The sequence below is a fragment of the Salmo trutta genome, chromosome 9, assembly GCF_901001165.1.
Source record: "Salmo trutta chromosome 9, fSalTru1.1, whole genome shotgun sequence".
Taxonomy (NCBI): domain Eukaryota; kingdom Metazoa; phylum Chordata; class Actinopteri; order Salmoniformes; family Salmonidae; genus Salmo; species Salmo trutta.
Window position 1 is genome coordinate 12,156,000 of NC_042965.1, and position 72,089 is coordinate 12,228,088.

Here is a 72,089-nt window from a genome sequence, read left to right on the forward strand (position 1 = left end):
CAGTAGGTTACTCTACTACTACCCCCCCAGTATGTTACTCTATTACCCCCCAGTAGGTTACTCTATTACCCCCCAGTAGGTTACTCTATTACCCCCCAGTAGGTTACTCTATTACCCCCAGTAGGTTACTCTATTACCCCCCCAGTAGGTTACTCTATTACCCCCAGTAAGTTACTCTACTACCCCCCAGTAGGTTACTCTACTACCCCCCAGTAGGTTACTCTACTACTACCCCCCCAGTAGGTTACTCTACTACTACCCCCCCAATAGGTTACTCTACTACTACCCCAATAGGTTACTCTACTACTACCCCCCCAGTAGGTTACTCTACTACCCCCCAGTAGGTTACTCTACTACTACCCCCCAATAGGTTACTCTACTACCCCCCCCCCAATAGGTTACTCTACTACCACCCCCCCAATAGGTTACTCTACTACCCCCCCAATAGGGTACTCTACTACTACCCCCCAATACGTTACTCTACTACTACCCCCCAATAGGTTACTCTACTACCCCCCCAGTAGGTTACTCTACTACCCCCCAGTAGGTTACTCTACTACTACCCCCCAATAGGTTACTCTACTACCCCCCCCAATAGGTTACTCTACTACCACCCCCCCAATAGGTTACTCTACTACCCCCCCAATAGGGTACTCTACTACTACCCCCCAATACGTTACTCTACTACTACCCCCCAATAGGTTACTCTACTACCCCCCAATAGGTTACTCTACTACCCCCCCAATAGGTTACTCTACTACTACCCCCCCAATAGGTTACTCTACTACTACCCCCCCAATAGGTTACTCTACTACTACCCCCCAATAGGTTACTCTACTACTACCCCCCCCCCCCCCCCCCAATAGGTTACTCTACTACTACCCCCCAGTAGGTTACTCTACTACCCCCCAGTAGGTTACTCTACTACCCCCCAGTAGGTTACTCTACTACCCTCCAGTAGGTTACTCTACTACTACCCCCCCCACCAATAGGTTACTCTACTACCCCCCCAATAGGTTACTCTACTACTACCCCCCCCAATAGGTTACTCTACTACTACCCCCCCAGTATGTTACTCTACTACCCCCCCAGTAGGTTACTCTATTACCCCCAGTAGGTTACTCTACTACCCCCCAGTTGGTTACTCTACTACTACCCCCCAGTAGGTTACTCTACTACCCTCCAGTAGGTTACTCTATTACCCCCAGTAGGTTACTCTACAACCCCCCAGTAGGTTACTCTACTACCCCCCAGTAGGTTACTCTATTACCCCCAGTAAGTTACTCTACTACCCCCCAGTAGGTTACTCTATTACCCCCAGTAGGTTACTCTACTACTACTCCCCCAATAGGTTACTCTACTACTACCCCCCCCAGTAGGTTACTCTATTACTACCCCCCCCAGTATGTTACTCTACTACTACCCCCCCAGTAGGTTACTCTATTACCCCCCCAGTAGGTTACTCTACTACCCCCCCAGTAGGTTACTCTATTACCCCCAGTAAGTTACGCTACTACCCCCCAGTAGGTTACTCTACTACCCCCCCAATAGGTTACTCTACTACCCCCCCATAGGTTACTCTACTACCCCCCCAATAGGTTACTCTACTACCCCCCAGTAGGTTACTCTACTACTACCCCCCCCAATAGGTTACTCTACTACCCCCCCAGTAGGTTACTCTACTACCCCCCAGTAGGTTACTCTACTACCCCCCCAATAGGTTACTCTACTACTACCCCCCCAATAGGTTACTCTACTACCCCCCCAATAGGTTACTCTACTACTACCCCCCCCCCCCCCCCCCCCCCCCCCCGGTAGGTTACTCTACTACTACCCCCCAATAGGTTACTCTACTACCCCCCAATAGGTTACTCTACTACTACCCCCCCAGTAGGTTACTCTACTACTACCCCCCCAATAGGTTACTCTACTACTACCCCCCCCCAATAGGTTACTCTACTACTACCCCCCAATAGGTTACTCTACTACTACCCCCCCCCCCCAATAGGTTACTCTACTACTACCCCAATAGGTTACTCTACGACTACCACCCCAGTAGGTTACTCTACTACCCCCCAGTAGGTTACTCTACTACCCCCAGTAGGTTACTCTACTACCCCCCAATAGGTTACTCTACTACTACCCCCCCAGTAGGTTACTCTACTACTACCCCCCCAGTATGTTACTCTACTACTACCCCCCCAGTAGGTTACTCTATTACCCCCCAGTAGGTTACTCTATTACCCCGCAGTAGGTTACTCTATTACCCCCAGTAGGTTACTCTATTACCCCCCCAGTAGGTTACTCTATTACCCCCAGTAAGTTACTCTACTACCCCCCAGTAGGTTACTCTACTACCCCCCCAATATGTTACTCTACTACCCCCCAGTAGTTTTCTCTACTACCCCCCCCCCCCAATAGGTTACTCTACTACTACCCCCCCAATAGGTTACTCTACCACTACCCCCCCAATAGGTTACTCTACTACTACTAATCCCCCCAGTAGTTTACTCTACTGCTACTAACCCCCCAGTAGTTTACTCTACTACTACTAACCCCCCCAGTAGTTTACTCTACTGCTACTAATCCCCCCAGTAGTTTACTCTACTACTACTAACCCCCCCAGTAGTTTACTCTACTGCTACTAACCCCCCCAGTAGTTTACTCTACTACCCCCCAGTAGGCTACAGTATATCTGAAGGGCCTGATCCAAATGAGAAGGAACAATAGAATATGATAAAGGCTTCAGTCTGAACCACAACCACGTACCTTTCTTTCAGAGAGGATGTCATGCAAAGAATGCCACCTTGAAGTACTAAGAGTCAAGGGGGACAGATGAGAGAGCGAAGAGTGAACTGGTGCGTCTATTTGTGTCTTTTTGAAGAGAGAATCCTACCCCAGAAATCTCGTAAACCCTCGCTGTCATTACTCCAAATATGAACAACCTATTAAGAGAAGGGTCCACACTGATGTGGAAAGATATATGAAATTATTTCCTGGTTGACTATACTTCATGTCTAGTCTGAATTTAAGATAAATATTGACTATGAATATTATTGAACGATCTTTTAAATGAGTGTGTGGCACAGGAAAGGTGTTCATTCTGAGTGTTATCCTTAACTATGATATGAGAAATAGTACAATACAATGTAACTGCCCCATTTTAGTTGTTATTATTGGGCCCATACTGCTATTTTTTGCAGAACATACCATTTATTTATTGCTCATCACACATGATTTTATCAATCATGGCATATAATTCATGACGTGACTAAATGCCAGGTAGTTAAGTGTGAATGAGAGAGTGAATTTAGAGGTTAAGACTAAAGGCATACGGTATGGCCATACAGTACTCCCATTCATGGACTGAAATATTCTTGACACTTGAAAAGGTTGAATTACATTGAAGAGTTTGTGTCTCATTTTTTACAATATATATCTAAGTGTACTGTTTTTGTGTAACTGATACCTCTTTGTACAAAGAAGTAATCATTGAGCTTTTGTACTGTTGTTAACTGAAATCCTCAATGTATTTACCTGTATTTCGATTAAAAACTGTAAATTATAGCTGTTTCTTTGATTGATTTGTTGTGTTCAGCATACAAAAAAACATGCACAAATTGTTCTATCTGTTTATTGTTGACGCTATTTGTACAATGTAAAACGCTGTATTCCTCATATGGTCCATCCATAGTAGTTGATGGGAAATGCATGTACCAGGACCTGATGCCCACCTGCTGGTTTCTGTATAGGGCTCTCCCTCTCACATTTACTGCTGAAATAAAACACAAATATCCTATACATCAAGAAGACAAAACACTGTTAAATCAAACAAGACATGCCATGTTAAATTTTTTGGGGGAAAACATAAAGGGTTTGGCAACCCATACTTGCCAAGTACACAGTGCACACATTACTGGAGCGACCAACTGAACTGACACACACTAACTTTATTGTGGGACTTGAAGTATATGACTTGACAATGAGCTACATGAAAATCACTTCAAATATATATTTAAACATATTTTCCCTTTAAGTTTGAACCAAATGAGCTCTTAAAATAGTTACGTTTCCTCTCTATTAAGAATATATTGAGAGGACACTCAAAACGGAAACAGAAACACTTCAGAGGATTTGAGAGTCAGGCTAATGAGACTAAGATATTAGGGTTCTGTCCTTATTTTAGCAGCTTACAGTACCTTATGTGTCATCACCTATACACAAACCCCAAGAAAATGGACAGGGCCGATATCACACAACATACACAGTTATTACTATGCCTCGGAGGTCCCAGAGGTCCCAGAGTAGTGGGGCGATTCTTTTTTTCCTGGGACCTGTAGTTTTTCCTGATCTGGTAACCTAACGAGGTAAAACTCTGGACCTTATATGGTATGACATGACGTGATTCATCAGTTGTAAAAAAAAAAAAGCTTTAATATGGGCTATGATGAGAGCAGTGTTTTGCTAATCAGGTCACATGTTTTTAATAACAGGAGAAAAAGAACCTGACCATGGGGAGAATGAAAACCCTGTCAAACTGCAGCAACCTGTTCACATGAGTTATATTTTAAAGTTAGACTAACAGGCTTTTTCTCTACACAGACATAGATACAGCAATATGATTGGATAATAGAACTCACAGGGCTTAGCTTGCTTTATGCAAGTTTGCATTGTGGAGGCCTGCCCTCTGCAACTGTAGGCCTAATAAAACATTTAACTCACAATCTATGTCAGCTGTTGTTTTTATTTATTAATTCCGGTTAATCATTTTGGATAGAAAAGGTCTAGGCAGCCCAAGTTTGAATATAAACCAAATATGATCCCGTTCACATGTTCTCCTAACACAAACAAATGGAGCAATAAACACAGAACGTTTCCACTTCGTTTACCCCGGCCAGAGGTAGACCAACCGGCTGGCAGATGGCGTTATTATTCCTTGTACGTCGTTTGTCATCTGCGTCCAACAGGAATGTATTCAGCCGGCAATACACTTGTGTCCCATGGCCATTGGCTCGTACATAAAACCTATTTTTTCAGGCTGCAAAGGTGTCAGTTTCCTCGTTAACTAGCTTTAATGCCGAGCCGGCAAAAAAGAAAATATGGGAAAAATATGTACTGCCTTAATAAAACATTTTCGAATGGCTAATGCTACTTCCTGATGTTGTACACAGCGTTCAGCCAGGGGTACGCAACCGACTGTTGCAACCTGATTGGCTGAACATCAGGAAGTAGCATCAGCCACTAGCATGGTGGTGGAAAATTGTGTTTTATTAACAGGGTGGAGGGTTATTAAGCTAGCATATGGAGTTGTTTTAATACGGCCATACCAATGATCATTTAGCTATTTGATTTAGAATTTTAAGACCTCTTAAGGTATCCAAAATATATATTTAAAAAAATATTTGATGAAACATTGAATTTGGCCTTACTGCCATTAGCTTATAGAAACAGATTCACTGCATGGAACAACAGATAGTCCCCAAAAAATCAAAAGGAAGTTTGTTCTGAAGTATATCTGAGAGATATAAGAAAGATCAGGAAACTATATTTTTTTACACCTATTTAACCCCAGATTTTAGGCACTAAACTACTTCCATATATACTTCCATTCATTTTTTAAACTTGTACTGGGGTACCTTCAGGCGAGGCTTGTGTTCGTCCTAGAGCAAAACAAGAAGGGGTCATATTATTGTGTAGGCCAAACCGCTAAAGACGTTTTCGTGAGAAGACCAATTTTCGGGATGTCTCATGGTCTGACAAACACCAAACATTGCTGTAGCTCTGCCACCTTTCACCGCAGATGCGGAAGGGCGACATCGGCGAATGTGGTGGATTGAAACGCATCCAAAGCATCCAAACAAATCTATCTAGCTTTAACAGACGGATTTTGATGGGGATTTTGATATTGTGCTAATTACAATTTTGCCGTGGAAATTGACTCGAGGAGGTTAAGGGGACACACTCTTTCCACGCTCCTTCGATACAAAGTGATTGTCATAGCAGGATAGGAGAGAATTTACGCTAACCCTTTTCCTAACCTTTACCTCAGTCTCATAACTTTCTATGGTAATTCTCCTAACCTGCTGTGTATGTTCTCCTAACCTACTACGAAAACATCAATTCGTTATTGAAGTGGCGTGAAAAGAGTGTTTCCCTTTTATTAAGGCAGTACGTATATTTTTCCTGTTTTTTTTCCTTCAGGCGGCTCACCATTAAAGCTTGTTAAGGAGGCAATCAACGCCCTTGCAGCCTGAATGGAGGACAAATTAAGTAAAAGGAATAATAGCACAATTTGCCGGCAGGTTGAGCTAGACTAGAGGGACAGGGTGTAGTAGACTGTTTGCAGCTGCTGTTGTTAGTAGCCTACAGTTGATCAGACTGAAGAATCGTCTCGTTTCCATGCAATACAGCATGTCAGATTGCTAATGTTCAGGTGTAGGCTGCTACAACATTTATGTAAAGACTTTTTGCTTGTGTCTGTCGGGAATGATATGTTATCACATTTGCTAATTAAATACTGAGGAAAGTGGAGCGTGCCTTGAGCTTTGTGCCTGGCCTAACCTAATGTAGCAGGTGTAAAAGAAATGCCTGAGCGGCGCTCCGGTTTTCAGCGGAAAAAGGAAGCTAGGTTGAGTTAGCTGTATCCCCGAAAACTGGGTGCATCCGGTTGTTGGCAACTCAGCTGAGGGTGTGCCAGGCCAGTGCGACCTATGATTTCCGTTCATCTTTTTTGTCAAGACACTGCAGCAGCACCGCGATGTGAAGGACAGAGAAATTGTGAGCGAGTTGACAAATCATGAGGCAAATCGGTCTAAAAAAACTGCACTTTGCCTCTATTTTTTTACGCTTTTCTAGTCAATATTTTTTTGTAAACTAAATCCAAAGTTGTGGAGCCCTGCCACATCTGATTAAAAAATGCTGGTGCAAATGCCAGCTCGCCACACGTTTTCCAGCGGCCCTGTTCTGCCAGCTTAAGCTTCTCTTGAGAAAAAATGTCTCCCTCACAATCACAGATCCTGTATGATATTAAGCCCTTTTTAAAATACTGTTCATGTGCTTCCCCACACACACACAAACACACACACACACCTACACACACACACACACACACCATGTCCTTGCTGTGTTCTTGCTGTCTGAATCATAATTCTCTAAAGAAAGACGAGCAGATTGACACATTGCCATAAACGTACTGACAAATTAACCTGTGAAGTGAAAGCACGACGTGAGAGAAAAAAAAGGTGAATTCAGGACTAGGTGTCCATATATCTACACGTGAGACCCCAAAAAAACTCTTTACATCGTGTGAGTGTGTGAACGTACCCATCGATTTGGTGAGGTGGAAAATATCTACACTATGTAAGAGTTAAATCAAATTCCCTCCAGCCAGGTCAGGTCCCTGACATTGGTCCTCCCAGCCACCAGGGGGCTACACGTCAGTGCTGACACTGTGGCTGTGGGTGACCACCTCCCTCATGGTGACAGAGCGGATGAGGTTGAGCTTGTGGTTGAAGCTGGCCAGGTCCATGGGCAGGTCCAGCTCCTGCTGCTGCACAGTCCTGTAGCTGATGCGCCCGCCGCCGTTACGCAGCCTCTCGGAGGGGTGCTGCATGTAGAAGGGCAGGGAGTAAGGCGTGCAGGAGGGGCAGAATGTATGGGAGCGTGTCACTGGTTTGCGGACCAGGGGCGGAGTGTAGACAAAGGCGGGCCCGTTAGGCTCGGAGGGGGGCGTGGTCATCACGTCGAGGTCCCCAGCCGTGTGAACTGGTGTGGGGAGAGAGGACATGGTGGTGAGGTCCGGTTGCTCCTCCTCCTCCCTCTCTGGCTCCTCCCTCTTACAGCAATAATACTGCAGAGAGAAACATATGAAAGAGTGAACAAGCTGGACGCCGTAAACCCTGAGCATACATGCACTTATCATAGCTAAGTTAGACAAAACTATAACCTACCTGCAACCTACAGTAGCACAGTACTGCAACGATAGTCAGTAAGATGACTGTAGCTAGAATTCCACCACAGATAACCACTGTCCCGGCTGACATTCGAAATCCTCTCCATCAACACTCTGCAGGAGAAGAGGATAGGAGGAGAGATAGATTGAAAGGGGGTGCGGTGCTTAAACTTACATCATCTGTCAGTTATGTACTGTAGATTTGTATCCTTGCCAACAGCCCTCATTGGGAATCTGATGCTGCTGCTTTTAGTGATCACTTCCACTCTTTGAATCAAAGGACTGGGCATAGTGCAGTAATTGCACATTCCTTCAGATCATCTGGTCAACTTAAAGAGTCAAAATGGTGATATTGCCATTTTAGTGTAAGAACTAAAAACGCCTGGAATTTCAGCCTGTTCAGGTGGGATGGAGTTTTGGCCCACAGCATGACATCACAATCTGATCTGATTATTCTGACCAATGACCAGTCATGTTTTATTTGCATATGTGTCCTACTTTGAAGGGGTAAATGGGGTTGGCTCTAGAGTCTAGAAGATCCTATCCACCAATCAAGGCTGTTTATGTTAATATATTTAAATGTACATCAACACGCCTGAACGATCACACTGAGCATTTCAAAGGCAAAAGGAGGCTCAGGGAAATAAATGATAAAAAATATGTTTTAAGTTATTTTCATGAAATAAACCCACAGTAAGGTATTAGAGATACAGTGATGATTTAAAAATGAAATTGAAAAGACTGCATGAGTGCTTTAAGCTATTTCACAGAAATACAGTATGTACATTAGAGGGGATATTGAAAAGCCATCGATTTACTAGTTTTAGAGAGAAAATCAAGCTCAAATCCAATGGTTTACGCAGAGACATGGTAAAAGAACTGTGGCATATACTATAAATACACACAGTTGTATGATTCTTAAATTAAATCATATCCTCCTGATATCCTGAGTCCATCTTAGTTTGCTTTCCCTACTGCTGATACTGTTAGATACTGTGGGAAAGGTTCTTGGAACGTGTTATTGGGACCATCATGGAATAATGCATGGGAGTTACACAGCAGAAATGACATCAAACCCAGAAATAGCCCCAACACTAAGGCAGAGACAGAGAAAGGCTCCCATGTGAATTTCAATAAGACGCTCGTTTTCCACCTGATTCTCACCTCTTACTAAATAAAAGAATCAAAGCCCAAAACAACCACTCACACAATAATAATCAGGAATATTGTAGAACATTTTCATCAGACCAAAGTAGTTATGGACCAAAGTTGAAGATGCTTGATTGTGTAGATGTCTGGACTGTTCTATTGAGTGTCCCCTGCTCAAGCAAACGTTAATGGAATGGTCACTTCTAAAGCAGTTAGAAGTGATATGTGATAGGTTTGATAGTCAAACTCAGCTGGTATCTCATCTGAATAGCTATGAAAGACTAGCTTGTATGTAGAGCTACACAATTTCTCGCGATGACCACACAGATACTGTATTCCCTGACAGAAAAATGGCTAACCGAGCTGAAGATATCTTGTGACAGATAAGGAAGATGGTGGCCACCACAAACGCTCAGACCATTACTTCTCCTATCCTCCCTGAGTGTGGCAGCTCAGCTTGCCACATCTCTCAGACCTAAGCACCTCATCAGCCCCAGGGTCCAGAATCAACCCAACATATTGCATTCTGTTCTCATGACTACCTGGCATGGACATCAGTGTCCCTGAGCGTAGGGAGTCATTTTTCACCCATAGATTCACCATCAAACACAAATCACTGGCCAAAGACATGCGGCCAAGACTCAAAAGGTAATCATGATCCACACTGTAGAACACACAATTACTTTCACAGTAGAGCTGGCATTATTGTATTGACCATGGCTCTCAGATTGGAATCTATTGAAATAGATATTTCTGAGAACAATCTCTGACATGACCTCTAGAGACTCTAAAGACATTCAACCGACTCTCTAAGTCAATGGACAGGCTTTTAGACTTGGTGTTCTATCATCAACTAACGATGCAAGTTTCCCCGAGACTGACAAAATGCTATTTCGTTGGAGAAAGTTCAATTATTTATTTGTTTAACAGATTTGTACAAGGCATCTAACCACAATAAATAATTGCAGTGTTGAACCATTGATAACAACATTGCTAAAACCTCCACAGGACATTACAGATATAGGCTATAACATTAAATAATCGCTTGGTCCAAGACAGAGATGCATATCCGGGCCACGAGTGAAAAATATCCCCCACAGGCTACGCACTTCAGCCAATCTACAAGTCTGCACAGAGTTGCTTTAGGTTTTAACCGCACGGCTGCATGGAGAGCATATCAGCACCATGGACAGCCGCTCAGTGCCCAGAGCACGCGACCAGTGAACTGGATTGATAAAATACATGTCGTATTAAATGATCATGATAGCCTAGATAGTCTCTTTCACTCTCGTGACACGTTTCACTTTCTATCTCTGTCTCATCGGATCTCTTTATCTATCCAGTTTCATGATCCAAACTTCTGCCTTCAAGATATCCCTTAGTCCACGTACAGTTAGTTTAAAAGGCCATAATCACCAGAATATGAAAGAACACTGAAACACAAACTTTTCTCAATATACAATAAACCAATTGCAAAAAGCAAAGGTTTTTATAATATGCCCAAATTAGCCACGCTTAGCCAACTCCATGAGCACAAGCAAGACGGTCAATTCATTTTGTTAAAACAAAGACACTAGACCAATCAAACTACTTCATGAATAAAATACTCACACGCAGGCTATAATCTTACCTCTATAAGTATTTGAATCGTCCCATGTTGCTTCTCCGGCGCCTACGGCTCCTGCAACACCGGTTCTGGGCATCCGTGTGGCAGCCACGTGACGCTCAAAGGCAGCTGCGCCTGAAGGTGATTGATAGAGTTTCAACAGAGAGGAATGGACCTCTCATAAGCTCGGCTACTCTTCGGAGCACACATTTGTCTTGTACCTTTAACACTGAACACCACAAAAAAGTTACTATCCCTGTGGATCTTCTGTGGTAAAGCACTTATTTCCTTGGGAAGAACGAGTCGAATCTAAAAGATACCAAACATAAGGAAATTCCCATCACAATTTCCCAGGTTTATCGCCATATGTCTTCATTTGCAAAAAGGGTTGAAGAGATGGGTGCTTGCAAGCAATATTGAAAGATAACTGAAGTAGGCCTACAAGTTACCCTGTTTATTTGGATGCTTATGCAAGAATGGTTATGCGCAACTGAATTATTTCCCGCGCTCCCAAGTACATTTTCTCCTTACCGCGCAATTCTATCAGGGACATTTGATAGGGGAACGCTGAAGAATGGCACTAATGATGCAAAACACATTAAAAATGTTTTAAATAAACTGCTAAAAATAAATAAAGATGACGACCCAAAAAGAGAAAAAAGGTTGGTGATTGCACAGCGGATACCATGAAATGTATTATCTTTTCCGCGTGCGTGGTCCTGTGCCGTCCCCTATGTATTGCACCTTAGCAGGACATCGGACCACGCGCGCATTAGTTTCCTCTGCTGATCTGACGAAATGTGGCCATGCGGCAAAGCAGCGGTGCGTTGTTTTTCATTGACGCACTTTTACTAAAGGGCATACAGTTGACTTTCATGATAGAATAACTGTGCAGCTACAGGGTCACCGTTCTTTCCAGTTGCCACACAGCGATATGGAGTAGGATGTAATTGATTAAAGCATCCTTGGTCGGTTTCCTTGAAGAATTGCCAAGAGTTGACAGTTATTAGGACCACTGGATGAGCTGTGTGGGATAGGACCTACTGATTACAATTTGATGGTATTTCTTCAGAAGGAAATACAACATTTACAAAAAAGATAGAATAGAAATGCTGAATCCCTTATCATATCAGTTTAGCACTAACAATTTTCATAGAAACCCTTACATATCTGTCATGATTTGAGCTTAAACTTCTGATCTCAGTAGTAGAGAAATCATCAAACATTGCCGTCAATGAGTCTGATATGGACTATGCAAAGAATCAAATTGTCAGCTGGGAGGAGCACTAAGTCAGAACCATGGACTTAGTTTCCAGAAGTATTATCTAACATTTTCCTATTATCTAACAACCTTTCTCTCTCTCTCTATCTCGCACGCACGCACGCACGCACGCACGCACGCACGCACACACACACACACACACACACACACACACACACACACACACACACACACACACTCCCCTTCACCTCTACTCTCTCCCAGCACTTTGCCTGGCCCTGAAGTCTTGTTCCCCACTGCTACCACTTTGAGAATGGCCAAGAAAAGAAGATAGTTTGAGGGAAGTTAAAAAAACAGATTTTATTGCATGAATTATTCAGATGTTAAAGGAGGCTGAGATTCCACTGTATTGTACAGACAAGGACATGTAATATTTATGAGTAGAGATGTGGTGTGATGATGGTTGGGTTATTTTCCCTCTTGTCCTTTTCTGGTTCCTCTTCCATTCAGGTTTGCTTGCGTTATCCCCCATCACCCATCAGGAGCCCATGAAGCCCTGGTGGTGTACTGTATATCGACTATGATCAGTGTAAGATGGCCTGAACACGCTCAAATAACCTGAACCATAATGTCACAACATCTCTGCAAACAAAAATGAGTTGTTAGGACATCCCGGAAAGTCACAAAATGGTTGTCTAAAGTCGTCAGGACGTTGTGTCATGGTCCCCTGGAGGTTTTGTCTAGTTCCCAGTTTGTCCCGGGGACGTTTTTAGTACATTCTTGGGACGTTGTGTCATGGTCCCCTGAAGGTTTTGTCTAGTTCCTGGTTCTTGGGACGTTGTGTCATGGTCGCCTGGAGGTTTTGGTCTAGCACCTAGCTTGTTCCTAATGGTCGCAAAGAAATATAGCAGTGCAGATGGCACTATTTTTCTAAGTGCAGAGATGTATTATAGGTAATGTATGTGTAGGGACTTCTAGAATTCTACAGACTTTGTGGGGCAGCAGAAGGATCAGCATACCCCAAATCCAGAGGTTGGGAGTTCAAATCCCAGGTGGGGTCATATTGAAAAGTCAGTGCTAAGTGATCATGTCAAATGTAATTGATTGAAGATTCTTTTACTATTTTAGCTGACCAGCATACCACTTACCTTAAAATTTGGGACACCTGGGACAAAAACCTCAAAGGGACCATGAGACAACGTCCTGGGAACTTACAGGGAACTGTGTGTGTGTTTTATTGTCACACATCGGATGGGTGCAGTGAAATGTGTTGTTTTACATGGTCAGCCATTGTAGTACAGCACCACTGGAGCAAATAGGGTTTAAGTGCCTTGCTCAAGTGCACATAGACAGATTTTCCCACTTGTCGGCTTAGGTATTCAAACAAGCAACCTTTCAGTTACTGGCCCAATGCTTTAACCTCTAGGCTACCTGCCACCCTATCATGCGATGTCCTAAGGACTTGTAAAACGAAAGTCCGAATAACATTCTAAAAAGGTTCTGATATTGTCCTCAGTGACGTCCTGGGAACTTACAGGTAACCTCATAAAGGTCCCTCAGAGAACGTTCCCTTGGGACCATCATGCGACGTCCCCTTGACCATCATGATATGTCCAATTGTGGTCATTGAATGTTCTATGAATAACGTCTCACTGAAAACCTTGAAGGGACCTAATGGGAACGTCCCTGAACATCCCTAGGATGTCCCCTGTTTACTGGGATACAAGTGTTTTGGAGATGTATCCCTACCACATGGTATGTATAACTGTATATAGTGTCTGATGCTTTGGTTTCAGCAATATGATAGAACAGCGTAGGCCTGCAGGGACTGCAGATACAAAAATCAGGTGAACATGGTCCATGTCTAAATAAACAAATAAAACACTTCTCTGAGGCAGGGTTCCGGGAAAGTATGCATCCTGTGTTCAGAAGTTCTCAGCAATTTCTAGTCAAGGAACGCTTTTCTGCTCCTGCCTTATTGAATTCAAACCCAACTGCAAATAAATAAACTACAGTCTCCTGCTGCTTACTTGACTTTCTTTCCCTTCTTTAATCCTCTCCACCTCATCTCTGTGTACTTGCCAATATCCCTCCCTCTGCCTGGGCTCTATCCACCCCATACCCCCCCCCCCCCCCCTTCATTTGATTGCATGTCCGATAACGTTGGCTGTGCTGTTCACAGTTCAATACAACAAACATGGATCCAGTGTTGTCATCTACTTAGCATTGATTCAATCGGTAATGTCGTACATTAGGGTACAGACACTTATTGTCAAGGTCACCTAACAAGTCCAGTCCACAGATACCAACCCTGTTTAATATGTGGTGCACTAACTAACCCTTTGTATCCTCTGAATTGAATCGATTCACAGTATAGGTTTCAAAGGATGTTCACTCATCTGAAACATGAGTCTTTGGAATTGCTTGTGTCGTGCTTATAATAAATGTAATCTCTATACAAAGTCGATTTGACCATTTTGACTTATAAATGCCTTTTTTCGAGGGTTGGTAGAACTATTTATATTGTTCAATAAAATCCATCATATTGGTTCACTATTTCTCCATTACTCTTTTCAATGACTATAATGTTTCCTTCTGATTTTCTTTCTTTGCTGTCTATGAAAATGTGAGGTTCAAAAAAGATCCCTCCATCTGGGTTTGTGTCATTCCAAGGCTCAGATGTATGCATGACTTACCTAACTGACTAGAACTGAGAAAAAGACACAAAGGCATGAACAAGCTGGTGAATGTTTAATGTGGCCTGGCATAATGATACCCACCAACTGTTATTGCGCATCCTGTGTCTCTCATTCTGACAAGTCCCCTGTTCCGAAGCACTGATGTGTTGTACACGCAGAACATGATTTTAAACCCAAAGCATGTCTGACTCCTTATACAAGACACCTCAAGCGCAACAGCGGGCTTGCAACACTACAGCAGTGGAGGCTGGTGGGAGGAGCCCCGTAGGAGGATGGGCTCATTGTAACGGCTGGAATGGAAATAATAGAACGGTATCAAACACATCAAACGTCACATGGAAACCACATGATAGACTCCGTTCCATTGATTCCATTCCAGCCATTATAATGAGCCCATCCTCCTACAGCTCCTCCCACCAGCCTCCACTGCAGTACAGTAGCCTACAAACACAGCTGCAAGCAGGACGCTCCTGCAGCTCCACTACATTACCTCCTTGTGTAACTCTTCTGCTGCACTTGAGGCTTATTTTCCATAATTATAGCAATAACCATTTATGCAGAATCCATCATAAGAGATAGCCATAGAAAAAACGGAGCTCGATATGGGCTTGACAGAACCCTACACTATCTCCCTGCTGCGGGTATTGATTTGTAGTGCTGCAGTGCTGAGTCTATGGACACCCGGGGCCCATAAAACTTCCCTCTGGGCACTGCCCATCCCATCTGATCACTCATACCGAATGACTGAACGAGAGGAGCTCCTGCGACTGGCAGATATACAGATTGATACAGCTGCTGAGGAGTCTATCTCAAACATCAACCAGTCAGAAGTCATTTGAATGTTAAGGATCGTTTGTGAATTTTGGTGGTGTACCGTGACTGTCCGAATAAGATTGGGGTAGAAATAGTCCTATGTTTATAACCAATTACTTTTGGCATATGGACAACGCTGCATTTCACAGTTATGATGATAGTTACTGACAGTTCTTCAGCACACATTGCAGTTTGTTAATGCCAAAATAACAAGGCTGACAAGATGAGTCCTCTTGCTTGTGGCATCCAGCTCCAGCTTTGCCCAATCAGATTTTGACTAACAAGCCCAAGGCAGGCTCTAATGAACTGCAGTTTTGGGAAAGATTCACATCCAGATAACCCACGCACGAGGTACGAGGCAAGTTTGAGGGAGTTCTTCACAGAGTTCAGACTAGAGACGCAGAAGCCAAAGAGTTATTGAGAAGAAGGGTTGCTGTGGTTGACTCCTTTGTTTGCCAGTTTCCCAACCTACAATGAACTTATAGGTCTTTATAAAGAGAGGTCACATTGCATGAGCAACCAGACCAATTGGCCTTAGTCATGTACTCCTATCTGAAACCTGTCTGGGTAGAGTGTACTGGCATATTGATGTATAGAATTGGGGAAAACATGTTTCATTGTTTGTTTGCAATGTCCATTTCCCTGATTGATTGAAACGATACAGATCCATACAACTAGTAGTGTATAAGGTTCAATATGAGAAGTTCAGTGACCAACAATGACCTCTTGGCCATGTTGGGGAGTAGTGAACTACATGTAGTCAACTAGTCATTTAACAACATATTTGCAGTAGCTTGGTGATAGTTGAACTAAAATCAAATCTTGGTAGTGTTTTCAGTAGTTAATTACTTTTTTTGTTGCCATTTAGCGGTGTAGCTAACTACTGGAACTACATACTACTTTTTTTTGCAAAAAGCGAAGATATGTGTGAAGTAGGGAAGAATTTCCTTTATTTTTCCGCATCCGACCTGCCTAATTCTCACTTGAAACGTGTGTTTAATAGGCTAAACTACACATTCTGGTAACATCTGACTCCAGAGGGATCTGTCTTATAATTTGTAGTCTTTGAAATATCAGATGTAGATACGATAATGCATCACTTAGTAGTTTGAATGTAGTGAACTACTTTTTCAATGTAACTTTAGAAAAGTAAACTATATTTTTCTTAAGGGTCGGTTTAGTGTAGCTTAACTTCTTCCAGTGTGAAGTAATTGTAGCTTGGTAAACTATATTTTCAGAGTAGCTTCCCCAACACTGCCTGTTGGAAGCTCTTGGATACACTACATGACCAAAAGTATGTGGACACCGGCACATCCAACACCTCTTTCCAAAATCATGGGCATTAATATGGAGTTGGTCCCCCCTTTGCTGCAGTAACAGCCTCCACTCTTCTGGGAAGTCTTTCCACTAGATGTTGGAACATTGCTGCAGGGACTTGCTTCCATTCAGCCACAAGAGCATTAGTGAGGTCGGGCACTGATGTTGGGCAATTAGGCCTGGCTCACAGTTGACGTTCCAAATCATCCCAAAGGTGTTCGATGGGGTTGAGGTCAGGGCTCTGTGCAAGCCAGTCAAGTTCTTCCACAACAATCTTGACAAACCATTTCTGTATGGACCTCGCTTTGTGCACAGAAGCATTGTCACGCTGAAACAGGAAAGGGCCTTCCCCAAACTGTTGCCACAAAGTTGGAATCACAGAATCGTCTAGAATGTCATTGTACAGTGTCTACGGAAAGTATTCAGACCCCATGACTTTTTCCACATTTTGTTATGTTGCAGCCTTATTCAAAAATGGATTTAAAAAAACTCAGCAATCTACACACAATACCCCCTAATGACAAAGTGAAAACAGGTTTTTAGATTTTTTGCAAAAGTATTACAAATAAAAAACAGAAATACCATATTTACATAAGTATTCAGACCCTTTGCTACGAGACTCGAAATTGAGCTCAGGTGCATCCTGTTTCCATTGATCATCCTTGAGATGTTTCTACAGCTTGATTGGAGTCCACCTGTGATAAATTCAATTGATTGGACATGATTTGGAAAGGCACGCACCTGTCTATTTAAGGTCCCACAGTTGACAGTGCATGTCAGAGCAAAAACCAACCATGAGGTCGAAGGAATTGTCCGTAGAGCTCCGAGACAGGACTGTGTCGAGGCACAGATCCATCATTCTTAAATGGAAGAAGTTTGGAACCACCAAGACTTCCTAAAGCTGGCCACCCGGCCAAACTGAGCAATCGGGGGAGGAGGGCCTTGGTCAGGGAGCTGACGAAGAACCCGATGGTCACTCTGACAAAGCTCTAGAGTTCCTCTGTGGAGATGGGAGAACCTTCCAGAAGGACAACCATCTCTGCAGCACTCCAGCAATCAGGCATTTATGGTACAGTGGCCAGATGGAAGCCACTCCTCAGTAAAAGGCAAATGGCAGCCCGCTTGGAGTTTGCCAAAAGGCACCTAATACTCTCAGACCAAGAGAAACAAGATTCTCTGGTCTGATGAAACCAAGATTGAACTCTTTGGCCTGAATGCAAAGCGTCACGTCTGGAGGAAACTTGGCAGCATCATGCTGTGGGGATGTTCTTCAGTGGCAGGGACTGGATTGAGGGAAACATGAACGGAGCAAAGTACAGAGAGATCCTTGATGAAAACCTGCTCCAGAGCGCTCAGGACCTCAGACTGAGGTGAAGGTTCACCTTCCAATAGGACGATCCTAAGCACACAGCCAAGACAATGCAGGAGTGGCTTCGGGACAAGGCTCTGAATGAAGAATGGGAGAAACTCCCAAAATACAGGTGTGCCAAACTTGTAGCACCAAGGTGCTTCAACAAAGTACTGAGTAATGGGTCTGAAAACTTACGGAAATGTGATATTTAATTTATTTTGTATTTTTATAAATTAGCAAAAAATTCAAAAAACTGTTTTTGCTTTGTCATTATGGGGTATTGTGTGTAGTTTGACGACGGGAAAAAAACGATTTAATCAATTTTAGAATGAGACTGTAACATAACAAAATGTGAAAAAAGTCAAGGGGTCTGAATATTTTCCGAAGGCGCTATATGCTGTAGCCTTAAGATTTCCCTTCACTGAAATAAAGGGGCCTAGCCAGAACCATGAAAAACATCCCTAGACCATTATTCCTCCTCCACCAAACTTTACAGTTGGTGCTATGCTTTGGAGCAGGTAGCGTTCTCCTGGCATCCACCAAACCCAGATTAGTCCGTCGGACTGCCAGATGGTGAAGCGTGATTCCTCACTCCAGACAACGCGTTTCCACTGAGTCCAATGGCGGCGAGATTTACACCATTCCAACCGACGCTTGGCATTGCGCATGGTGATCTTAGGCTTGTGTGCGGCTGTTCGGCCATGGAAACCCATTTCATGAAGCTCCTGACGAACAGTTCTTGTGCTGACGTTGCTTCCAGAGGCAGTTTGAAACTCGGTGGTGAGTGTTGCAGCCAAGGACAGACAATCTTTTTTACACGCTACGCACTTTAGGACTTGGTGGTCCCGTTCTGTGAGCGTGTGTGGCCTACCACTTCGCTTCTGAGGCGTTGTTGCTCCTAGACGTTTCACTTCACAATAACAGCACTTACAGTTGACCGGGGCAGCTCTAGCAGGACAGAAATTTGATGAACTGACTTGTTGGAAAGGTGACATCCTATGACGGTGCCACGTTCAAAGTCACTGAGCTCTTCAGTAAGGCCATCTTCCTGACAATGTTTGTCTATGGATATTGCATGGCTGTGTGCTCTATTTTATACACCTATCAGCAACGGGTGTGGCTGAAATAGCCGAATCCACTAATTTAAAGGGGTGTCCACATACTTGTGTGTCTTTATTATATTTTTGTTAACTTCAGGGGTATAGGTGGTAGTCCACTAAAGGTCAGGCTCCTGGCTAGACAGTCACTTTAGTGTGAAGGTTTCAGTTTTGTGGGTGTAAAAGGCTTTAGTTGAAATCGCCAAAAGTGCTGTGGGCAAGGAAATACCAGACCTCATAGCTGCCCCCAAAACCCCAAACCCCAATGTTTATAAAATATATAGAGTTAGCCTCGAGTTACTGTCTCTGATGTCAGAATGCACGAGAGGTTACCACTTAGCGCCCTCTCCATGCGTCACCAATGGGTCTGGGTATGAGGGTTCAGAGTCTGGATTCATTCAAACATCTTTCAGCTCCCGGACATTAGAAAAACACCCTCACCTGTAGACAAAACAAAGTAAGAACCTGTCTTCCACCTGTCTTTGCGGTTCAGGGTGTTTTTCCTCTCTTTTCATTTGTTTCCAGTAATTTGCTAGATCTATATCTTTTGGAACCACTCAACATGGTTTTCTGTTTTGGGTCAAGAGTTTCAATGCACTGACTGGAGTAAATTCAACACCGCAAGTGTGCTGTCTCTGACTTCCACCTGAATTCCCCTGGAGAACATTACTCAGAGCAGAATGCTGACATTTGACCCTCACTTGCTTTGAGTATACATAATAAGAAAGCAGCACTGAATACAGTGTGTATGTTGGTTGTAGTTATTCACTGTATGATCTATGACATAACTGGAGCAGTTACTCAGAAATGGAGGAAATGCATGCTTTATATGTAAAAAAAAAGTACTTTTCTCAAACACAAACACCAGTACAGCTTGTGAATCCGAGCTACATCACTTCAGTTAATCTCCCAGACCATCCATGTCCCAACTGATTACAAACTCCCCAAACCCACTCAGAGCACATAACTAGGAACCAACAGGAGATAAATAATGAATCAAAATGTTTCCGTTTTGATGTTGTACTCTTACGAGCTGTTCTGCGACCCCTACTTTGAGAAGAGGCTTTTCAAAGAATTCAGGCCCGTATCCATTGAAGCGCATGGGAAAGCATCCCAGGAGGAACTTCTCGTTGGAGGAGAGGAACTGGAAGGCTATTAAAGTATACAGCGCTTAAGAGCACCTGGCCTGTAGTACACAATTACCACTACATACATCTCAGCACCAATAACATGCATTCTGTGACTTTCATACACCATACTATGCTTCATTGTGTACTTATATTATTTCGTTATAGTCAGGGGTGGGTTCAACTTGGACTTTCAAAATGGTGGACCGTATTATCCACGAATCAAAGCATTCTTAGTATGTTAGTTATTGTTACGCTACTATTGGAGTACAGTGGTAAGTTATGCTGCAGCTGTTGTTAGACGATAATTCTGTCCAGCAGGCTCAGACACATGTCCTCCTGACACCCCCTTAGAGTCTCTCTATGACATCACTCTCTGGCTCCACTGTCCTTACTCCTTACGCCAATGATAAACTCATTCATATGCATTCATGACATTAGCATTTTCCTCAGATAGATTAACATTTCCTCCGACACAAACAAAGGCATCAAGAGAGAGGGAGCAGATGAATCAGATGGCATGGGGAGTGTGGGCTGAACTGGCTCAAAGGGAGGACAGTTCAGCATTCGTTACTTGCCTGAGCTGGGGAGGGGGGGGGGAGAGGTGGCAGAGAAAGTTCATTAGAGTTGTATTGCTTATCTGAGATGATGAGGCTCATGGTTTAGATCTGCAACTATCACACACACTCATGCGTCACGCACACATTCACATGCATGTACAGTAGCACACACACACACACACACACACACACACACACACACACACACACACACACACACACACACACACACACACACACACACACACACACACACACACACACACACACACACACACACACACACACACAGCTCTGATGGAGGTTACCAGGAAACATTGAGGCCTTGAAATGCAAATGTGCTGAAAGACAAAGTCAATGCATATTTAATGGGGAACAAGGCAGCTTAGTTTCTGCTGTGTGACAGTGACCACTTGTGTGTACTCACTGGGATGTGCTGTAGCCAGAGATGGGCAGTACTTATATTACAAGTATTTGAAATATGAATTTGGTCATTTGAATTACACTGGGCTGAACTACACTCCAATGTATTTTGTATTTCTAAATACTGTATTTTGTATTTTCAAAATACTTTACTTATACAATTTATTTTTATAGTGATTCACATTTTGTGGACCCCTTTCACCCTGCATTTTTATCAGAAGTCTGATAGCACTGTTGTTAAAAGAGCATCTGCTAAATGAACTAAATATAAATGTATATGTAAAAATGTTGATAAATACTTTATTGAGGGAAATGTACTTGATTCGATTGTGATGTGTTGTTGGCTCATCTAGCTTCTATTGTGATGTGTTGTTAGCTCATCTAGCTATCTTAAGATGAATGCACTAATTGTAAGTCGGTCTGGATAAGAGTGTCTGCTAAATGACAAATGTAAATATGAAAAATTGCAAAGCATGCTGAGTATTGTTCTAATGAGCTCCGCCCCAAAGCAAGGCCAATAATAATAATACCCAGTGTGCTTTGCGGTTCATTTTGGTATGTTCATTTTCATAGATACATTTACATTTTGTTCATTTAGCAGACACTCTTATCCAGAGTGAATTACTCATCTATGGTAGATAAACAACATTTCACAGTCATTGCAAAAAAAATGCGTTTGTAACTGTTGTTGCTGTTCGGGCTAGCTAAATACAAATGTATTTTTGTATAATAAAATACAAAATTCATGTATTTAAATGAAATACATTACAAAATACAATACATTACAAAATACATGATCTTTATGGTATTTTGTATCTGTATTTTGTAATTGTATTTTGCCATTTTTGCCGATCCCTGGCTGTAGCCGTAGCGGGCACAGATGCCACCTCTCTCTTGAAGATAAACAGCTGCACTACTGGGGAGCAGAGAACAATTCAGATGCAGCATTTCATGGTTTAATTCATGTAAGATTCTGTAAGGATCAAAACGTAACAGATCATTTCAGGTCACAGAGTTTGTTGCAGCGAGACGCAATATTTAGTCTCAGTGAAGTTACTTGTTTGTGGATTTGATTATGAAGCTGTTGGCCCAGGAAACAGCTTGTGTGTGTGTTTCTGTGCATGTCGGTGCCGTTTAAGATGAGAGAGGATGATAAAAAAAAATATGAACTGCCTTATGTCTATTGCAGCATATTGGATGACTGTCATTCATATTTCATTCACCCAGCTCAGTGTAACATCTGTAGGTTTAGGCTACAACCTAGCCTGTGAATGAATGAAAGCTTACAACGTAGGTGCACAAGATCATTTTAAGTAATCAAGGTGACAGACAGTGACACATTCAATACCGTCTTGCACACCCGTGCCTGCATCCAGCTAATCTAGGGTGTAGTCATTAGTCCAACAGTTGTAAATGAGAGTTTATATTGGACAAATTCAGCTTGCTCACATAGCATCCCGCTGTGTTTGAGGCGGGTGTTGAGTAGGCTAAACTAGCTAGCTGGCTGCATTCACTAGTTAAGTGAAAGTAAAAAAATAAATACAACCAAGTAAATATATCAATCTCTCTCTCTCTTCTTAATTTTGGAAGAAATGCATTTGTTCCAAACTGTTCAACTATCGTTTTTTTCTCTTTTTGAGTCAACTCCTCACCACATTTAATGCACTGCAGTGCTAGCTAGCTGTAGCTTATGCTTTCAATACTAGATTCTATCTCTGATCCTTTGATTGGGTGGACAGCGTGTCAGTTCATGCTGCAAGAGCTCTGATAGGTTGGAGGACGTCCTCCGGAAGTTGTCAAACTTACTCTGTAAGTCTATGGAAGGGGGTGAAAACCATATATTGAAGTCAATGTACCCAGAGGAGGACAGAAGCTAACTGTCCTCCGTCTACACTATGGTGCTACTCTACAGAGTGCTGCTGAGGATGCTCCAGACCTTCACTGCAAAACAGTATGTTTTCATACATTATTTGGTGACATGTAGCATAGTTTTATCAAATCTTTATTAATATTTCACTATTTCTATGTTTATGAAATTCACTGAGGAGGATAGTCCTCCCTTCGTCCTCTGAGGTGCCGCACATGTGCATGTGTGTGTATGTGTGTTTGTGCACATTCGTGTGTGTGTATTTAGCGGGACACAAAGGCTGGTGTTCAGTGTGCAGTTTGCTTTCTGGTTACACAGCTGTGATCCTACCGACTACACAAACAATCAACACACACAAACTTCATCCTTGCAATACTTCAAGCTAAAGGAATGCCATGGGCACTTGGATCATTCAGGGATACTGTTAGGATCTCATTAAAACTAACATGTCTAACATAAGTTATACAGAAATGTGAAGTTTGAAGAAGCCCTCTGCCTTGTCCCTGCCACCATGCACACAAATATCTGGCCACCCAGCGGAACTGTTCACTCACCCATACTGGAGCCTTTTAGCGCCTTTGAGGGCTAAGCCTATCAGACCCCACTGTACTAGCGGATGGGCTTTCACAACAAACAAACAAAAACAGTGTTAGATCAAGTCAATGCCATAACAATTCTCGTATCTACATTCTGGTGTTTTGTTTTTAATAGAAGATTTTAAAAAGCATACGTTTCAGGATTGAGAGCGTCCTATTTTCTGGAATAATCTAAAATCTATAGTTCTGAGTTACTGTGGTAACATTACATCATACAAGCAGCTCACATCTGAGTCCAAGCATCATTCCCATTCCAACGGCTACAGACACCAGACCCAGCCCTGACGCAATCGATAAGGGGAGAGGATTCAGAGTGATACAGAGCACACCTTGGCCATTATTCCACATGAAGGAAAATTACTGGAGCATTTCATCTCAGCCATGAGAGAGAGGGAGAACAGAGGGCATGAGACATATTTTATTCATCCCACTGGTAAGTGCAGTCACAGTGGAGGGAGGAGGCTGCAGGTCCACTCCTGACTGGCCGCCACATCAACCACATCATGGTCTTCTCTACTGTACAGACCATCTCCAAGAAAGCACTTGTATAGCTGTCAATAACTGTCAACAGCAACTCTGGGTTGGGGCGCAGCTGAGTACACAGCTTTCATGTAGAACCATGATACACCTCTTTTCTTAGACAGGTGTATAGTTGCAGTAAGTGCTTATTGACACTGTGGAGAGGACATGCACACAAACACACACACACACACACACACACACACACACACACACACACACACACACACACACACACACACACACACACACACACACACACACACACAGAGATGTCCACGCAAGGACGCGGGCAAGCAAGCACACACACACACACACACACACACACACAGAGATGTCCACGCAAGGACGCGGGCAAGCAAGCACACACACACACACACACACACACACACACACACACACACACACACACACACACACACACACACACACACACACACACACACACACAAACACAGGTTGTGTAATCTGATCCCAACTTCCATCTTGGACCAGCTGTCTACTACTCCTGCTCTCCAAAATCCATTAGCTGTTGCTGCCCTCTGCTGCTCCATTATAGTAATTGTAATGGAGGCAAAGTTATGAAACAGATAAAGGCACGTGTGTGTATTTGCTGTCATTTCCTTTCTCAAACATAAATTGTGAAAAAGCTTTAGAACAGAAGAATCACAGGAGTCAGTTTTGCCATTGCATTGTAGTTTACACTTGGTCAGGAACCACAAACTGTACAATACTTGTGCAAAATTTACATCACATTAATCAGTGTTGGTATAGCCTTGGAAGTTACAGGAAATCCGGACCATATATATTGGAACATATACTGTACACTTATGAGTGTAGATAGACTTATTAGGTTTATAGTAATGAGTTAGTTTGGATGAGATCAGTCTGAAGGACAGGGTTTGGCGTCTACAACAGGCTCACAGCGGTCCACCACGGCCCGGATCTCGCCGATCTGAATGCCATCGTACACCCCAGAGATGGAGGTCCACTGGGTCTCTCCGTTGCGGTATGTACGGCTCAGCCTGGCTGTGAAGGGGATGTCTGCGGTGATCTTGCGGCCCTCCATGCGCACGCTACAGGAGTGGTTGGGTGGCACCTTGAGCTCCACAGACACAGAGTGGCTGAGGGCTTCCACCATGGTGGTGCCCCTGTTGAACTGCAGGGTCTTCTCCCCACTGAACTCAACCCCTGCGGAGCCGATCAGGGGGATCTTGGCTGTGATGCCGGCGGTGATGCCCAGCATGGTGGTGCGTCCGATGTTCCAGGTGCTCTCCACCTCTGACGTCTTGGAGATGGTCACCGTCTTCACTACCGTCTGGCACTCGTTGTTGGTGACGCCGGAGAGGCGCATGGTCTCAGGGGGGTAGTGGAACATTTCCACCTCATCAATGCCATACTTGACATGGGAGATATGCTGGGTGTAGGCATCTCTGTTGATGGCCAGGACCTGGTAGCTCTTGTACCAGTACTCATCGCCCTCCCAGGGCAAGAAGAAAGCCTCGAACTGAGGGACCACCTTCCCCAAGCCATACTTGTTCTTCCCAACGTAGATGCCCACTCCAGAGCACGTTCTAACTGAGTGTTTGGGCACCGAGCCATATGAGTCCTCCTTCCACTCAACAAACTCAAAGTTGTCTCTGTTGGCCAGGATCTCAAACTCTGAGGCTTTGTACTCTCTCTCACCGTAGGGGTATTGGCAGTACGGGCCCTTGCTAGGAGTGTAGAACCCGGCTTCGCAGTTGTATTTGCAGATGTAGTCGGTGCGTTCGGTGTAGCCGTTGTAGATGCCCATAGCTGCGGTGGGGAGAGAACCATTCCAGCTCAGCCACTGCAGGTTGACATTGTCCCCAAACATGAATGGAGCAGGCTTCTGTTGGTCCTCAAACTCAGGCGGGTTCTTTGGACCCTGGATGGGACCATTACTGGACAGTGGGGGGACCTTTCCTTCCAGCACTGGGTTTAACAGGGACACTGGAAGACAAAGAATACACTGGACATGTCAGAATACCAATATTTTAGTCCTAAATAGTAGGCCTTGAGTATGCACATTTTTTTTGTTTAATAGTATGCAACATTTAAAAAATCGAGTATACTTTAAATGCCCGCATGTCATACTCGTTTTGGCTTTGATCAATGAGATATGGGGATGCGCTATCGAAATCAACGAATAGCAGGAAACAACGCAATCGCGCATGAAACATTCTCAGTATGCAAAAAAAAATGATATTTTATAGTAGCCTATGTGAACTTTTTTTAAATCGAGTATGGTTTAAATGTCAGGATATTATAGGCCTACTCCTTTCGGCTCTTCATCTAGTAGAATTTGATGCACACATTTCCATAATGCATTGGAAGAGGTGGGCTGGGGGTGATAGGCCCTAGTTCTCTTCAAGTAGCCAAACAACAAAATGAAGCTACTTAAATGGGAAGACGCCAAATAGCGAAGCTGCTGCGGTGGTGTTCAAATGTAGGCCAAGTAGTTTTTGTTCTCCTTAATATGATCACAAGTATTGCATCGTAAGCTACATCTTTTTTGTTTTTACCCAAAGTGGATTTCTGTTTTCCAATTGAAAAGTGCTTCTTGTCCTCTTTGGCCTTATATTTACATTTTTACATTTTAGTAGACGCTCTTATCTAGAGCGACTTACAGTAGTGAATGCATACATTTCATACAATTTCATACATTTTTTTTCTGTGCTGGCCCCCCGTGGGAATCGAACCCACAACCCTGGTGTTGCAAACACCATGCTCTACCAACTGAGCTACAGGGAAGGCCTTCATCAGGGCTTTTAAAGTAAATACCAAACCACCTTTTGATTTGTGAATGTGTCAGCACCAGGGACTCGGGATGTGGCTGCATTATTGATGTCAAGTTAATCAGGCCTTTTGATTTGAACATATGGGTTGTCTTTGTTTGTAGGCTAAGGTCGTTAAAATCTACGTGAGTGACGATGGTGTCAATATTGGTGTAGTTGGCCAGAACCGAAGGCAGGAGAGAGTTGATGTCATGGACACGGGCTCCTGTGTGACAGTGGACCTTGGTCGGTCCACAGACTGTAGGCAGGCCAAAATCTCTCGCCACCTAGCTGCCCACAATGATGGTGGTCGTGATGGAATCCGATGGGTAAACAACCTACTGAACTGTGGTGGCCATGGGGGAGGGTGCCACTGGGCGGCCGCCGGCTATTGGTATACACCCAGGATCCGTAATGACCCCCGGGCCTCGTATGTCCGTCTTAAGCGGTGAAAAGCTGTTTGATAGCTGGATCAGACCTTCTCGGATAGATGGGTGGCCAGGCCGCCTCTCCGATCTACGCCTTGCGAGTGTCCAGTCTCCCAGTTGAGCTGAACATCTGTCCGTTGGATTAGGACAGATCAACGACACCTGACTCATCAACAGATTTGCTACAGGAGGCATTTAAAACTGATATTCGGTTTGCCCTTGGTTACAGCAAGGTCGGTGTACATAGAAAGCAGGTTGTCCTTTTTCCTTGCAGCTGAGCTAACAGCCGGAGAATCTCTTTCCTACGATGCTTGATGGTGGTGCACTTAGGCAGAAAAATCCCTGTCCATTTTCCAGTTCCACCTTATCTTCATCTTGTGATTGTGTGGAAATCATCTCACACCTGAAGCATTTGTGCCCAGCCATGGATAAAACACCAATGGGCTAGTACTGCTAGTGTTACCCTGCTCCATTTTTATGATGTCTAGCAGCTGCTACTCAACAGGAATCCGGGACCAAAAAATTGCGGTCCCAGCCATAAAGGCTGACTGGTTCGCAGAACCGGTAGCAATACAAACTTAAGCTATGATTAAAAACCATTTAATAAAAACTATTACATAAAAAAAAAACGACAGGACACTGTTCTGTTGCGCGCTATGATGACGTCTCTTGCGTGCTCCTATAGCGCCTTGATGATGTGGCTCCTATATGTTACAGGACTTTCGTTTCACTAATAAATATGTTGAAATGGAACCAAATGATCAGTTTCTGTCTGCAGTCCTTTTAAATAGGATAGGCGGACTATATGGGGTACATTATAGGTCGAATGTGATAGTCTGCCTCCAACCAGCCTGAGTAGGCCAATAACTCCATTCCTATCCTATTCAGAGTTTAGAGAAATGAATCAAATTGGAAATTAGCTTTTATCAGGCTGGTTAATGTGATGCATTTTTATTTTAAATTTGAAAAAATCCACCCGCACATGGCCCCGCCCCTCCCCACCAACTCAGCCAGTCAGGAGCCAGTACTGCGTTTAGGCCGTGGCATACTGCATACGTTTTACTAAACGGTTAATGCTAAATAGTATGTGACAATAGGTACATAGTATGCAGTTTAAGTATGTAGTACGCTGGTATGGGTATTCGGACACGGCCACTGTCACAACATACACCCATTACTGTTGTGTTGAAACAACTGACTTTCTGAATGTTTTCTATTTTACTTTCTAAGAGGTTGAACGCTGGGATTGATTGAATAAAAGGGGTATATGATTTACCCTTCTGTCTCAGTGAGCTCTTCCTCACTATGTCCAGCAGGCTGCCTGGAGGGGAGACTGCATCCTGGGCACAGGATAGCCCCAGGTGCAGCAGGGAAACGACCACCAAGACGAACAGCTTCATCTGAGGAAGACCAGGAAAGAGGAGGAAAAAGTAAAATAGTGGTTACCACTATAGCTATAACATTATAGTGTTACACAGATTCACGTTAAATCAACATGACTTTGCATTTGAAACGTTGTGTTATCGATTCTTTCTTCCATTAGCTCCATTGAAATAGTGCCCTAAATGCACAAGTGGAAGAGCCAGTGCACTCACCCTCACAGTCTTCCCTCAGTGAGCAGTGAACCTGTCGGTTCTCCAGGTTTATATAGCTAGCTCCTTTATGACACTCATAAATTACAACACTCACTCTCTCAGGGCTTTGACATGGAATAGTATGATAGGACAAACATTAGGAAAGAGGGTAAAATGCTACACTCTCTTCTTTTTGTTTTATTTGTATTATTGGTTTCATTATCATAATCATCTGAAACGTATGAGCTAATCTCTCTCTTCTCTCTCTCCAGCCCCCTCTCTCTTACGCCCTTGACAGCACCACACCATGACAATGTATTAGTGCTTGACAAAATAATGTAAATTGGAGTTAGCTTAGACACTTCAGAATATTTTTTTTTGCCGTCTTGTTGATGTGCAGTTTTCTTTGGAAGACAAATTGCCCTGTCCTCTCACTTGTCACACCAGCTATGAGAAGGGAAGAACAGACACATTGAAGACGCGGGATTATTAACATGGTTACGCAAACAGAGTGATAACAGAGATAAAGGTAAAAGGCTTCTAGGACAGAGCTGACTGTCCTGAAATATCAGACAGCCTTATTGGTGTTCCCATACCTTTCTTCAAAGTTGGTTAGGAAGGAGAATTTAGTTGTGGGCATAATAGCGTGATTCAATTCAATTGATCTTTATTGTTTCCGAAGGGTAACTTGTGCATTATTGATATACAGTTGAATGGCCGAAAGGACGACAAGTGGGGTGATAAAGAACGATCAAATACAGATTCTATCAATGTAAAGACCTTTATACTGCCTATCAATGAAAAGACCTTTATACTGCATGTCCTATTTCATTATCTGCAGAGGAACATTGAACTAGCGTGATAAAGAAATTGATAATAGCTATCTGTGTCAAGGACTTATAGAGATGGCCTTGACACTTGGGATCATCAGTAGATTTGGCCAATCAGTACAAATCCAGGTTTTTGGCCTTCGACCAATAGGGTCAATAACATTACATCTGGGGGATTCTGAAGGAGGTTCTTGTCTTTGCTTATCAAAGGAAGGCTTGTGATATCTCCAAGAACAACCTCACTTGCTAGTCAGGCAAAGCTTCAATACAGGACTAAGATCGAATCTTACTACACTGGCTCCGATGCTCGACGGATGTGGCAGGGCTTGCAAACTACTACAGATTACAAAGGGAAGCACAGCCGAGAGCTGCCCAGTGACACAAGCCTACCAGACAAGCTAAAGAACTTTGAGGCAAGTAACACTGAAACATGCATGAGAGCATCAGCTGTTCCGGATGACTGTGTGATCACGCTGTCCGCAGCCGATGTGAGTAAGACCTTTAACAGGTCAACATTCACAAGGTCGCAGGGACAGATGGATTACCAGGACGTGTACTCCGAGCACGCGCTGACCAACTGGCAAGTGTCTTCACTGACATTTTCAACCTCTCCCTGTCGGAGTCTGTAATACCAAGCAGACCACCATAGTCCCTGTACCCAAGAACACTAAGGTAACCTGCCTAAATGACTACCGACCCGTAGCCCTCACGACTGTAGCCATGAAATGCTTTGAAAGGCTTGTCATGGCTCACATCAACACCATTATCCCAGAGACCCTAGACCCACTCCAATTTGCATACCGCACCAACAGATCCACAGATGACGCAATCTCAATTGCACTCCACACTGACCTTTCACACCTGGACAAAAGGAACACCTATGTGAGAATGCTATTCATTGACTACAGCTCAGTGTTCAACACCATAGTGCCCTCAAAGCTCATCACTAAGCTAACCCTGGGACTGAACACCTCCCTCTGCAACTGGATCCTGGACTTCCTCATGGGCCGCCCCCAGGTGGTAAGGATAGGTAACAACACATCTGCCATGCTAATCCTCAACACTGGGGCCCCTCAGGGGTGTGTGCTTAGTCTCCCTCGTTACTCCCTGTTCACTCATGACTGCACGGCCAGGCACAACTCCAACATCATCATTAAGTTTGCTGATGACACAACAGTGGTAGGCTTGATCACCGACAATAATGAGACAGCCTATAGAGAGGAGGTCAGAGACCTGACCATGTGGTGCAAGGACAACAACCTCTCCCTCCAACTGATCAAGACAAAGGAGATGATTGTGGACTACAGGAAAAGGTGGACTGAGCACGCCCCCATTCTGATCGAAATGGGCTGTAGGTTGAGAGTTTCTAGTTCATTGGTGTCCACATCACCAACAAACTAACATGCTCCAAGCACACCAAGACAGTCGTGAAGAGGGCAGGACAAAACCTATTCCCCCTCTGGAGACTGAAAAGATTTGGCATGGGTCCTCAGATCCTCAAAAGGTTGTACAGCTGCACCGTCGAGAGCATCCTGACCGGTTGCATCTCTGCCTGGTATGGCAACTGCTTGGCCTTTGACCGCAAAGCACTACAGAGGGTAGTGCGTACGGCCCAGTACATCACCGGAGCCAATCTTCCTGCCATCCAGGACCTCTATACCAGGCAGTGTCAGAGGAAGGCCCTAAAAATTGTCAAAGACTCCAGCCACCCTAGTCATAGACTGTTCTCTCTGAAAGAGAAACAGAAAGCGGTACCGGAGCGCCAAGTCTAGGTCCAAGAGGCTTCTAAACAGCTTCTACCCCCAAGCCATAAAACTCCCGAACAGCTAATGAAATGGCTACCCAGACTATTTGCATTGCCCCCCCCCCCCTCTACACTGCTACTACTCTCTGTTACTATCTATGCATAGTCACTTTAATAACTCTACCTACATGTACATAATACCTCAATTATCTCGACACCGGTGCCCCTGCACATTGACTCTGTACCGGTACCCCCTGTATATAGCCCCACTATTGTTATTTACTGCTGCTCTTTAATTATTTGTTATTCTTAGGTCTTTTCTTAAAACTGCATTGTTGGTTAAGGGCTTGTAAGTAAGCATTTCACTGTTAAGGTCTACACCTGTTGTATTCGGCGCATGTGACAAATAACATTTGATTTGATCAGAATAGCACCACCATCATAATGACAAAGCCTTACTTACGCAATGTGATTCTGTTATTTTACATGATATGTGATTTCCGGTAGATCATGTACACTAATATAAAAAAGCTCATGTTCACTGTTGTAATGGGATAGAAAGGTATCCTCTCAACCTATGATTATGTTTGCGAACAAGTTAAGCCCAGTGCATGACTTCTCTTAGACAACCACTGCAAGGGCACCAAAACGGCATAAAATGACTATACACACACATGGGCACAAGTCACATCTTTAATTCACTTTTTTCATCACTAAAACAATAAGCAATGTACATTGTAACTGTACAGTATAACTAAAAGAAATTGTGAGGAAGCAGCAGCAAGAGACTCATATACAGTAAGAGTACTAGTCCAAATGGCATGGGGCCACCATAACACTGGCTGCTTTATTAGGGGCAATTATCCTGCAGGGAGGTTTAAAAAGCTGTAGGGGCCTGCAGATCAAGCCACTGGAGGAGGAACCTGTCAAGGTAAAACAGCCTTCTTACATCTACCTACTGTATAACACATACCATCACTGTTAACTCTGTGCTGAATACCAATATCACGATTCCCTGTATTGTTCATCTGCTTCATGGAACATAAAAATACAGTGACTAATGCTTCGATCAATGTAATTTCAAATGTTCTAAGCTGGAGAGGCAGTTTTTGTGATTTCAGAACACAATTCTCTGAAGTAAACGATAGGCAAGCCCTACAAGTGGACATATCAATGTATTCAGTCCATCAGCAATATGCTGAAGTATTTGCAATGAATGAAGAGTATGAAATACTGTAGATGGGGACTGCATATTGATATTAATGTTGAAATGCCTGCAAAGAAGACAGAGAATTTTACAAAATTGAAAGTGCTAAATCTTCACAAAATAAATTATTTAAAAAAATATTAAAAGTGTAGCAGTTCAGATCTAAGCTCTGTGTGTGTGTGTGTGTGTGTGTGTGTGTGTGTGTGTGTGTGTGTGTGTGTGTGTGTGTGTGTGTGTGTGTGTGTGTGTGTGTGTGTGTGTGTGTGTGTGTGTGTCAGTGATGTGCGGTGAGGTCTGAGGCCGGGTAGGCACTTTCTAATGACCACCCTGCCCCCCACGTCCCCATCTCTCACTCACACACGCACAGTCAAAAAGCGGATTTTTGTTACGGTAGTCATCAGTATGACACGATCACAAAGTAACCATCAAACAACAACAACAACCAACCATCAAACAGCAGCTGGTACGCAGCGCAACCATTAGACACACATTCACAGGCCCTAATAGCTTGTGCCACACGCAACAGGCCCGCACGAACAGACAACTTTCAACACCACAGACAGCAACCCAAATGCCAACGAGTAGGCCTATAATAACCTATAATAACGTTTGCGATGCGGCTTAGGCTACAGTTGAGCAGTGGCGTTTATAAGATATCCACAGACGGGGAACATTTGTACTTTGAAAAACTGTGCTGCTGTTCGCTAAAAATTGGAAGTTGTTTAGAAATAATTGTTTCTATAGACCGATTAGTCTTCTCTTTTCAGCGGTAAGCATTTGCTTTCCCAACTGTATGTTTTTCCCACAATTGTATTTTGAAATCTGCAAAAGGAAAACAGACAGCCACAACCAACCATAGAAATATAATCCATAGATGGCAGTTCACATTCAAGTCAAGGACTGACAGCCATTGCTAATGTACCCATGAGTTTAACACTAAAAAAGCCAAGGTAAGAGGTTCCAAAACCTATCTATGGATTATACAGTGAGGGAAAAAAGTATTTGATCCCCTGCTGATCAAATACTTTTTTCCCTCACTGTATGTCTATGGCCACAACACAACAAGCTGTATATTTGGCCTGCATGCTGCCCAAATTGCGGCCTTCTTGACTGTAGGCAACAGGTCGAAATTGCCAAAATAAAGGAAACATTTGAGTCTCAATGTCAACAGTGAGGAGGCGACTCCGGGATGCTGCCCTTTTAGGCAGAGTTGCAAATATTAAGCCATATCTCAGACTGACTCAAAAAAAGAAGAGATTAAGATGGGCAAAAGAACACAGACACTGGACAGAGCAACTCTGCCTAGAAGGCCAGCATCCTGGAGTCGCCTCTTCACTGTTGACATTGAGACTGGTGTTTTGCGGGTACTATTTAATGAAGCTGCCAGTTGAGGACTTGTGAGGCATCTGTTTCTCAAACTAGACACTCTAATGTACTTGTCATTATGCTCATTGTGCACCGGGGCCTCCCATTCCTCTTTCTATTCTGGTTAGAGCCAGTTTGCGCTGTTCTGTGAAGGGAGTAGTACACAGCATTGTACAAGATCTTCCGTTTCTTGGCAATTTCTCGCATGGAATAGATACTCAACTAGTCCAAAGAAGGCCAGTTTTATTGCTTCTTTAATCCGAACAACAGTTTTCAGCTGTGCTAACATAATTATAAAAGGGTTTTCTAATGATCAATTACCCTTTTAAAATGATAAACTTTAATTAGCTAACACAAAGTGCCATTGGAACACAGGAGTGATGGTTGCTAATAATAGGCCTCTCTACGCCTATGTAGATATTCCATAAAAAATCTGCCAGCTACAATAGTCATTGTCATGGTTGTCGTAGGATGAAGGAGCGGACCAAAGTGCAGCGTGTGTATCGTTCCACATTTTCTTTATTAAACTGTGAAACTATGCAATACATACAAATAAACTGAATGAACAAAACAACAAACCGTGACGAAGTAACAACATACACTTACTCAAAAACAATCTCCCACAAACCCAGGTGGGAAAAACAACTACTTAAGTATGATCTCCAATTAGAGGCAATTAAAGCCCAACATAGAAATACAAAACTAGAACATAACATAGAAAATCTAAACTAGGAAAAAAAACTGTCACGCCCTGACCTACTCTACCATAGAAAATAACAGCTTTCTATGGTCAGGACGTGACAGTACCCCCCCAAAGGTGCGGACTCCGAACGTCACCTATAACAACAACAAAACAAAGTGAGGGTTAGGGTTGGTGACTAATGTCGGTGGCGGCTCTGGTGCAGGACGAAGAACCTCCTCATCCCGCGGATCCTCCAGCAGAAGAGGCGGCTCCAGTTCAGGGTGTAACCCCCGCTCCGCCCGCTGATCCCTCCGCTTTGTGTCCCCGGACCCTGGATTGTCGCCGAAGGACCCGGACCGAGGATCATCACCAGAGGCTCTGGACTGCGGACCGCCGCTGGAGGTTCTGGACTGCGAACCGCCGCTGGAGACTCCGGACTGCGGGACGTCGCTGAAGGCTCCGGACTGCGGGCTGTCTCAGGAGGCACCGGACTGCGGGCCGTCTCAGGTGGCACCGGACTGCGGGCCGTCTCAGGAGGCACCGGACTGCGGGCTGCCTCAGGAGGCACCGGACTGCGGGCCGTCTCAGGAGGCTCCGGACTGCGGGCCGTCTCAGGAGGCTCCGGACTGCGGGCCGTCTCAGGAGGCTCCGGACTGTGGGCCATCTCAGGAGGCTCCGGACTGTGGGCCGTTGCCGGAAGCTCTGGACTGGGAACTGTCGCCGGAAGCTCTGGACTGGGAACTGTCGCCGGAAGCTCTGGACTGGGAATGCACACTGGAGGCCTGATGCGTGGGGCTGGCACAGGTTGCGCCAGACTGGTAACACGCACCTCAGGGCGAGTGCGGGGAGCAGGAACAGGACACCCCGGACTGGGCAGGCGCCCTGGAGGCTTGATGCGTGGGGCTGGCACAGGTGGCACCAGACTGGTGACACGCACTTCAGGGTGAGTACGAGGAGCATGCACAGGGTGTACTGGGCTGTGGAGGCACACTGGAGGTCTGGAGCATAGGGCTGGCACAATCCGTCCTGGCTGGATGCTCACTTTAGCCCAGCAAGTCTGGCACAGGACGCACTGGGCTGTGAATGCGCACTGGAGACACCGTGCGTATCACCGCAAAACATGGTGCCTGACAGGTCACACGCTCCCTCAAGCGAGTGTGTGGAGGAGACACAGGACATACCAGACTGGGGAGGCGCACTGAAGGCCAGATGCGTGAAACTGGTGCATATGACACCGGACTGGTGTCACGCTCCTCAGCACGCCCGCTCTGCAGCGCTCTCAATGCTAACACCTCTCTCCGGAATCTTGCGTCGAGTTCCTCACTCGTCTTGCTGACTAGCTCTGGTTCACCCCTCAGCTCTCCACGGTAAGCACGAGGAGTTTGCTCAGGTCCCAAACCTGACTCCACCAAGCTCCCCGTGTGCCCCCCCAAAAAAATGTTTGTTTTGGAGCTGCCTCTTGGGCTTCCGTCGTTGCCGTGCTAGTCCCTCGTATTGTCGCTGTTCCTCTCTCGCTGTCTCCGCCTGCTTGCCTTGATGGTATAACCCCTCGTAATATCGCCGTTCTGCTCTCGCTGCTTCAATCTCCTCCTTAGGACGACGATACTCCCCGGGCCTTGTCCAGGGTCCTGCCCCATCCAGGATTTCCTCCCATGTCCATTCCTGTTTACCACGCTGCTTGATCCTTTGGTGGTGGGAGATTCTGTCACGGTTGTCGTAGGATGAAGGAGCGGACCAAAGTGCAGCGTGTGTATCGTTCCACATTTTCTTTATTAAACTGTGAAACTATGCAATACATACAAATAAACTGAATGAACAAAACAACAAACCGTGACGAAGAGTTACAACATACACTTACTCAAAAACAATCTCCCACAAACCAAGGTGGGAAAAACAACTACTTAAGTATGATCTCCAATTAGAGACAACGATGACCAGCTGCCTCTAATTGGAGATAATCTAAAAAAAAGCCCAACATAGAAATACAAAACTAGAACATAACAACAGAGAAAATCGAAACTAGAAAAAAAAACCTGTCACGCCCTGACCTACTCTACCATAGAAAATAACAGCTTTCTATGGTCAGGACGTGACAGTCATTTACAACATTAACAATGTCTACACTGTATTTCTGATCAATTTGATGTTATTTTAATGGACAAAATGTTTTATTTTCTTTCAAAAACAAGGACATTTCTAAGTGACCCCAAACTTTTCAACGGTAGTACATATCTAATATGTACTGTATATATGTATACTGAGTGTACAAAACATTAAGGACTCCTTCCTAATATTGAGTTGCACCCCCCCATTTTGCCTTCAGAACAGCCTCAATTAGTTGGGACATGGACTCTACAAGGTGTCGAAAGCATTCCACAGGGATGCTGGCCCATGTTGACTCCAATGCTTCCCACTGTTGTGTCAAGTTGGCTGGATGTCCTTTGGGTGGTGGACCATTCTTGATACACACAGGGAATTGTTGAGCATGAAAAACCCAGCAGCGTTGAAGTTCTTGACACATCTCCTCCCCTTCATCTACGCTGATTGAAGTGAATTTAAAAAGTGACATCAATAAGGGATCATAGATTTCACCAGGATTCACCTGGTGTCATGGAAAGAGCAGGTGTCCTTAATGTTTTGTACACTCAGTGTATAAATATGTATTATTTTTTTACAATTGTTTTACTTTTTATTTTATTTTGCTGCCTCTTGGGCCCCCACGGGCCTGGGCTTCAGCCCTGGTAAGCCCCTGCATTAAACCGCCCCTGTTGAGATATATACTTACATAGACACGTAATTTAATAATAGTAGACTGCTCTACTGTAAATAAACACTTGCACTTATATTTACTTGTAAACGAAGTCCATCATTTTATCCTGCTGGATAAAGACATCAGTGACTTAACTGTAAAACTCCTCCCTGTTGGCCCTCAGTTTTAAAAGTCTCTCGGTCTCGATGGAGATGATGGCAAGGGATGAGAGTCGTCCTTGATCGGCCCGGATTCGACTGTATGTCTTAATCCATTTCAGCGCAGAAAATGACCTCTCAACGGATGCTGTTGTAGCTGGTATAGTGAGGACCAGCTGCAGTAACTTTGTCACCTCGGGGACAGTCTGTGTCAGGTCATGATGGAACAAAAAGCTGAGGAGCTGTCCAGGCGATTTGTCTCATACCATTTGTGAACTGTACAATAGACAAGATCAGCCTTAACTCCCTCAAAATCGAAGTACTTTGCATATTTTGACAGACTCTCCAGTTTGCAGCTGTCAAACCTTTGTGACATTGTTTCGATGTTTTTGCAGTCCACTAAGCCAAGGAACTTAAAATCACCAGAGTGGTTGTTATGGATTTCCCTGCCTGTGAGTTTTATAACTTCATGCAGCTCACTCCACCCATCCCGACGGTTCCAGAGAGACTAGGGCATCATAAACTATTTCCCCAAAGTGACCTCAGCTTCCAGGCCACCGATAGGTTGCTAGGGGGCCAGACACCTGGCTTCTGCCCAACCTGGTCTCAGAGCATATATATCATATTATTCTGTACGTAAATCTGAGTTACTCTATTTAGTATATGTTACGTTCCGTATGGTATGGTATGTATTCATTTGTGGATGTCCATCACCCATTTTGTATGATATGTTACATTTGACAATTTGTATTATATGTTACGACTTTGCAAAACTTACAATATGTTACGAATTTGCAAAAATGTATGATATGTTACAAATTCTAGCTAGCTTGCTAATTTAAGGTTAGGTGAAGGGTTAGCTAAAAGGGTTAGGGTAAGCTAACATGCTAAGCAGTTGCAAAGTAGCTAAAAAGTAGTATGCAGTTGAAAAGTTGCAAATTAGCTAAAATTGTCTATGATGAGAGTTGAACTAGCAACCTTTGGGTTGCTAGACATTTGCGTTATACACCCACCCATCATCCAACTTTTGTTTTTGCCTTAAGTAACCATCTGTCTTATGCAACCATACCAAACGTAACATACTGTATCATACTACATGAAGAATTTAATATTTACGTATAGACTAATACAAAATGCTCTAAGACAGGGTTGTTCTGCCTGCTCATCCCAGATCCTCCCCAGTCTCTCCAAGTGGACAAGAGTGATGTTGTTACTGAAACTTGTGCATTTACTGTTGGTTGTTACTATTGCTGTTTGCTAATAGTAGTTGATGGTATGTATTAAACAGTCCTTTGCTTACGTCACTATCTCCGTATTCAGTCAATATTATTATTGCTCTTGTGTTATTTATTACTCATTCATTATCATGTTTATTAGCATATTCCTTTATTAGCATATTCATTCATAACTATTCTCTGTACAGAACCACATCCATCTCATATGTCCTCTGGAAATAAAGTTGTTTAGTGTGAGTAACTCTGTGTGAGGTTGCCTTATTACTCTACCCAACTGGAGACCGGTTCTTTTTCAGTGGTCAAACCTGGCTCTCATCTGAACATTGACATTGTCCAGTATGTTGTAGTAGATACTCGGATTGGCTGTTTCTATGAGTTTCGCTTTCAGTCAGGCCCAGTTCATTGCATTTCTGCTCGAATCACTCATAGAAACAAAGGCATATAATAGTTCCAGAGTTGCCCGTTTGTTGATCTGGCACTCTCATCGTTGCCATGAATTACAGACTCCTGTTTACCTAGGCAGCATGTGGCCTAGCATTTATTAGGTCTTTCAAAATCTTGTATCTTTTGCCTTTGCACTGTGCATGCTGATGTTCAATCTCCGTTGTTCATTCAATGCCAGATCTATCAGTGAGCTGCCAAATGTCTTAAGAGCTATCTGGCTTTGGATATGAGACAGACTTTTCATGCTTGTTGAGCACTATAGGCAAGTTGTTCAAGTTGCAGTAACTGGCTCTTGTCCACACGTTGTCGCTGGTGTAGAACAGCAGGCATGAGAAGCAGTAGGGTCGGCTGCTAGCAGCGCAGCCTCACAGCCAGTCGTTCCGTTGATACCACTCAGATTTAAATGGTGGTGTGATTTTCTGTCCCTTCCTTTGATTTAGGTCCATAAGCTCAGGTGTTGGTCTTCCATCACGTATCACCCCGTTTCGCTAGGAAATACAACTTTGATAACGGTTAAAGTAGTTTTTTGAGGACGCTAAAACAGTTTTAATCACATACACAACTCAAACTTTTATGAAAGCAAACATGACAAATTATTACTGGTATAATACTGTGTGTCATGAGGTACTGTATTGTACAGTCTCAATCATTTTCACATAGACAACTCAAATTTTGATGAAAGGAATAGTGAGGAAACATGAATATCTTCCACCAGGATAACCTCATTTTAATCTCCTCATATTATAACGTCCTAGTATCAGACGGTTATCACCGTAGGCTGTAGGCTATTTTTGCCCGAGCCACTCGCTTCGTAAATTGGTCATCATAGGCAGCCGGGCATGCAACCCATATAGGTCTGCCCTTACCCAAGCTTGCTATCAGTGTTTAGCATGGCACATCGACAAGTTTAAAAATGACATTGCGCACAGTAGACTACACAACTGCAATTAAACGTGATAAATGTAACATGTTTACAACATGAAAGCATGTTAAGATACATGCATTTACATATTGCCATATTGGGCTGCAGCTACCCCCTACTCAAATCAAATCAAATGTTATTTGTCACATGCGCCAAATACAGCAGGTGTAGACCTTACAGTGAAATGCTTACTTACAAGCCATTAACCACCAATGCAGTTTTAAGAAAAATACAAAAAAATTGAGAAATAAAAGTAACAAATAATTAAAGAGCAGCAGTAAAATAACAATAGTGAGGCTAATATACAGGTACAGAGTCAATGTGCGGTGGCACCAGATAGTCGAGGTAATTGAGGTAATATGTACATGTAGGTAGAGTTATTAAAGTGATTATGCATAGATAATAAACAGAGAGTAGCAGCAGCGTAAAATGGGGGGGGGGCAATGCAAATAGTCTGGGTATCCATTTGATTAGATGTTCTGGAGTCTTATGGCTTGGGGGTAGATGCTGTTTAGAAGCCTCTTGGACCTAGACCTGGCGCTCCGGTACCGCTTGCCATGCGGTAGCAGAGAGAACAGTCTATGACTTGGGTGGCTGGAGTCTTTGACAATTTTTAGGGCCTTCCCCTGACACCGCCTGGTATAGAGGTCCTGGATGGCAGGAAGTTTGGCCCCAGTGATGCACTGGGCCATACGCACTACCCTTTCTAGTGCCTTGCAGTCGGAGGCCGAGCAGTTGCCATACCAGGCAGTGATGCAAACAGTCAGGATGCTCTCAACGGTGCAGCTGTAGAACCTTTTGAGGATTTGAGGATCCATGTCAAATCTTTTCAGTCTCCTGAGGGGAAGGGGTTTTGTTGTGCCCTCTTCACGACTGTCTTGGTGTGCTTGGACCATGTTAGTTTGTTGGTGATGTGGACACCAAGGAACTAGAAACTCTCAACATGCTCCACTATAGCCCCGTTGATGAGAATCAGGGCGTGCTCGGTCCTCCTTTTCCTGTAGTCCACAATCTTCTCCTTTGTCTTGATCACGTTGAAGGAGAGGTTGTTGTCCTGGCACCACATGGCCAGGTCTCTGTGTCATCAGCAAACTTAATGATGCTGTTGGGGTTGTGCCTGGCCCTGCAGTCATGAGTGAACAGGGAGTACAGGACGGGACTGAGCACACACCCCTGAGGGGCCCCCGTGTTCAGCGTGGCGGATGTGTTGTTATCTACCCTTACCATGATGGGGGAAGGAAGTCCAGGATCCAGTTACAGAGAGAGGTTTTTAGTCCCAGGGTCCTTAGCTTAGTGATGAACTTTGAGAGCACTATGGTGTTGAATGCTGAGCTGTAGTCAATGAATAGCATTCTCACATAGGTGTTCCTTTTGTCCAGGTGTGAAAGGGCAGTGTGGAGTGCAATAGAAATTGCATTATCTGTGGCTCTGTTGGTGCGGTATGCAAATTGGAGTGGGTCTAGGGTTTCTGGGATAATGGTGTTGATGTGAGCCATGACCAGCCTTTCAAAGCACTTCATGGCTACAGATGTGAGTGCTACAGGTTGGTAGTCATTTAGGCAGGTTACCTTATTGTTCTTGGGCACAGGGACTATGGTGGTCTTTGAACTTGGAGTATTCATCCTCCAAGTTCGAAGTCCTGGTCAACATGGACAACTTTGAGTTTGTGGAGTGGATCGAGGAGGAATACGATGCTGTCCCTCATCATACTGTCAAGACCTGCCCAGGCGTTGAGATATATGTTGGCAAGAACAAATACGGTCTGGGAAAGGTTGTGAACCAACATAAAGCCTTCTTCCTGCCCTTGGAGGGTGATGACTACTGGTACAAGAGCTACCAGGTCCTGGCCACCAACACGGATGCCTACAGCCAGCACATCTCTCACCTGGAGTAGGCCAACAACCAGATCGAGCTGTTCAACCACCCTCTTGAGGCCTTGCAGTTCGTCAGGGTCACCAACCTGGAGTGCAGCAGTGTAGAGAAGACGGTCTTGCTGGAGAAGACCAGGACTGTTGAGAAGAACTGGGACATCGGCAGGGGAAGCCACAACAGTTCCACCACCATGACAGCCAAGGTGCCCATCCTCAGTCCAGGCACCATGGACTTCACCAAGCAGCAGACCGTGAGCTTTTCAGAGAGTACCACCATGGTGGAGTCCATCAGCCACTCCATCTCTGTGGAACTGTTGGTCCCTCCCAACCACTCCTGTACCGTGCGGATGGAGGGCAGGAAGATGACAGCCGACATCCCCTTCACGGGTAGACTGAGCCAGACCTACCATAATGGAGACACCCACTGGACCACCATCACAGGGACTTATGATGGTGTGAGGGTGGGGGAGATTAATGCTGCCGTTGAGAGATGCCAGCCTGTCCCTGATTCCATCCCCTGCTACCCTGATGTGACAGACCTCTGAGACAGAATTCTAGATGTGTGAATTTTGAACGCCAATGTGCCCGCGGTATCTCTCCAGACACAAAGTGAAGAAATTAGAACCCTTGTGTCGCAAGAATTTTTCATCAATAATAATAAACTGATATACTGTATCTCCATATTCAGATTAAACCGCTGGTTAGTTGTGTGTTATTGTGTCAAGAAAATAAATGTTTGCAGTATGTTTCTAGACAATAAATATGATCTTGGTGCAAAATGTTATTTTTCTCTTTTCTTCATTGAACTCATTTACTCCTGTAGGCTACATCAAATCAAATCAAAGTGTATTTGTCACGTGCGCTGAATACAACAGGTGTAGACGTTACAGTGAAATGCTTACTTACAGGCTCTAACCAATAGTGCAAAAAAGGTATTAGGTGAACAATAGGTAGGTAAATAAATAAAACAACCGTAAAAAGACAGGCTATATACAGTAGCGAGGCTATAAAAGTAATGAGGCTACATACAGACACCGGTTAGTCAGGCTGATTGAGGTACATGCACCTAATGCTGTATCATCATCATTCGTTTCAATAGCCTATTGAAGTGAAATATAATTTCAGCACATAAAGTTGCACAATGTTGAAAGGTCCAAAATCCCTTTTCCAAACCAGTAGCCTATGCATATTACACTGTGCATTTGCTATGAGTGTTAAGGCGTGTATACAGTGCATTTGGAAGTATTCACACCCCTTGACTTTTCCCCCATCTTGTTGTGTTACAAAGTGGGATTAAAATGGATTTAAATAAAAAAAAATTGTCAACGATATACACAAAATACTCCGTAATGTCAAAGTGGAAGAAAATGATCAAAAAGAATCATAACGGAAAATAAAACACTAATATATCTTCATTTGAAAAATATTCAATACCCTGAATTGATACATGTTAGAATCACCTTTGGCAGTGATTACAGCTGTGAGTCTTTCTGGGTAAGTCTCTAAGAGCTTTGCACACCTGGATTGTACAATATTTGGCAATTATTCTTTAAAAAATGTGTTAATATCTGTCAAGTTGGTTGTTGATCATTGCTAGACAGCCATTTTCAAGTCTTGCTATAGATTTTCAAGTCGATTTAAGTCAAAACTGTAGCTATGCCAGTTAGGAACATTCAATGTTATCTTGGTAAGCAACTCCAGTGTATATTTGGCCTTGTGTTTTAGGTAATTGTCCTGCTGAAAAGTGAATCTGTTGGAAAGCAGACTACTCCGTTTATTTTTATCCTAAAAAACTGCCTAGTCCTTGCCGATGACAAGCATACCCAGAACATGATGCAGCCACCGCCATGCTTGAAAATATGAGGAGTAGTGCTCAGTGATGTTTGTGTTGTATTTGCCCAAAACATAATGCTTTGTATTCAAGACAAAAATATCATTTTTTGCCACTTTTCTTGCAGTGTTACTTCAGTGCCTTATTGCAAACAGGATGCATGTTTTGGAATATTTTTATTGTGTACAGGCTTCCTTCTTTTCACTCTGTTATTTAGATTAGTATTGTGGAGTAACTACAGTGCTGTTGATCCATCCTCAGTTATTTCCTATCAGAGCCCTTAAACTCTGTAACTGTTTTAAAATCACCATTGGCCTCATGGTGAAATCCCTGAACGGTTTCCTTCTCCTCCTACAACTGAGCTAGTGTTGATACACCATCCGAAGTGTAATTAATAACTGCAGCATGCTAATCTACCAATAGGTGCCCTCTTTGCGAACCATTGGAAAACCTCCCTGGTCTTTGTGGTTGAATCTGTGCTTTAGTTATCTGCTTGACTGAGGGACCTTACAGATAATTGTATGTGTAGGGTACAGAGATGGGGTAGTCATTTACAAATCCTGTTAAACACTATAATTGCATACAGAGTGAGTCCTTGCAAGTTATTACGTGACTTGCTAAGCACATGTTTACCCCTGAACTCTGTAGACTTGGATATTTATTGACACAAGGCATTTCAGCTTTTCATTTTAATTAATTTGTAAACATTTCTAAACACATGTTCCACTTTGACTAATGGGGTGTTGTGTGGAGATCATTAAAAAAAAATCTAAATTTAATCCATTTTAAATTCAGGCTGTAACACCACAAAATGTGGCAAAAATCAAGGGGTGTGAATAGTTTCTGAAGACACCGTAAGTGAATTTATAAACCTCCAAGCTAGGTGGCGGTATGGTTGAAAAGAGCAGAAGTTGGTCACAATGAACCCTTTCCGTTTTCTGTCCACCAGTCTCTTTGATTAATGTCAAAGTTGCATGGTACTGCAGGTCTGTTTTTTTACCAAAATAACTACATAGATATCCTTTTCCAATGTTTCTTCTTTTGTGTTCTCAATTTTATAGCGAGATCCGACATTTTTAAACTATAGACATTTCAAATATATTCGTTTATTACTGAACTGAAACGTCAGGAGTACGTTATTGGCTCTAAACTATTGATGGTGGTCACAGACAGTAAGCTTTTGACACTACTCACAATGTCACTGCAAGAGAACATGAAGTTATGACCGTAAAAGTGTTTGTAACGTTGCCTTTTCTGTGCTTATGAGAAACGTCCAGAGACATTACAACCTGGGAAACGTCACTGTTGTCGGTAGGTCTAAACTTTGGCTTTGTGTGTCACCGTTTTTCAAGACTCTGCTGAACTTTGTCACAATGAGACGACTTTTATTAAAACTGATAAATCGAGCTTTGTTGACTGGATCCGTTGGACCAATGATGGGCAGTGAAGCAGGAGTCCACACAAATTCTCGCCGGAGACTGGTAAGTTAATTATTAAAGAAAAACTATTGCTACCCAAATATGTTGTAGTCAGTGCACCGCAGACACTGTTTTGACTAGATTGGATACAGTTTGTCGGAATTGACTTTTCAAGCAGGTTAGGAGAATTAATGTAGCCGGTTCGGATAATTAGGTTAAGGTTAGCTAAAATGCCAACACTTTAAACGTTTGACGTACATTTGACAAACTGTATCTATGTTTTTACGTTATAAAAGTGAAATACAAAAAAATTGCTCCTGTGTGTTATTGTCAATATTAACCTGAGGTACGGTGCACCGGACTATGACCTGTGACGTTAACGGACACAATTGGTGAGGGAGGAGCGCCCTTTTGAAATCATGTTGTCAACAATGTAGCATGGTGCCTCGTCCAGAAACATGCATCTCTTTTCCATAAAATAGATGTTAGAATTTCAAATTAGTTTTCATTGGGAAGGCAGATAAAGCATTTTTTAAAATCAAAAGTAATGACTTTTGCATGTGAAAACACAGAATCATACTCATTACTCCACGTGCTTAATCTAGCCTAGGCTAACTCACTTGTTTTGAGCCGACTCATGCTCGGGAGGCAGCCCAGTACCAAAGTGAATGCAATCACTTTTCACCCAGTGTATAGTCCTCCCACCCGGGTAACCTGGGACAGATAATACAATCTCATCAATGAGTACGACCAGAGCTACAATGAGCACCAAAAGTATTGGGATATGGATCATTTTTGTTTTCTCTTGGTTCTGTACTCCAGCACTTTGGATTTTAAATGATACATTGACTAAAGTGCAAACTGTCAGCTTTAATTTGAGGTTATTTTCATCCGTATCGGGTGAACCGTTTAGCACATTATGTACATAGTCCCCCGTTTTAGGGGACTAAAAGTATTGGTACAAATTCACTTATGTGTAGTTAAGTAGTCAAAAGTTTTGTATTTGGTCCCATTCATAGCACACAATGACTACATCAAGCTGGTGACTACAAACTAGTTGGATGCATTTGCTGTTTGTTTTGGTTGTGTTTCAGATTATTTTGTGCCCAATAGAAATGCATGGTAAGTAATGTATTGTCCTTTTGGAGTCACTTTTATTATAAATAAGAATAGAATATGATTCTAAACACTTCTACATTCATGTGGATGCTACCATTAATAGGGATTATCCTAAATGAATTGTGCATAATGATGAGTGAGAAAGTTAGAGGCATAAATATCATACCCCCCCAAAAAATGCTAACCTCCCCCTTTTTATTGTAATGGTGAAATGTTAGCATGTCTTGAGGGTATGATATTTGTGCATCTGTAACTTTCTCACTCATCATTATTCAGGACTATCCATAATCATGGTAGCATCCACATCAATGGGAGTAGAAGTGTTTAGAAACATATATTGTATATGGCCTATATACCACCACTAAGGGCTGTTCTTACCCACGATGCAACGCGGAGTGCCAGGATACAGCCATTAGCCCTGGTATATTGGCAATATACCACAAACCCCTGAGGTGCCTTATTGCTCATATAAACTTGTTACCAATGTAAGTAGAGCAGTAAAAATGCATGTTTTGTCATCCCCGTGGTATACAGTCTGATATACCACAGCTGTCAGCCAAGGCAAAGGGTGGCAACTTTGAAGAATCTCAAATATAAAATATATTTTGATTTGTTTAACACTTTTTTGGTTACTACATGAATCCATATGTGTTATTTTGTAGTTTTGATGTCTTCACTATTATTCTACAATGTAGAAAATAGTCAAAATAAAGGAAAACCTTTGAATGAGTAGATGTGTCCAAACTTTTGACTGGTACTGTGTATATACCAAAAAACATATGGGGGATTGGAAATGTTGCAGACAATTACTTTGATTGAATATACAATCTATCTGCGCTATTAAAGCTGATCTGCCCGCTATATTAAAAAACACACTTATTGATACGTTTTATCTTTTTTTATGCATCATGTCAATGCCATTTATAACATTTTTGTTTCCAAGGTAAAGCCTATAAAAGCACAGGTCCAGCCTCTCAGTGGTTATAACAAAGTCATGCCCAGTCTGCAGGAGTCGTAGAGCCACTGGCTGTCAGGCACATGAGGAGATTTGGCAGGAGGAGACGTTAGGTCCCTTAGCCTACTACTGTAGCCATCACCTTCCTGGGTACGAGTGTCTTTTGGGCTGCAAAGCTCACTAGGCAAAAAGTATTTAAAATAGAAAATTATGGCTTTTAACTAACTTTGACAAATTTCTGTTTTTATTATTAGATGGATAATAGATTGTTTTAGGCATACAAGTTATGTTAGTTATTGATAACGACTAGGCGTGTAGCGGAATACCGATCAGTTTGAAAGCAGGCTATTGCAATACAGAAAATAAATCTTCTATTTATTTTCTTTAAGTTCACAGTTCTAATTATGGGGAAGATGAATTGGAACAATGGCAAAAGCATGGCAGAGTCTTTCAACAGGCCTTTCTGCAGCCACAAATCTACAACCGGTGCATTGGAACTTTTTGTGGCCGTTGTGCTTTGAGAAAATGTGGACTTTTACGTGACCTGTCACGTATTTAGAATGAGTCATAGGCTTATGTAGCGGACTAAACTCCACTCCACTGCTTTTAATCAGGGCAAGGTCAACGGAAACATGACCGAATACAAACAGTGTAGCTATTCCCTCCGCAAGGCAATCAAACAAGCTAAGCGCCAGTATAGAGACAAAGTAGAGTCAAAATTCAACGGCTCAGACACGAGAGGTATGTGGCAGGGTCTACAGTCAATCACGGACTACAAAAGGAAAACCAGCCCCGTTGCAGACCATGTCTTGCTCCCAGACAAACTAAACAACTTCTTTGCTCGCTTTGAGGACAGTGCCACTGACACGGCTCGCTACCAAAACCTGCGGGTTCTCCTTCACTGCAGCCAACGTGAGTAAAACATTTTAATGTGTTAACCCTCGCAAGGCTGCCGGCCCAGACAGCATCCCCATCCGCGTCCTCAGAGCATGCGCAGACCAGCTGGTTGGTGTGTTTACGGACATATTCAATCAATCCTTATCCCAGTCTGCTGTTCCCACATGCTTCAAGAGGGCCACCATTGTTCCTGTTCCCAAGAATGCGAAGGTAAATGACTATCGCCCCGTAGCACTCACTTCCGTCATCATGAAGTGCTTTGAGAGACTAGTCAAGGATCATATCACCTCCGCCCTACCTGACACCCTAGACCCACTCCAATTTGCTTACCGCCCCAATAGGTCCACAGATGACGCAATCACACTGCACACTGCCCTAACCCATCTGGACAAGAGTAATACCTATGTAAGAATGCTTTTCATCGACTACAGCTCAGCATTTAACACCATAGTACCCTCCAAACTCGTCATTAAGCTCGAGACCCTGGGTCTCGACCCCGCCCTGTGCAACTGGGTCCTGGACTTCCTAATGGGCCACCCCCAGGTGATGAGGGTAGGTAACAACATCTCCACCCCGCTGATCCTCAACACTGAGGCCCCACAAGGGTGCGTTCTCAGCCCTCTCCTGTACTCCCTGTTCACCCATGCCTGCGTGGCCATGCACACCTCCAACTCAATCATCAAGTTTGCAGACAACACTACAGTGGTAGGCTTGATTACCAACAACGACGAGACGGCCTACAGGGAGGAGGTGAGGGCCCTCGGAGTGTGGTGTCAGGAAAATAACCCCACACTCAATGTCAACAAAACAAAGGAGATGATTGTGGACTTCAGGAAACAGCAGAGGGAGCAGCCCCCTATCCACATCGACAGGACAGTAGTGGAGATAGTGGAGAAGGTGGAAAGTTTTAAGTTCCTCGTCGTACACATCACGGACAAACTGAAATGGTCCACCCACACAGACAGCGTGGTGAAGAAGGCGCAGCAGCGCCTCTTCAACCTCAGGAGGCTGAAGAAATTTGGCTTGTCACCAAAAACACTCACAAACTTTTACAGATGCACAATCGAGAGCATCCTGTCGGGCTGTATCACCGCCTGGTACAGCAACTGCTCCACCCACAACCGTAAGGCTCTCCAGAGGGTAGTGAGGTCTGCACAATGCATCACCGGGGGCAAACTACCTGCCCGCCAGGACACCTACAGCACCCGATGTCACAAGAAGGCCAAAAAGAACATCAAGGACAACAACCACCCGAGCCACTGCCTGTTCACCCTGCTATCATCCAGAAGGCAAGGTCAGTACAGGTGCATCAAAGCTGGGACCGAGAGACTGAAATACATCTTCTATCTCAAGGCCATCAGACTGTTAAACAGCCATCACTAACATTGAGTGGCTGCTGCCAACATACTGACTCATCTCTAGCCACTTTAATAATGAAAGACTTGATGTAATAAATGTATCATTAGCCACTTTATATAATGTTTACATACCCTACATTACTTATCTCATATGTATATACTGTACTCTATACCATCTACTGCATCTTGCCTATGCCGTTCGGCCATCGCTCATTCATATATTTTTATGTACATATTCTTTTTCATTCCTTTACACTTGTGTGTATAAGGTAGTTGTTGTGACATTTTTAGGTTAGATAGATTACTTGTTAGATATTACTGCATGGTCGGAACTAGAAGCACAAGCATTTCGCTACACTTGCATTAACATCCGCTAACCATGTGTATGTGACAAATCAAATTTGATTTGATGAAGAAAGTTTCTGATGACTCCACCAACGGAGTGGAGCAGATACCAGGCTTTGTGGAATCTGCCTCCGACTACATCGATTCACCTAAGGTCAATACTTAATTCAAAAATAATATTCTGAAATGCCTACCTTCTACCTATGTTTGTCCTCTGTAGTTAGGTGCCTTTTTTTGTTTGCTGAAATCCATAATTTTTCAATAAACATTAACCAAATGCAACCACCAACTCTTTGTTCATGGCTGTGGCTCTAAGATGGAAAATCAGCTCTAATTCGAATGTGCCAATTGAATCTCAGCAGGGAAACAGTCGTTGGTTGTATTTGATTCATGTTTATTGAAAAAGTATGGATTTCAGCAAACAAAGAAAAGCACGCAACTACAAAGGACAAACAAGTACCAGACGGGGTTTCATAATTTACAGTTTTTGAACGACTGACCTTGGGCGAATTGATGTAGTCAGAGCTAGATTCCACAAAGCCTGGTCTCCGCTCCACTGCGTTGGTGGAGTCATCAGAAACTTCCTACACCATTGAGTGGAGTTTATTCCGCTAAGGCCTACGTGTCTATTTCACAATAAGCCGTGATGAAGGGCTCGCTTCGCCTGCGATCAGTCCTTTGATTTAGTTCACGCTGTCCATTTTGCTGAATTTTATGCACATGTATTAGGACACATCAAGGGATTCTCGCAGGCGGGTTATGTCTTTAAAGTTTGCTACGTGGGGTAGCAGCAATGTAGGCTACCTGGGGCTTCTACATTTGTATTCTTCATAATTATAAGTTAGACATGAAGAGCTCTAAAAACAAGGCTCCCTGGCACAATTATGAGCCAAAAACTGATTTTGATCATAGATTTTTTTGTTATTGTTAGTTAAAAATGTGTGACTAACATGACACAAATCAATATGTTATTGTGGAAGGGGAACCACTGTGCTCACCAGTGGCGTTTAGAGAAATATAATATGCAAAGATGGAAAATATGTATTTATTGTCGTTGTGCAGGTTGTGGGACTGGGAAACCCTGGAATGAACAGTTCACGCCACAGCGTAGGCATGGCAGTGCTGGAAGCACTTGCTTCCCGGCTTGGGGTAGCTGACAGCTGGCGTGGTGATAGGCATGTGTCCGGTGAGGTCATCGTATCTGACATCCAGGACACCCAAATCGTGCTTCTCCGACCACGACTACTGATGAACATAAACGGTGTATCTGTGGCCAAAGCAGGTGAGGAATCTTGTCTTCTTGATGTCTTTTTTACATTTTATGCATTTTGAGTTTTGACTGTCTGAGGAATTTGTACAAAAGTAGGCTAAGTGTACTATGAATTTTTTCATTTTTTAAATTGTATTTCACCTTTATTTAACCAGGTAGGCTAGTTGCAAACATGTTCTCATTTACAACTGCGACCTGGCCAAGATAAAGCAAAGCAGTGCAACACAAACAACAACACAGAGTTACACATGGAATAACAAACATACAGTCAATAATACAGTAGAAAAAGTCTATATACAGTGTGTGCAAATGAGGTAGGATAAGGGAGGTAAGGCAATGAATAGGCCATAGTGGCTAAATAATTACAATATAGCAATTAAACAGTGGAGTGATAAACGTGCAGAAGATGAGTGTGCAAGTAGAGATACTGGGGTGCAAAGGAACAAACTAAAAATAACAGTATGGGGATGAGGTAGTTGGATGGGCTGTTTACATATGGGCTATGTACAGGTGCAGTGATCTGTGAGCTGCTCTGACAGCTGGTGCTTAAAGCTAGTGAGGGAGATGAGTCTCCAGCTTCAGTGATTTTTGCAGTTCGTTCCAGTCATTGGCAGCAGAGAACTTGAAGGAAGGGCGGCCGAAGGAGGAATTGGCTTTGGGGGTGACCAGTGAAATATACCTGCTGGAGCGCATGCTACGGGTGGGTGCTGCTATGGTGACCAGTGAGCTGAGATAAGGCGGGGCTTTACCTAGCAGAGACTTGTAGATGACCTGGAGCCAGTGGGTTTTGCGACGAATATGAAGCGAGGGCCAGCCAACGAGAGCATACAGGTCGCAGCGGTGGTAGTATATGGGGCTTTGGAGACAGAACGGATGACACTGTGATAGACCTCATCTAATTTTCTGAGTAGAGTGTTGGAGGATATTTTGTAAATGACATCGCCGAAGTCAAGGATCGGTAGGATAGTCAGTTTTATGAGGGTATGTTTGGCAGCATGAGTGAAGGATGCTTTGTTGTTAAATAGGAAGCCGATTCTAGATTTAATTTTGGATTGGAGATGCTTAATGTGAGTCTGGAAGGAGAGTTTACAGTCTAACCAGACACCTAGGTATTTGTAGTTGTCCACATATTCTAAGTCAGAACCGTCCAGAGTAGTGATGCTGGACGGGCGGGCAGGTGTGGGCAGCGATCGGTTGAAGAGCATGCATTTAGTTTTACTTGAATTTAAGAGCAGTTGGAGGCCATGGAAGGAGAGTTGTATGGCATTGAAGCTCGTCTGGAGGTTAGTTAACACAGTGTCCAAAGAAGGGCCAGAAGTATACAGAATGGTGTCGTCTACGTAGAGGTGGATCAGAGAATCACCAGCAGCAAGAGCGTCATCATTGATGTATACAGAGAAAAGAGTAGGCCCCAGGATTGTACCCAGTGGCACCCCCATAGAGACTGCAAGAGGTCCGGACAACAGGCCCTCCGATTTGACACACTGAACTCTGTCTTAGAAGTAGTTGGTGAACCAGGTGAGGCAGGCATTTGAGAAACCAAGGCTGTTGAGTCTGCCGATAAGAATGTGGTGATTGACAGAATCGAAAGCCTTGGCCAGGTCGATGAATACAGCTGCACAGTATTGTCTCTTATCGATGGCGGTTATGATATCATTTAGGACCTTGAGCGTGGCTGAGGTGCACCCATGACCAGCTCGGAAACCAGATTGCATAGCGGAGAAGGTACGGTGGGATTCTAAATGGTCAGTGATCTGTTTGTTAACTTCGCTTTCGAAGAATTTAGAAAGGCAGGGTAGGATAGATATAGGTCTGTAGCAGTTTGGGTCTAGAGTGTCTCCCCCTTTGAAGAGGGGGATGACCGTGGCATCTTTCCAATCTTTGAGGATCTCAGACGATACGAAAGACAGGTTGAACAGGCTAGTAATAGGGGTTGCAACAATTTCGGCGGATAATTTTAGAAAGAGAGGGTCCAGATTGTCTAGCCCGGCTGATTTGTAGGGGTCCAGATTTTGCAGCTCTTTCAGAACATCAGCTATCTGGATTTGGGTGAAGGAGAAATGGGGAGGCTTGGGCAAGTTGCTGTGGGGTGCGCAGGGCTGTTGACCGGGGTAGGGGTAGCCAGGTGGAAAGCATGGCCAGCCGTAGAAAAATGCTTATTGAAATTCTCAATTATTGCAGATTTATCGGTGGTGACAGTGTTTCCTAGCCTCAGTGCAGTGGGCAGCTGGGAGGAGGTGCTCTTATTCTCCATGGACTTTAGTGTCCCAGAACTTTTTGGAGTTTGTGCTACAGGATGCAAATTTCTGTTTGAAAAGGCTAGCCTTTGCTTTCCTGTTTGTTAATGATATTTGATGATATTAATGATATCGTTGTTAATGATATTTTGTTTTTAATTACCTTGTATCAAGCGGGTAAATACAGCATCAAGCCTGAGCACATACTGCTGGTTCATGATGAGTTGGATAAGCCTCTTGGAAAGCTTGCTATGAAACAAGGAGGGAGCGCCAGGTGAGTTGATTCCCAGACAGATATCAGCATGACTAATGACGCTATCTGACAACAATGTGATCTTCCCAACGTTGTGCTCATTCTATATGTTGTTGATTGACAGGGGTCACAATGGTGTGCGGTCCTGTGTTGAGTGTCTGCAGACGGATGTAAGTCATTTTCCACACAGACTTACTCTCCCTTCCCACATTGGGAGGAATTGAGAGATGACTGTTCCCTTTGACAAATTTGGGGAAAGTGCTAGAGAATCCAGAGAAATGTCATGTCTGTCAAAGGGAACTGTTGTCTGGGGGGGGGGGGCAGGGAAGAGCAAAAAGACAGACAATAAAGCACTATTCTATTCTTGTACCCCCAGGTGATGCCCAGACTGCGTGTTGGGATTGGCAGACCATCAGGTAAAACATCAGTGGACCGGCATGTTCTGGGCCGCTTCTCTCAGGAGGAGCAGAAGGTTCTGAGTGGGGTTTTAGAAGAGAGTGTGGACATTCTCCTCTCCCAGCTCACTGACAAGGAGAATGTGCAGTCCCCACTGTCGCCACCTGGAGGCAGACCAGCATCACAGACTGGGAAACAAAGGGAGAGTTTAAGCGCGCCACGAAAGGACACGACCACTGGCCAGACCTGAGACTGACGAGACACTTTGACAGAGCTAGTGAAACTATGACTACTCTGGGATAGTAGCTTTGTTGCTGCTGAAACAAAGCTGCCTATTGCAGAAATATGAAAGTGTGTACATGTTTTTATTTATTATGACTTTGTTTATGCTCTGGTTTAGGATGTATGTGAAATGAATGCCAAGTAAGCACACTTCGTTTCAAGGACAAAGAATTTAGATATGTATAAGATAATCATCGCATAGATCTAGATTGGTATGCAGTATGCATTTCTTTTTAAGTTTCCCAAACTACCATGTGTATGGCTTTTGGTGGTCTAATTATGTGCAAGGTCTAAGGAGAGACCAATACTTGATATTAAAATGATTAAACAACCATCTTACCAATGGCATTGAGAAGAAATTGAACTAATAGTGAATAAACTGAGGGTTTTCCTGTTAAGAGAACATGGTTCATTCATGTTTCAGCCACCCAAAGTCTCACATCATCTAAACTCATTGTCTTTGGTGTATTTCCTGATACAACATATTGATTCCATCCTTTAATTGTCAGCCTATAACCACACTTTTAATCAACGAGCGTTCTTACTGAGTAGTAGCAAACAGTCAATAAGTGTAGGATTCTCACCAAAGTGAATACCAGTCCACAAAAACTGAGAAAGGACCATATAAAAAGTACAGAAAGAGGCAGTGAGAGAATGGAAAACTGATAGAATGGGCCAAATAGATTGCGATGCAGGGCGAAAGAAAGGGCGGGGGAGAAAACAATGGGGGCCAAACATTGTAGGATAGGGCTGTTTGAAGCCTTCTGTTTGGCAATAGCTCAGAGTCACAACAAAGCATCAGGGCCACACTTGTGGATGTGGGGAATGGGACTCAAAGGGAATCTCTCCACTCATGACAGACCCCCACCTCTCTACCCCTTTCGCTTTCTCTCTTGTGACCCCCTTCAGCTAGCCATCTCACCTACCAGGGCACTTTCCCAGCCCCTCTGAGTGGTCAGCCTGGGAGAGTGCAGTGGTGGCCTCTAACTTTTCTCTGAAAGGTCAGAGGTCACTAATAAGGCTGGACACTGGGCTAATATATTCAGGAATGGCTTCCCCTCAGCAGTTATAGGCTGAGCTGCACTAGCCCAAAGCCTAGTGGGGGGTCTTCCCCTAAGCTCACAGATGTTCTAAGACCAGGGATACACAAAAAGACAGGGATGGGGGATGGATACACACAAACAAACTGCATTATTGTCACTCAAATTGCAGACCCTCAGAGATTTCTTGAGGTTGAGGCTTTTTAAGCTTTGAGTTTAAAGTGGATTTGTTATTCACCATGATCCCCAACAGATGACCTGGGAACGATAATATGGACATTATCAGTACAGGAATGTGGATAGATTTCACTGGTTGTAAAGGTGAACTATCTCAATGTAGTCCTTTGTAATTATCAAGCAGGATACTGTCTTCCTTCCCTCTCTTTGGGATAAGACCGTCAAACTAATCCTCATGGTTTAGTGCAGGATCTTATATTGAGGCTCCGGTTTAGTGATGCCATATGTCACAGCCAGCCACCTTCACCTAGCTTATTGGGGACCTTATACTCTCTTTACCTAGGAATCGTGCAGTATTGGCATGTTGTTTTAAGTTGAGAAAGGTGAACATGACGAGAAGTGAAAACAAGAGGATTCCCCAGTTCTACTGGCTCACATTGAGGCTTGGAGACTGAAATGTATTTCCCCATTCACTTAAAGACTGCAAAGTTTTTTTTCCCTATATCCACAAATGAACACAGTCGGTCTCAGAAAATATATATGATAACTTGATGCGCTACACTAAGATTTACACATAGGCTATAGTCCTGGTTTGTATTGTTGTATCTGTTATAAGCCTACAAAGCGGGATGAATTTATGTCAATGTAAGGAAAACTAAAGATAATGTATTTCCAATAAAAGGGGCAAAGCTTTGGGTCTAGAATATACTGCTAAGGTTTACAAAAATTGTTACAATAAATTATATTATTATATATTCAGACCTTGAAAAATTGGCTAGGCCTACTCAAATCCGCACTGCACTGGGGAAAGAGTGTCCTTACAGACCTGCTATCTGAATTTGACCATGTTAATCACAGCAGGAAAATAATCCTGCAGCAACAGGAAATATGAATTACTTTGTGGATTAAAATTAGTGGAGATTTTTTTGGGGGGTTGATACATTTTTCGTTAGGGCAAATCAAGTCTGATATTTTAAAGTGGGAATTACAAACTTTAGAAGCATTTTTAAACCTTGAATAAATTACAATTTTCATTTTCTGCTGCGCAGGAAAATTCTCTGGGACAACAATGATCAAATTAAGAGGCCTATGTGTTTTTTCATTTAGTGGTGACGAACTAGGAAGCATCAGCTATCATTGAAACTTTTGAAATGCCGAAATTGACTTCATACAATAACAAAACATGTATGAAAGGAGTATCAGTCTCTGAAAAAAAAGAAGAAAAAAACTATTTACGCTCTCAAGCTATTTCCATGATGTACTAAACTACAGAAGAAAATGTACAGATTTATCTGAGAAATATAATAATCTTTCTTCCCAATACAGATATCTATTCAATGACTTTCAAAAAGTGGGTTTATAATGTAGGCCTAATATAGTTTTTTTTTTTCTCCAATGAACTGAATGGGTTTAGTTTAGTGAATCAGTGAAGTCCCTGCCTGCATTCCCGATAAGTAAGCATTAATAATGCGTCTTTTCCCTCCCTTTAGCCATAATCTCCAGTGATCTCGCGCCTCCCGCAATAAATTATTCTGACATGGCCGTGAAAAGGCAGCAGCGGGCAGGCCCTTTAAGAGGCAAATGAGCATCGACAGTGAGAAGATGTTCCCAGCAAAGGAAATGTTAACTCACTCCCCTGTAGGAGTGCGATGCGATGGATGAAACCAACTGAGATGTCTTTAAAGGAAAAGGGGAGAAGAGTCCAACCCCGAAGGCGATCACTGTTTAATAATGTATCAGGGAGAAGTACGCTTTTAACCCGAGCTATGATGGGCCTAAAGCATCTGGAGTGTGGGAAGCGCAAGTAGCATGCCTTTTTGGGCAAGGTTTACCTTCCTCGACACCATGCGATGCAAATTCGATAAGGGAAGTGATTCGATATAGGAATTGAACGTAGCAAATCATTTGATCCAGTCGATCTAATTGCCTTTTGAAAGAGATGTTTGGGTCAAAAAATGTGAAGAATAGTAGGCTAGTCAGAATAGTTGCAGGTCTTCTGGACAGTTACTGGTAAGTTTGTTTCAGAATGAGGTCACAATTTTAGACCCATAAGCACAACATCACCCTCGCGCGCTTTGTGGTTCACCTGTCAATCACCTGTGTCATACAGATGTAAAGAAATCTTTAGTATATGTCTTGAAGATTTTCCTGAAAACGACTCCAATGTCATTATCTGATAAATGAGGCATATACCTAAACTACACGAGCATTTATTCAATTTATGGTAATCATATTGACCTCATGGTCGTATAGGCTCTACTAATTAATATGTAATTAACATGTTATTAACAGCCAATATATTTGCCAATAGGCCATTCATTAATATTTTTTAATAAACTAATGAATAAACAAGTTGATATTTGTTAGTGCCTGGTTAGTAGGCTACATTGTACGAATACCCCTGGTTTATTCTTGTGAAACAATAGAGTTCATTTCGTATTGACAATACGTTTTACAAGGATAACAGTGTTTTGATTGTAATTGCCCTGGAGAGTCAAAATAGGTCTGTTGTATCTTTAAAATGTTACTGGTCCTTCATTCGCAGCTGCTGGCTTGTGTGTGCTATCAGAGCTAGTGCAGATGCATTACTTCTTCAGCACAATGGACATTTATCACCCCGTGGTGTTATTCAAATTCAGTACCAAGCGAAGACCATCCCCACTCCCTCTCGCCGTCCATCTCGGGTAACACCGTTATTGTTAGTGAAGCTCAAGAAAAGCCTTTGGATAACAGAATAGCGAGCACGCAGTGCCATTCCCGAGCAGTCGTCATATTAAGTAATAGCCAGTTAAAGGAGCGCCACGAGTTGACTCATATAACCCTTTTTTTCGCGTCTTATAATTTTTCTACAAGCTGGAGTATACAAGAAATGCTGCTTGGGGACGGCGGAGGAGCAGGTGCATTCGCGTTTTAACAATTTTCCCCTCGGCTTTCTCGCATCAGCAATGTTCTGCTTTGTCGCCTTATAACGTTTTAACGTTAATATAACCATCGAGTTTTTTTGTTGTTGTATGATTGGAAGAATTTGAAGTCGAGTTAAAATGCTTGTGTTCTGCTCTATAATGATGTGGGAACTATATGTGCAAGGAGATGCGTCTTACAGGTGCAGATATGTCGAAACGCAGTCGTAATGGAGTTTGAGCGACTCGTTTCTTCTGATTCCGATGCTGATGATTAGAGCGAACCGTTTTCATGTTGTCATATTATGGTATTGAATTAAGAAGTTTTTACAGTGTTTTGGATGTTTTCGAATGGGAAATTGTATAATCGTTGAGGCCTTCGTCGAGTTAAACATCTTCTGGTAAATCATGCCATTGGTATAGACTATCAAAGATCAGAGTATCGAAAATCGCAGATATTATGAATTTGAAATGTGCATGTTTCTTACTAGACCTGCTGACTTATAAAATGTTTAAAGGAGAAAACAAAAGTTTTGCTATATAAGAAAACAATAGGCTACTGCTTTTTAAACTGTATTAGTTTAACTTGCACATATCCAGATTACATAATTGTTCTGTATCCTGCAATTGATTATATTTCATTTGACCAAATTAGGCGAGGATCCTTGGTCAGGTGCATGATTGGAATGACAATTAGTGATAGTGCCTCCATATTTTCTATAGGTTCTACAGATCCAAAGATATTCTATTCTATATTCTACAGATCCAAAGATAATTTGTATGATGAATTTAAATTGATTAATTGAGAACTGTTTTGAATGATGAGAGCAATTCGTTTTGAGACACACTTTGAGCCCTTGCAGTTGATTGTCCAAACGCAATTCTTGTGAAATTTAAAACACAACCCGAGAATTGTATCTGGACATCTGTTGCTGGAGGTTCCTTTCACATCAGTGTCGTAAAATACAAGTTATTAGTCTTGTCCTCATAGTCGTGATCTTTCTTTTTAGAAATCTACCTTAAAGTGTTGATTATTCGATGTATTCATAATACCACCAATTATCCAAAACGAGTCACTATCGGTCAAAAGCTTTAGACGATTATGTTAAACTAAAAGCCATTGTATAGCCTACAGTATAACCTACACGTGTACATTCATTGCATTATAACATTATACATCAACAATGCTTTATTTAGAACTAAGTAGGTCTAAGTCTACATAACTCTTGGAGGAGCAAGCTGGTGAATATATATATAGTAGCCTAAAAACGTTCATATTTTCTTTTGCAAGTTGTTCAAATGAGACAACTAGGTCTACAGTTTATTTTGAGAAGAGCTCGGTCCAATCCCCCGAAGAGAAGCTTTCAATGTTTTCCATTTACCTCTTCCTACTTTCGATTGCCCCTAGGCAAGGATGGGTTTATTGCTGCTCTACTGGTGAGCTTTTGTTGTGGCTCCTAGTGCTGTTTTAGGATTACAATTTGCATAATTCTTAAGGAATGTATCATTTGAATTTTGTTTAACAAACCGTGACCTTTGCAGCCTCTTTATCGTTTTAAAACACCATTACAAGCCAATTAAGAGGGAATTCGTTTGTACTTTTATTTCAAGGTATAGATAGTTTATATAATTGATAATACAATTATTAATCTAGGTTTATTCATTTTTTTGCTTGTGTTTTTGTTGATCTTTTTGGAAATATCATTGTTTATGTGTTGTTGATTTCATACTGCATGTATGCTTGAGTTCCACATTTGTGATATTGAAAAATAACAAATTAATTCATTAAAACTTAAACATAATTTCACTATTTCTTGCTTTGACCAGTCATTGGTTTTGACCTAACTTAGCAGGCAAATGTTTTTGTCACATAGACCTTTCAAATCATTTCTTAATTCAATTATTCCAATATGTTTTATGGATATGTGTAAACTCCTGTGTTTATGCCATTTCAACTCATCAACTCAAAAATGTATCAGCCCATCGTTGATATAAGTGTTGCTAATGAGGCAGACTGGTCAATGCTTTGTAAAACATTCTTGGCTATTCTTTGCCATTCTTCTTTGGACATTTCCCTTTCAACCGTTCATCTCTATACCATCTCATGATAAGGTCATATAGGAAGTTATGAATAACGGCATTATTAGTATGAACAGAAATAAAGTACTAAATATTAACTAAAACCATGAAAATGTAATATTGTTGCTCTAATCAGAGATGTCAGTATGGAATTCGTCCCAAGTCTCCAGTGTGGGATAAACAGACACGCTTTTGCCCTCCTAGCTTGGTGATATATTTGCTTTTTACATCACAATATCATCACAGTTTTGGTAACTACTGCCCTCAGTAATTCATTCATTTAACTCGTCTCTTATTACTCGTCTCTTGTAAGCATGGAACGCAAATATGAGGATCTATTGGAAATGTGTCCGGCTAAATGGGTGTGATTCAGCAAGGATATTTCTTTATTCAGTTTCCACATGACATAATAAAAAAGTGGATTATTGCTTGAGACAGACATGTGTGTGGTCCTCTCATTCCCACCCAACACGCAAGCCTAAAAACCTTCCTCCAGCAGCCTCAAATCGGAATCTTTTACAACAGAGAGGATGATATAGAAACATTAAAGTACATATTTTGACACATTATTATTATTATTATTTACCTGTATTTAACTAGGAAAGTCAGTTAAGAAGAAATTCTTATTTACTATGACGGCCTACATGGCCAAACCCAGACGACGCTGGGACTCCCAATCATGGCCGGTAATGATACAGCCTGGATTCGAACCAGGGTGTCTGTAGTGACGCCTCAAGCACTGAGATGCAGTGCCTTAGACCGCTGCACACTCGGGAGCCCAGTTAATTATATTGCACAGGCATTCTTAGTGATCAGTGTGTATTGATAAGAAATGGATTGATAATAGTCAATTAGTCTTTATGAGATCATGTAATGACTGGGATTATTATCTGATATACTGTACACTATTAGCATGTCTTTTGATGTGAATTGTTTGATCTACAGTTCAACAGCAGTGTGTTTCGGATGTCTGAACCCAGCCCTCTCTGTTGAACACGTTCTTGTAATGCTAGAAATACACTTCAACATGAAACCGCTGCAAACTGCTCTGATTAAACTAGTCTTTCAACACCTTTATCAACATCCAACTAGGGTTTATATGCCAGAAAACAGCACTAATTTGACTTTGTAGTCCATAAGCTGGGAGTACGTTTAGAGGACGACGTATATGGACAGAGAGTGTATTATTGTGAATGAAAATAAGATGATAAAAGATGAGGTTGGATGTGTTATTTATCTTTATCACAGTTCGACTGCTTTAAACCATGACCTCCATTGCTGGATCACCATGTTCCATATACATTCAACACACACGGCTGACACTATAGCAGCCTTCGTTGTGATCAGGGTCAGTCGTTTCTTTCCTTCCTTCCTCATGTCCCTTGGACACCCCAGTCACGTGACCAGGCTTCTGTGTCATTGCGATGGGTGACACAACACCACTGTGTAAGAGCAGGGGACGGCGGAGAGGCGGAAGAGCATCACAGGGCTGCTGAGCTGACGTTACAGCCGAATAGCATTATCCACTGTCTGGTCACATGGACTAACTCCTGTGCTGGGCATGGTGCGGCACGCCAGGGGTTAACCTGAAACCCCTCCAGGCTGTTCTTAGATCCTCAGTTATACTTCACATAGATAGTGACACGGTAACATATCTTGAAAGAGACCACCTGGTAATAACACTATGTGTGTGTACATTCCCCCCGCCTGTTGTCTTCATATATCCCCTTACATTCTAACGTAGTCTGAGTTGCATACCACCACAACTACCTAGTGATGGCAGAGCTGAGGGAGACAGGGACTGCAGATATCCATATGATGATGTACCACCCCCTTCCTCCTCACCATCCCTCCCTCCGCCATACCCCCCCGGATATGTCATCACTAGCCGCCTATGCCGGATCCAGCCAGTTTTCTCTGTGGTGGTACGCTGTTGTTCTCAGAGAAATGATAAATAAGTCTTTAGTAAGCTTGTCTTGTGTGTGGTTTGTAATATGCAGCTATTGTATGCATGTGTGGTTGTGTCCATCCATATACATGTGTCATTGTGCAGTGCAGCTGTGCAGGCAAGCGCCACTAGCTCTTTCTTGGTCTTTCGTCCGTGGCAGCAGGCAGGCGTGTGAGTCTGAGGGAGAGATGTCTGAGATGTCTGGAGCCATCACTGAGGCTGACTGACCACTGACATAGCCAGAGCACTCTCAGTGTCCCCTACATCCCCTTTGTCCTCACCACCACCATCACCACCCTTTGGTACCAAAGAGGAACCCTGCTTTGTTGTCTCTGAGAACAGTGACTATCTACTCTCCCTGTCGCTTTCTCTCTCTTCACACTCCACCATTGTTCCACCTGTCCATGGAGTCACAGTTACAGACATACGCTGTTTATAGTACAGCTCTGACTGTATAGGAGAGGGATGACATCATTGATTAGAGCCAATAACAGCCATGATGCTCTTTTTTGTTGTTGAGCGAAACCATTTCCCCAACCAGGGGAGAGATTTTATATTGAGGGACAGAAAGTGAAGCAATCAGTTTTTATTGCCTGTGTCATCAATATCCCATCTAATCTTCAGAATTGTTTCAATATTATTACTAAAGGACATTGTAAATACTACGATGAACTTTAGTCAACATGTATAAAACCTTTAACACTTTAGCAGAGAGGATTTAAACCCTAAAGTGTGATGCAGATGTTTCTACTTTGGGTGGCATTAGTCCCCAGACTTGGCAGGTCCACAGTTGCACGTTCCTTGCAGCATTACCATGACATGTCGGTGGGAATGGAGTCACTCATCAATCAACAGTGTTGGGAAAGTGACCATGTCAAAGGACAGGGTAGTGTTTGAGCAGCAGCAGGCCTATAGAGATCAGATGGGATGGTGTGTGGTGCGGTGGGGGGTTTGTGTGGAGAAAGAGGGGGTGAGGGGTTTGTGTTGTCATTAATCATTCCAAGTTTGAAGAGAATGAGAGGCATCATGATATTATTCCTCATCACTCCTCCTTATCCCTAAACCCACCAGGCCTGTGGCCCTCACACCCCATCTGACCACATAGAGGCCAAGGTCAGCCCCCCCCCCGTCACCCCCTTTTACCCTGCGCCCCACATTCCCCCCACTGCTCCCCCTTTGTCCACCTGTTGTCGTGGAGACTATAACCACAGAGACCACGCCTTTGTTGTGTGCGAGGGTTTTTGTTGAGGTCAGAACAGAAGCTAAAATAACATATAAACTCTACACTGACCAAGACATGACACCATGAACGGCCACCACCCTTCTTCTCTTCCTTCCTTGCAGTCACTTGTAACATCAACAAGTTGAGCAGGATATTTCAACACTAAGTTTTACTCCCAAATTAAGTCTATCAACAGAAAAAACAGTCACTATATCATGATTGAATAGTTAAATTAGTAATTGGTAGGAAGTCACAACAGTATCATCCCAATAGTTTCAAATCAGGCCAATGGGATTTTTTAAATTACATGTTTTTTTTAATTTAACTAGACAAGTCAATGACGGCCTACACCTGCCAAACCCGGACGATGCTGGGCCAATTTTGCGCCCCCTATGGGACTCCCAATCACGGCTGATTGTGATACAGGCTGGATTCAAACCAGGGTGTCTGCAGTGACACCTCTAGCACTGAGATGCAGTGCCTTAGACCACTGCGCCACTCGGGATCATGTTACACTCACACTCCATTGGTTTCAATGGGAGTGATATAGCAAGTGTCCATGAAAACCAAACCAAATGCTTGTCCTGTGTCTTGTCCCTGCTGCCTCTGCAATATCTTGCTAGGAAGGTTACAGGAATGCAGGCAAGAGTTTGGTTTGCCAATCGTCCCAAATGATTGCACACAAAAAAAAGGATTTAACTCTTTGTTGCAATTGTCCCTCCACTCTGGCCCACCCTCCTACCCACTGCATCCCTCTCCTCTCCTCCCTTCCCCAAAGCCTACCTTTCCTCTGACCCCGGCCGTGTGGATAAAAGACCCATCAGAAGTATCGCTGGCCACATTTACAAGTGAAAGAGGGACTATAATGGAGCGGTTAGGGGAAGAATAAGGAGACAGAGGGGCACTCACAGATGTGGTGGAGGAGGAGGGGGAGGAGAGGGGTTGGGGCGGCCCATTGTTGCCCAAGGAAGGGGGGGAGTGAGGGAGGTGGTGCAGTGCCTTTTTAAACCCGATTTGTGATGGAGGAGAGGAAGGGAGAGATAGCCATACAGAGGGTCTGGATGAAGGCTGGGACCCAGGCTCGTCCAGCTGTCCTAGGGGGAGCGTGTGAACGCAGGCCCTAACATGCCCAGAGGTCAGGCCAGGAGTGTTGGAGAGGGACGGGGGACGGGACGGGGGACGGGACGGGTCATCCTGGAATTATCTGTGCGTCTTTTTGTCCAGAGATGGTGATACAGAAAAGCCTTTCCTTTACTCCAGCTGGGGTGAAGAGGCCACTCAGAGCAGTGACCCTTTAGGCTCCTCATCTTCATCACTGACAGGGGGCTGGGGGTGGAGGGGGTAATGAAGTCATCACAGTAGGGCTGGGTGGAGAGAAGTGGCATATATGTGTGAGGAAGTCTGAAGAGTCTTAAGACAAGGGTCTCCAAATGTTGTACGTAGACACAAGTTGCTGGTCTTAGCGGCGAAGAGTTGGCCTCGACAAGAGTAACTCTAGTCGAGTCTAGTGGCAGCGCTTGTATTCTTCTCTGGCTTTTCTCATTCACACCATGCACACACACACACACACACACACACACACACACACACACACACACACACACACACACACACACACACACACACACACACACACACACACACACACACACACACACATCAACAGAACCTTTGACACCTGTTCATTTCCTGTAGACAACCTATTCATTTCCTGTTCCTTTTGATTCATTAGATAAAGGTGACCAGCAGCACTGTGCTCTCTCTTGCCTGAGGACCAGTCTATTTCTGCCCTCTTGCCAGCTCCTTATGGGATTATCATGTCATGTTTGGCATGACATAAGGAGTTGGCAAGTTGAAACAGACTGGCTCTCAGGCTATGTGCTCTCACTCTCATTCATTCTCTACACCGTGGGGGGACTAAGGACCGCGCCACTCAGTGCGTGGACAAACGGACAATGAAATGGACTAGTCCCACTGGAGACAAAGACAGAACCGTGAATGTAAGGGTCGTTTTTAAAGACTAGAATTTCTTGATATCAGTTTTCAAGAACATATATTTCTGTATAACAGACTTTAACTAAAAGATACTCAGTGCTACATTATCCTCAATAAGTGATCTACAAACTGGGGCCCTGAATCAGTCAGAACCCTTTTGATTACATGGAGAGAATCTTTTCGAAAACATTCTTTTTTTTGAAAGCAACAAGATGTCCATACAACAGAGATGAAGACCACAAGCGCTAGCTTGGCATTCTAGTTTGGGTATACTGTAATAAGGCATCCAATGTGGGTCCCAGTCTAATGTGTTGCATGGTGATAGGAGGGGGGGATATTGGGAAACATGTCAAATAACCCCAATGCATTCTGAGGAAACAGTGTTAGGGCTCAGACACACCAAATAGCATTTGCTGACCGAGAGCACTTAGCACCTCTGAACTGTGCCGGTGTTGTGCCGAAAATCTCCCCTCTGCCAGAATCCCCCCACCACCACCACTTGCGTGAACGCGCAAACACTACATTTTTAATTGCTGCAAGTTTATTAAAAAATATATATATTTAACTAGACATTTCAGTTAAGAACAAATTCTTATTTACAATGGCAGCCTATTGGGGAACAGTGGGTTAACTGCTGTTAAAGAAACATTTCCGAACAACTACTTGTCGAATAAGACATGGGAGAGATGACGAATTTTGGCAAATATATTTATTTATAGACTAATAGACTTGAAACAAATAGCCAAACCGAAAACTGCAGACATGACTAGTGCCTCCCCCTCTATCAAACCGACATAAAAAAAATGAATGAAACGCAGCCTAACGTGATCATTGACAGCTGCCTTGAAGGACACAAATAATAATGCTTTCTGCTACGAAGATCAGTGAAATGTAGGCTAAACTAACAACGGAGCGAAGAGCAGAAATCTCAACTAGCAAGCAAGTCGCAGCAATGAAGAAAGAATGAATGAAGGGAGGGGGGATTCTGGCAGGGGGGAGATTTTGGGCACAACACCGGCCGTAATTTGCGAACGGAGCGCGCATCGATTTTACATGTAGTGTTGAACGATCGGCAGACGAATCCACACACGGTGCAATGAGTGCACGCCTTTAGAACGCAACATGACATGTCAGCAAGTCAGTTTATATCTGCAATGCTAGCCAGATCAAGCCATTCCTATCACTATGGGGTAGTATTCATAAAGCGTCCCAGAGTAAGATTGCTGATCTAGGTTCAGGTTGCCCCCGTACATATAATCGGATTCATTATGAACCAAAACACAAAACTGCTCCTAGATAAGCACTCCTGCTCTGAGATTCACTGTGAATACTGGACCTGGTCTCGTCATAACATCCTGGAACCGTGTCCAGAAACGCATCATACTTAGTTGATAAAGACAGAGTCATGGTTAATGGAATGAATGAACGTTTAGCAAGTTTACATTTATTGGGATGAGTTTTGTCCTGGAGGCAGAGCTGAGCAATTCCTGTTAGATGGGCCAGCTGCAAAGTCAAACTTGGCTTTATTGTAAAAATTAATGAAAACAGATATTAGCTTTTTGGTATTAATTTAAGTTTACAGTTAGGCATTAGGGTTAGCAGTGTGCTAAGGTTAAGGTTATGTTAAAAATCAGATTGTATGACTGTGGCTGTGCCAGCTAGTGATTACTCTGCACAGCTGCCTTCAGAACAAGATTCATGACAAAAAACGCTAGCCTGCGAAAATTGAAGGAGGAACATTTTAGAATCTCACCCATAATTCAATCAAATATGTAAGAGACAAACGTTGAGGCTGGCTGACACAAGACACTTCTTTGATCAAAGTATCTCCCAAAAAGACCACAACAACAAAAGTATTTTCTAACGCATGGGTGCTCTTTTATTTATTTAAATGCTGACATGTTTCGACCTCAATCGGTCTTTGTCAATACTTGCTTTCTGGTCTTTGTCAAAACGTGCTTTTTCGCATTTCAGGACATGTGTTTATTTTGGAGCATAATGTCCATGTAGGATTAGACAAACAGTATTTTATTAGAAAAGAAAGCTTATTTTTGACAAATGTTGGTTAATAAACAGTCATAATCTACCTAATGTTGGTGTAAAGCCTTCTCTGGAGGGACATTAGGAAAGGACATTGCTCTGTGAATTTCTATAAAACTTGATGAAAGCAAAAATAAACTTAGGCTATTAACTTTGACAAATGTATTTGGTGGACCCTCAAAAACTAAAACTTGAAACAGTTTCATTTCCTGATAAGTATACAGAGAAGCCAGGGTGATGATATGTTCAGTTTTGTTCTTAATACAGTAAAAATTATATAATCAATAGTTCATGTATAGAAATGGCAACGCTTTGACTATCCCGCTTCATATAGCAAACAATTATTGACAACCTACACACTACACAGCCTGCTGTTCAGAAATTACAATGAAAGGACAGACTCCCTCTGTCCAATAATTGCCTTGTAAAATAAATAACACATTGATAGATTTACAATACATGTACGGATATCATCATTTATCAACCAACTTCTCGTTCATCTTTGTTTCTCTTTTCATCAACAAATAATCAAACATATTCTTTAAAAAACATAGTGATTTAAATAATAACAATGAATCTTAAATAATTGAAAAGCACCGACTCTTGAGATCCATTCCTCCTCTTGGCTATTAAAAGAGCCTTTACTGCTACATTCTGGCAAGAGGAGCAAACTGCTTCTACTGGTTGTGGTCATCTCATCACGATAAGGCTTGATCATTTGACTTCCAAGCAATAACAGATGATGTTTCAATTTAACAAAACCTGGTCATTAATGAAATGATACATCCTCTGCAATGCTTACATTAACATTACCTCTGACTTTCCCCTTAAAAGATGGCCTGACTTTTGGTCAGCATTACACTTCCCTATTGGAGGAAGAGCACCACACTGAATGGTCATAGATCACTGTTCCATTTTGACAAGATGTAGTGACCAGTCTCCTTTCAACCTGGGTTTAGCTAACAGCAATAATCAACATTCTGAAACCATGTTGCCTTACCCTACGGCCACACTCAGAACTCAATAATGCAATTTGCTGTTAAAAGCAAAGGTTATTGGATTGGAGGTAGAGGCGGGCTCTCGGTTCCTGAGCACAATGAAGGGATGGACACTCCAGGAAATCTTTCCCACTGTTTTTGAACTGAATCCTGGCCAAGTTTATGCACATTGTTCGTGGGGATACCTCACTAGAGACGTACAGTTAACTCTGACCTGCTCAGTGCAGATCACCTTAAAGGTTCTGTTTGAATACAATCAATCTTCTCCGCTGTTTGTAGTGTGGATATAGAGATGATCATCAGTCAGAAGCACAGTTTACCATCTGATAAAATCCAACCCAATCAATCAGACTTTGAGGTTCCCTTCCATCCTTCCCCTTCTTCTTGTTGGCCACAATTCTAACTTTAGCAATTACAATGGCTTTCAGTTTATCTCATGGGAAGTGGTTGACTTTGGCTGGCAGACTTGAAGCCGGTGCAACAAAAGTGTTGTCCCTGCTCGGGCATGTAGACAATGGCTCCCCCTACTGCCTCCACAACATCAGTGCGCTGACACTCACTCCACTTGCAGAGCTCCCTGTGGGCACAGCAAGCCACGTCCCAGATAAAGACACGAGTTCTGATGGATGGGGTAAGTGATATATTGATAAATAAAATATCCACCTTAATCCTGATGAGGTAAGATCACACACTTTCAGCACGCTTATAGGGAAGGACATTCAACAAGCACAGCGCTTACACAAATTACTGATGATTGGTTGAGAGAACTGATGATAAAAATATTGTGGGGGCTGTTTTTATAGACTTCAGTGCGGTTTTTGACATTATTGATCATAGTCTGCTGCTGGAAAAACGCATGTGTTATGGCTTTACACCCCCTGCTATGTTGTGGATAAAGAATTACCTATCTAACAAAACACAGAGGGAGTTCTTTAATGTAGACCTTTCCAACATAATCCAGGTAGAATCAGGAATTCCCCAAGGCAGCTGTCTAGGCCCCTTACTTTTTTCAATCTTTACTAACGACATGCTGTTGGCTTTGAGTAAAGCCAGTGTGTCTATATATGTGGATGACTAAACACTATACACATCAGCTACTACAGCGACTGAAATTACTGAAAAACTTAAAGAGCTGCAGTTAATTTCAGAATGGGTGGCAAGGAATAAGTTAGTCTTAAATATTTAAAAAACTTAAAGCATTGTATTTGGGACAAATCTTTCACTAAACCATAAACCTCAACTAAATCTTGTAATGAATAATGTGGAAATTGAGCAAGTTGAGGTGACTAAACTGCTTGGAGTAACCCTGGATTGTACACTGTCATGGTCTAAATATATTGATACAACAGTTGCCAAGATGGGGAGAAGTTTGTCCATAATTAAGCGCTTTTCTGCCTTCTTAACAGCACTTTCAACAAGGCAGGTCCCACAGGCCCTAGTTCTGTCACACCTGGACTACTGTTCAGTCGTGTGGTCAGGTGCCACAGAGGGATTTAGGACAATTGCACTTGTCTCAGAACAGGGCCGCACGGCTGTCCCTTAGTTATACACAGAGAGCTAACATTAATAATATGCATGTAAATCTCTCCTGGCTCAAAGTGGAGGAGAGATTGACTTCATCACTACTTGTATTTGTGAGAGGTATTGACATGTTGAATGCACCAAGCTGTCTGTTTGAACTACTGGCACACAGCTCAGACACCCATGCATACCCCACAAGACATGCCACCAAAGGTCTCTTTACAGTTCCCAAGTCCAGAACAGACTATGGGAGTACTACATAGAGCCAGTACTACATAGAGCCATGACTACATGGAACTCTATTCCACATCAAGTAACTCATGCAAACAGTAAAATTAGACTCAAAATGCAATACAAATACACACACACACACACACTATAAGCACTTCCATTTCAGAACCACAGTGAATGCTAACTCATAACCTCATAGCAGGGGCTTTGTGCTACAAATCATTTTTACAAATAGTCCATGATATGCCCCTGTAGTTTCAGAAAAATAGCCAGAAGCCATCACACAGAATCACCCTCTCAGGGCACAAAGTGAGCACTACTAGACTGAGCGGCAGTAGTATTTCACTGGACAATAACAAGGAATACCGCACAGGGGAGCTACTAAAAAGCACATTGATGTTTCAACATCCAAGCCTTGATAAAAAGGATATCTACTACAGTGAGACAGAGTCACAGGTCAGCCAGAAGATGATGAAGAACCAATTACTGGCAGGCCATCTGCATTAGCTACCCGACCAGACATTAACTAGGACTACAGTCACAGGAATACTACATGGGATCTACTGAAAAGCACAATGATAGTTCAATGTCCAAGCCTTCAAACTTTACAGTAACAGTGAGATAGATATTCAGAAAACAACTTTATCTTCATCAGCCAGGTCCACTACCTGATGTTGCGTTTATATTTTTGTTCAGTATACATGTAAAGTATTGGTCCCATGTTTCATGAGCTGAAATAAATGATCCCAGAAATGTTCCATACGCACACAAAAAGTTTATTTCTCTAAAAGTTTGTGCACAAATTTGTTCTGGAGGTCTACTCACCGGCCTTCTAGGTGTCACTGAACTAGATCATTACCACCAACCCCGGACTGTCTTGTCTCATCACGCACACCTGGTTCCCATTAGTATGTGTATACATATGATTAGTATGTGTATACATATGTGCCCTCTGTTCACCATTGTCCTTGTTGATTATTATTCCATGTCTGTTGGTCTTGTGAGTACCTGTGCTCTGTTGTATCAGCTTTCGTGTTACCGTGTTAGTGTGCACTTGTTATTATGGGTCTTGTCCCGTGTATTGTTATTATGGGTCTCGTCCCGTGTATTGTTATTATGGGTCTCGTCCCGTGTATTGTTATTATGGGTCTCATCCTGTGCATTTATTAGAGGTTTACACCTTGCTCTTTGTTTGGGTTACAACCCTGTGTTTTATATATATACGTGTTTGTTTTGGGCTTCGTCCCCATAATGTTCATGACGTACTCTATTT

General features: G+C 43.1%; 4 protein-coding genes across 4 annotated transcripts; 2 read left to right on the forward strand and 2 right to left on the reverse strand.

Annotated features, from left to right (window-relative positions):
* Positions 1-5,571: 5,571 nt before the first annotated feature.
* Positions 5,572-10,926, reverse strand: LOC115199615 (protein FAM163B-like). The gene is made up of 3 exons (XM_029761935.1): positions 10,731-10,926; positions 7,950-8,065; positions 5,572-7,849 (listed from the first exon to the last, which is right to left on the reverse strand). Exons 2-3 carry the CDS (start codon positions 8,040-8,042, stop codon positions 7,430-7,432), a joined length of 513 nt encoding a protein of 170 aa, XP_029617795.1. The 5' UTR covers positions 8,043-8,065; positions 10,731-10,926; the 3' UTR covers positions 5,572-7,429.
* A 14,050-nt stretch (positions 10,927-24,976) lies between these two features.
* On the reverse strand, positions 24,977-29,131 carry LOC115199896 (natterin-3). Its single transcript, XM_029762432.1, has 3 exons — positions 29,119-29,131; positions 28,800-28,923; positions 24,977-26,271 (listed from the first exon to the last, which is right to left on the reverse strand). Exons 2-3 carry the CDS (start codon positions 28,921-28,923, stop codon positions 25,181-25,183), a joined length of 1,215 nt encoding a protein of 404 aa, XP_029618292.1. The 5' UTR covers positions 29,119-29,131; the 3' UTR covers positions 24,977-25,180.
* Positions 29,132-41,564: 12,433 nt separating this feature from the next.
* LOC115199582 (natterin-3-like) lies at positions 41,565-42,849 on the forward strand. Its single transcript, XM_029761915.1, has 3 exons — positions 41,565-41,579; positions 42,022-42,273; positions 42,328-42,849. The coding sequence occupies exons 1-3, from the start codon at positions 41,565-41,567 to the stop codon at positions 42,847-42,849; spliced, it is 789 nt and encodes a 262-aa protein (XP_029617775.1).
* Positions 42,850-45,084: 2,235 nt separating this feature from the next.
* Positions 45,085-55,068, forward strand: LOC115199897 (probable peptidyl-tRNA hydrolase). Its single transcript, XM_029762433.1, has 5 exons — positions 45,085-45,616; positions 51,290-51,509; positions 53,909-54,008; positions 54,112-54,157; positions 54,364-55,068. The coding sequence occupies exons 1-5, from the start codon at positions 45,398-45,400 to the stop codon at positions 54,631-54,633; spliced, it is 855 nt and encodes a 284-aa protein (XP_029618293.1). The 5' UTR covers positions 45,085-45,397; the 3' UTR covers positions 54,634-55,068.
* The last annotated feature ends 17,021 nt before the right edge of the window (positions 55,069-72,089 follow it).

Coding starts and splice junctions, on each gene's coding strand:
- LOC115199897 (XM_029762433.1), top strand. CDS start 45,398: ATGAGAAACGTCCAGAGACATTACAACCTGGGAAACGTCACTGTTGTC. Junction 45,617..51,289: donor CAAATTCTCGCCGGAGACTG/GTAAGTTAATTA, acceptor GTCGTTGTGCAG/GTTGTGGGACTGGGAAACCC. Junction 54,009..54,111: donor AAACAAGGAGGGAGCGCCAG/GTGAGTTGATTC, acceptor GTTGATTGACAG/GGGTCACAATGGTGTGCGGT.
- LOC115199896 (XM_029762432.1), bottom strand. CDS start 28,923: ATGAAGCTGTTCGTCTTGGTGGTCGTTTCCCTGCTGCACCTGGGGCTA. Junction 26,272..28,799: donor GAGCTCACTGAGACAGAAGG/GTAAATCATATA, acceptor TTTGTCTTCCAG/TGTCCCTGTTAAACCCAGTG.
- LOC115199615 (XM_029761935.1), bottom strand. CDS start 8,042: ATGTCAGCCGGGACAGTGGTTATCTGTGGTGGAATTCTAGCTACAGTC. Junction 7,850..7,949: donor TGTGCTACTGTAGGTTGCAG/GTAGGTTATAGT, acceptor TTCTCTCTGCAG/TATTATTGCTGTAAGAGGGA.
- LOC115199582 (XM_029761915.1), top strand. Junction 42,274..42,327: donor ACTGGTACAAGAGCTACCAG/GTCCTGGCCACC, acceptor CACCTGGAGTAG/GCCAACAACCAGATCGAGCT.